Genomic DNA, 72089 nt, shown 5'->3' with positions numbered 1-72089 from the left:
TTGAACATTCAAAGTGGGGAAAATGGTCCAGCTTCAGTCACATCCCTGTCTCACCATCATAAAAGTGAAAAATCTTAAGTCCAAGGCACCAGGAAGTTGAAGCCATCTGTATTTCATCTGCTCCTTCCTCCTCCTCTTTTTCTTCCACTTCATTCTCTTGTTCTGTTTCTGTTTCTCTATGATAATCATCACCTTGCCTTTTTATACTCTTTTTAAATTGCATTAAAGATTCATCTTTACTATCCAATTCTCCATCTGCATGTGGGTACGTACATGTGAATACAGGTACCCTTGGTGGCCAGAGACACCAGATCTCCTGAAGTTGGAGTTCCAGCTGCTTGTGAGCCACCACCCCAATATGGTTGCTGGAAACCAAACTCGGATCCTCTGCAAGAGCAGTAGACACTCAATTGTTGAGTGCGCTCTCTCTCTCTCTCTCTCTCTCTCTCTCTCTCTCTCTCTCTGTCTCTCTCTTCAGCCCCTTAAAATTTGTATTATATTTTATTATTTAGTTGCTTTATGGTTGTTTTTCTTCCCCTTCTTTCAATCTCTCCATCTTTCATGTTTCATTCTTTATTTTTCCTCTCCACATCTCTGAAAACAAAAACAAAAACAAACTAGACAACGGAAAAAACCAAAGTATATTTTTGCAAGGGGGACTCACTTGTAATACTGCTTAATGTTTTTATATTTTAAAAACGTAAGAAAGGAACCAGACTATGAGAAAATAAACAAAGAGCGACATTATATATTATCATAAATCACTGTCACTTGTTGTCTTCATTAACTACTGTCCATGTTCATGTGTTCAATGTTGTCAAAATGGGCACAGAACTCAGAGGGTTTTTCACCCACAAGGAGAAACAGTGGGAACAAAAGAGGTCCAATCATTCATACAAGCAACTCCTAGGTAGAAACCCTTTAATGGTAAGCAAGAAGATAAAGAGGTTATCAGAGCCAACAAATTACCAGAAAAACACACATAGAAACAGCATCTCTTCAAACACAGACATTAGCAACATCATCAAAGATGGATAAAGCCAAGTGCTATAGATAGTGGACCCAGAAACTCTGTGTACTGCTGGTGGGACCTCAACACTGCAGTTTCACCCTGCAGGATTGTCTGGTGGTGTTTAGGAATGTAGTCTATGCAAATCCTATGACCCAGAAAGCCCTGAGTCTTTACCTCAGCCATTCATATGATGGAATTCCGTGTAGCCGTCAAAAGCAATAGAGGAGATTTACATACAGCACATGACAGATCTTGAAGACAGCATGATGAGTGAAAGAGGAAGAAGATTTATAGCTTTATATTAAATTACCATTCTTATAAATGAAAAGCATATGTATACCACAAAACCACCATATATCTTCTAAAGGATGCATATTAGACTGGATGTTGGACCTGAAGGTAGGGTGGGGAGAGTGGGATGGAATGGGGGTGGGAGATGTAGAAGGAAAAAACCACATCAGAAAAGTCCATCTAAGCCTGGATTGTTGGACATGGTGATAAGACATATCTGAGGGACATGATTAGCTCCATTCTCTAGTTTTGAAAGCCAGAAGCCAGAAATACCAAAGGAGAGATGGGAAGAGATGCAAGGTCGAAACAAGAAAAGAAGTTAAATATTGTCCATGTTTACATTGTCTAGGGCAGACATAACATCTTTTTTTAAGGTGAGGAAAACTACGTTCAAAATGAAGGTAGTCTAAAAGACTTGCCCAAGGTCACATGGCCAAGGGAGACTTGGGCTCATATCTACATGCTTCTGACCTAAGGTCTTTTTGAAAGCAATAGTCTAAAGTCAAGTAATGTGCCAGATAACAAAAATGGCAGCCAAAGGATAAAAGAAGAAGGGCCACATAATGGGTATGGTCAGTGATGCCTCTGCTCAGACTGCTCAGTGGTAAACAGCTCAGAAGAAAAGGGAGCCAAGTCAGAGGAAGTGTGAGACTTCAATGCACTCTATTCCCACAGCCTCACGGACCAAGTGAGACTTTCAGAGATGCTCCTACGGAGTCTTTCTGCCATTCTTACTGTCCCTGACCTCTGTAGATTTCCTTTCATCTCAACTCAGGTTTGTACAAATATGCATGCAGCCAGGACTCCCATAGCTGTAAAGGAAAGAAACCCAGCCAAGATGGACAGTAGCATACAAAACATGACAAGGATGCTTGTAACTTAACCTATCCACAAAATAGAGAGTCCACTTCAGATACCACAGGATGCAAAGCTCAAACTCAAAGACTAAAACCTCACCCTCCCTCCCTCTTGCTTCTTTCTCTGTCTGTGCTGGTATCTTCCTCCTCCTCCTCCTCCCCTTCCTCTTCCTGTTCCTTCTCCTGTCTCTGTTTTCCTCAGTATTAATTAGCTTTATTTCGAGACGGGATTTCCCTTCCCTCCCAGCAAAGACGTCGCTGGCCTGTCTAGGCTATGGCCCCTTCAGTAACACCAAACACCAATAAGTCGTTCTTTTCCTGTAGCTAGAACAAAACAGTTGCAGAAAAAGCTCACATTAGTCTGTGTTTCTGCTATTACAGCACATTACTCATGTGCTCTTTGATTCAGGGCCTATGCCTACCTTCAATGTGTGTGTGTTTGGGTCTTGGAGGGTCTTAAGGCTAATACCAAATGAGAGTAGTAACTTTTACCCCCAAAGAAAATCAAGGTCAGCAGTTAGGAACACTTGCTGCTCCTGCAGAAGACCTGGGTTTGGTTCCTAGTACCCACAAAGTGGTTCACAAACATTCGTAACTCTAGTTCGAGGGGATTTGACACTCTCCTCTAACCGTTGTGGGTACCATGAATCCACATGGTGCATACACATCCATGCACACAAACATACACATAAAATAAATATTTTTCTTTAAAAAGGAAAGCCAAGTTGCTATGTAAGCACAAATAATAGATATTCACTATTATATTATGTACAAATGTGTATATGTATGACTTTGTGATTATTTGGTAATTTTTACTTAGCTTATATATTTACATCTTGATATCCATACAACATCAAATTCAAAAGCATGAGCAGGGAAGTGTTTCCTTCCCAACCTTTTCCCAGCCACCCAGCCAATTACTTTGTCAGAAGTAACCTAACCACTATTACTGAATTATTTTCTCTCTTTCTTTTTCTTTTTGGATTGCTGAGAAAGGGTCTTGTGCTGGCTAGATTTTTGTCAACTTGACACAAGATAGGCTCATTTGAGAATAAAGACTCTTATTTGAGGCATTGCCTCCAAAAGATTGGATTATAGATAAGTCGTGGGGAATTTTCTTGACTAATGATTGATGACAGGGCCCAGTTCTCTATGGGTGGTGCCTTCTACCATGGGCAGATACTTCTAGGTGGTATAAAGAAACAAACTGAGCAAGCCATGGGGAGCAAGCCAGTAAGCAACTTGCCTCCATGACCTCTGCTTCAGTTCCTGTCTTGTCCCTGAGTTCCTGCCCTGACGTCCCTCAATGATGGAGTGTGACCTGAGAGATGCTAGCTGAAATAAACCTGTTCTGTCCCAAGTTGCTTTTGGTTGGTGTTTATCACAGCAATAGAAAGGAAATTAAGACTGGTCTTGATATGTACTTGATATGGCTGACCTTGAACTCACTCTGTAGCCCAGACTAGGTTCCAACTCTCAATTTACTTGCCTCTCAGCCTTCCAAGTACTGGGAGTTCAGCTGTGTGTCAGTATATTCAGCTCAAATTTGTATCATGTTTTTCTTACAAGTGCCAATCTGTACCAGTCCTTTGCTTGTCTCTTTGTAACCAAATGGATCCCTAGTAGCCAGGCGTAATAATAAATAATTCAGGGGAAGAGAGATGGCATACAAAAGGAACAAGGGAAGGGTGGTCTTTACAATCTAGGGGGTCCTCTCACACAGTGCTGTGGCTCCAGCGCTGGTCACATGCCATGCTCCTCAAACATGCTTGCATTTAACACCTTCAGGCACCCTCTGAGACCAAAAGAAAGGGACAGCAAGTAAGAGTCCAAGCAACTGGCCAGCAACTCTGATGCAGGTCTATAGTATAGGGTTCCCAGGCCATGCCCACACCAGCTCCCTCTTCTTCCCTGGCCTGGCCAACTTCCAGTTGGACTAAAAACCTCGGAAGCCTGAAATGACACATCATGGGTCTGTGGCCAGGATACCTGAACTGTTTGGTATTCATTCACCTGTTGATACTGAAGTCTGGGACAGCCTTTCCCACACTCCAGGAGTCCCCTAAGGCCAAACAAAGGGAGTCAGGACCTCTCTCCTCTCTCTCTGCCCACAGTGGGAGCTGCACTTCTGATGGTCAATGGCAGAGAGGCACAGAGCTGCATGGGTCACAGCGGTTAAGTGTTGTTATAATTCTCTCCCCTGTAGCAATGAACTCTATCTCCCTCCAGGCTGTGTGGGAGGAATCCAATCCTGTTCTCCTTGGAACTCACAGCACACAGTGACTCCTTTCTCCTTTTGTGGTCAGGAAATGAGTTTTGCTCTGTTTTTCACTTGGGGGCTTATTATGCAATTGCTTAAAATATGCAACGGGATGCAGATATTTATATGAGGATATTGAAATGATGACTTTTTAATGGAAGCAATCTAATTATGCCGTATCTGCGCCCTTTTCATTAAAAAGAATTAGTCTTACAGTATTTTAAAGAAGCAACGGTGTATGTGTGTGTGTGTGTGTGTGTGTAGCAATCTTGTTTTTGTTTAGGGTATGTGGTTTTATTTAATCTTCCAGACTGTTTAAATGGATTGCAAAGGGAAAAAATCCAAAAGAAAAAAAAAAGTATATGGCTGCGATTTAACAAGATAATTATAACAAAATCTAAGGCAATTATCACTTCAGGAGGGCCCTGAGGAATCCCAGCTGCCAACATCCTGCATCGCTGCCAGAGGGAATGACATCATAACTCCTCCAGACAAAAGGAGGTGGTTTCTGGTCACTGTGATGTCACTCTCTCTAGTAGATGATCCTAGCCAACTAGGAGACAGGTGACTGTTTCCTAGGATGGGGAAGAGAGATAACAAAGGATGCCAGGAAACTGCTGGCTCAAACCCTGTACCCTCAGGCTGCTCCGAGAGGACCACCAAGATCAAATTTGTGACCTCAAACTCCACCCTACACTCCACATGGTATACCCAGGTTGGCCTGTAGCATAGCCATATACTGACTGAAGTGTCTCTTCCCTGTAGCCTCACAGCTAAATGTCAGATATCAGGGGCTTCTTAAACCTTATTTGTGGTTGTGTTTGCCACTTAAGCAAAACATATCCCCTTGAAAATAAAGACTTACCCTGACTTGTGATCTAAGCAGGTTTAAGAACAAATTTGCAATTTTCCCCCAGGGTTCCCTGTTTTCACACTTGTGGCTAACAATTTCTGAGTCAAGGCTTCTGAGTGCCTTTTTTCCTTTCCTTTCCTTTCCTTTTCCTTTCCTTTCCTTTCCTTTCCTTTCCTTTCCTTTCCTTTCCTTTCCGTCTCCGTCTCCGTGTCTCCGTCTCCGTGTCTCCGTCTCCTTCTCCTTCTTCTTCTAACCCAAGTAGTCCATCATCAATTTGTCAAACTCTAGATAGCAAACTAGAGTTTGCCATTGATTGGACTTCTGTGTAAAATTGAGCCAGGAACATAAATGCCAGCAAATGTTTAAGAGCATTGTGGGATAGCCCACAATTGAATGCGTGGTTCTCTCTTTTGATAGTTCAGAAAGGAGGGGGTTGGACTGAAGCTGAAAAGACACTGGTAAGTAAAGTGCTTGCTTTGTGAGCACGAGGACCTGGGTTTGATCCTCAGAATCCGTATCTTTTTAAGGTGACATATGCTTGTAATCCCAGTCTGCAGTTGGGGGAGTGTGGACACAGAGATCCCTAGAGCCGAGCAGCCAGCCAGCCTAGCCTACACAGTCAATTACAGACCGGTGAGAAAGCCGGTCTTGAAAGACAAGGTAGAAGATGCCTGAGGAATGACACCGAAGGTTGTCCCTGATCTACACAACTGGGTACTAAAAGGAACTCATGTGTTAGTTCACACAAGTCCACGTATGTGTACACACACATATACAAATAACAATCAATCAATCAATAAGAGAGAAAAGCAACCCAACATGCTTAGAAATTATAGAAATCACAAACAACATGGCAAATAGACTCTGGTCACAGGTAGGGCAAGTGTGCTCCCAACCCATACAGCCAAAGCCTTCATAGATCATATTGCCAGATGATCTTCTTGGTGTCTGGGTGGGAATCTGTCCTCTCTCCTTTTGACAGATAAGCCACAAAAGGATGTGTCATTACTCATGAGCACGTGCCTGCCTCTCCTTTCTCTTCCATCATAAACCACTCAGACCCAAGTAACAGATTAGAAGGGAATAAAAGAGGAAGACTTCCGGGCTTCCCAGAAAACACAAGGAAACTGAGCTAAGAAAGCCTCCAGTTCCCATAGCTCACACAGACACTGAGACCAATACCAGAGATAGGAAGAACTGGCCTTCCCAGGGTCCCAACCTCCCTCTGGGAGCCTGCCGACTTCAGCAGCCAAGGAGCCATATGTAGCCCACACCACAGATCCTTTGGCCTTTTGCCATCCTTAGCCTTCTACAACACTTCCTGCTTCCTTTATGGAAAACAGGTGTCCATGTCTCCATGCATTAGGCCAAATGCTAGCCAGGACCTGGGCTAGGGAGCTACTCCTGTTATCTATGGCTGCTTACAGACCACCCCAATCTTAGTGGCATAAGCCACAAACATTTTACTACGTCATCAAATCAGTGGATAGGGATTTCAGACAGAGATCTACCCAGAAGGTTTATCTCTGCTCCTCAATGTCTGGGAAGTGCCTGGTAACTGATCGCCAGGGCCATCTGGAAGTTCTTTGAGTCACATGCCTAGTACATAGGGCACAGTGACTCAGAGACTGTCCTCAGCCTAAACTGTTAACTGTTACATGCACCTGCATGTAACCTACTGGAATAAACTGGGCTTCCTCACAATGTGGTAGCCTGGGGTCGGACACCTTCCACAGTAGCTTGGCATTCAACTGCAAGTATTTCTGTGAAGTTGTCAGAAGTGACCTGGCTCTCAGTGACCTAATCTTGAAAATCACAGAGCACATATACTGTGGCTGGAGTAGTTACAAGCCCGTCCAGGTTCAAGGGATGATGTCCATAGAAGCAGCTCCTGATGGAAGGTGGGAGTCGTGGGAACTTGTGGCAGTGTTTTAAAGCTACCTGGAGCTGTTGGGTACAATATCCACTCTTGCTTTCAGCAAGCCTTGACCACCGAGACAATAGTTTGCTGTTGATCACAATGCCATCGAAGTAACACTAAGGATGGGAACAAGAATAGGAGAGGAAGAAGGGCTGGGAACAAAACTCCGCCCTGTCTTCTTCAGGTGTCTAACTGGGCTCTCTCATTTCTGAGAGTCTATATAGCCCTTCTTCTCCTACCCTCAAAGGCTGGCTGACTGGACTACCTGAAGCCTTCATCTCTTTTCTGGGTGACTGTCCTTAGAAGGGGATGTTAGACTAGCCCACAGAAGGGTTTCTGAGATTATAGCCACAATTCTTGGCAGGGGAGAGTTCTGGGGCATTGGTCTGCTGCTCCTCTCTGTTCTCAAGATGAATTTAGTAGCTTGCCTAAATTTCTGATTAAAAAAAAAAATGAGTACCAAGGCTTTGCACAGCTTTCTGGGAGTTGAGATGAAGGGAAGTCAGAATTCTCCAAATGGGGAATGGAGAGGGCCTTCTCACTTAGGGGATTCATTTCCTAGCACTCTACCTCCTTCTCTTTAGAGTTCCTTTTACAGCTGAGAGGACCAAAGATCAGAGGGGCTGTGACTTGTCCAGGGTCACCAAAGTGTCAGTAGTGTAGTCCAAGCTATATGTCACCCTGCCATCAGCCCTAGGGTATTTTCCACAGCTGGCTGACAGCCAGGGGTTACACTCAGGGGAAAGCCAGTAATCACCAGCATTTGGCTGGTTCAGTCAGCGGTTCAGGCCTCTGGGCAGCTTTCAGCCTTCCAGGAGGGTCCTGCCCACCCCCAGTAACCCACAGAGGCCCCCCAGGCTGCCAAGGCAGCCTGCGGTCTGCCCAGCTAATGGCAGTGGCTGTGAGGGGAGTGGAGCTGCGGTAATTACAGCATCAAGGAATCACAAATGGCTCTAGGAAGATGACATTAGAGCATTAGACCTGGCACAGCCGCCTCTGCAGAGGTGGTTGGGAGGAGGCAGGGGCTAGGAGCCAGGGCTAGAGGACAGAGTCAGATGTGCCTCTGTCTCATTCCATTCCCTTCCCAGGCTGGAATGACAACGCCAGGATTCACAAGGCCCTCTCAGGCCACCAGTCCCATGTGTGCCAGCAAAGATAGCAGATGTCTTTCAGTGTTAAGTAATCACTGGAAACGCTTCTTTAGATAACCCCACGCACAGGGGGATCCATTCAGGAAGAGGAAGTCTTGCTTTGGGGGGATAAAAATAACCCATGGTCCTTTGGCAGCCTACGGAGCAGTACTGACCTTCCCTAGTGCTGCCCATGACTCTAGGGAAAGACACTCCATCACTGGTCCTATGGGGGATAGGGGTAGATGGCATGTGTTGGCATGACTGAAAAAGGTTGGGGAGGAGGCATTATGGAAAGGTAAGGCTTTGGTCAGGCCCCATCTTCCCAAGTCTGAGAAGTGGGTTGGAATTCACCCAGCTGCCTTTGGTCAAGATCTGCACCGATAGCTGTCACTGTAGCAAAGGCTCTGGGGGACCAGACTGAGCTTGCCTGCATTTCCGCTGCCGAGTCGCCAAGCCTTGATTTATAAGGCTGGGAGCAGACGTGTGTGTAAATGTTTTCTCGTGTAAAATGTGTAACCAACCGCAGGGCTGGCTTTTTCAAACTTACAAGGAGGGAAGGAAGGAGGAAGAGTTGGGGAGGGAGAGGAGGGGGAGTGAGAAGACAGCCAGGGTAGGGAGCACATGGGCCACTTTTATGTGCCACTCCTCTGATACACGCCGTGGTGGGGATTGACGCTCTCTTTGAAGTAAATTGCATGCCGGTGCACCATAGCATGAAAGTTAAGACTTAACCATGGCTGGGACCTCTGAGACCCTGCTGGAAGCTAGAATAATTAGCACAGCATTTGGCTGCCTCTCCTCTGGCTCTGCAGGTGCTGGTGACAGGAGTGGTGACACAAAATAGATCTTCCTGTGTGTTTGTCATGGGGGTCTGTGGTGGCTGTGAGGAAAATGGATCCTGGTCAAGTGGTGAAAAGGATGCAGGGACCAGGGGCAGGGCTGGCACTGAACATATTTCAGGGGACAGTGGGTCCTGCTTCTCTTGGAGCTAGGGAGCAAACCCACACAGCTCTGAAGGGTTCACATGTTCTCCTGTCACACAGAGAGGCCAGATGTTACCAGTGCTCATGAAGGAAGCCAGGAAACGCAGCTACAAAACGAATCCCAGGCATACTACAGGGGTGTATATAATACAGGTATATATACCTGGGTCTTGGGGTGTCTGGACAGATTGGGGCACTCCCTGACCCTATTCTATCAGGTCTAATGTTCATTCAATGGCTTTCAGAAGATAGTGGGTGAGCCTCCCAGGCCTTTAGGCTTTTCCTCTCCCATTCCCCTCCTTAAGGTAGCCTCTGTGCCCCTCCCAGGGAAGCAGAGACACAAATAGATCCACAATATCCCCAAGCCCCAAGAGAGGAATCTTCACAGCTGCAGTGAGCCCATCCTTGATGGCTGTTTGACCTCAGGTAAATTCCTGGCCCTCTCTGGGCCTTGGCTTCTGCTTGTGTGGGAGAGGACTGGGGTTGAACAAGGTCACTTTGAAGGGGCTCTGCTAAGTTCTGTACTAGCACTGACTTACCACACTCCACCCCCAGGCAGGGATGTCCCTGTGGAGCTGTAAGGTGTCAAAGTGCAGAAGTAGTGTTTAATTATGGGGTGGCAAATGCTGTAGAGCAGAAGGGGGTGCCTCCTCAGCAAGGGCTTTTCTGGGGTTGCAAAGGGGGCGGGTTGATTAGTCAGCTTTCCACAAAGCACAGCCATTTTTTCAGATCCCTCTTTGTAACCACTGGAGAGCCACACTCGGGTACCATTGCCAAAAGCTTGCATGAGATATGATCTCTTAAAGGTTTGTAATAAAGCTGTCCCCATTTCAACATGGAAGGAAACTGAAGCTCTGGCATGAGTCAAAGGAACGACACCAGGGCCTAGTGGGACCTCAGCTCATTTGGTCCCTGTGGAGCCTAGTTATATTCCCAGGCCTGGACAAGCCACAGGAAAGGGTGCTGCAGGCATGCATTTGGAAAGCCATTCTTCAGAGTCTGCCTCAACACCGCTGTCCCCTTCTGAACCTGGTTCCAGGCTCTCCAGGACTCCAGACTGCATGGCACAAGCTTCCCTACCTTAAGAAAGAAAAACAAGCTCAGGGCTAGCCTAGGCTAGAAAAGATGTTCAAGGTTAGACTTCAAAACTTAATGAAAGCCCACCCCACACCCTAAAAAAAAAATGAAGGAAAACGATAGCTAGGAATATAGCTCATTAGTAGAGTGTTTGGTTGGCATACACAAAACTCTGGGCTCAATCCCAGTGCCACAAGAGGAGGGAAAGGAAGGAGAAATATAAACTATAGCCTGTGGACATGGGTATACATATCCCAATCCCTCTATACTAGCTGGATGAATCTGGCTTATTGAGAACCTCTCAAAGCCTTGGTGTACTCACCTGAAAAGTGGGCATTAAGTCAACCTAAATGAAGTCTTGTAAGGGCTAAGCGAGGCAGGAGAGCCTCGTCATAGGTAGGGTGAAGGAGACGTTCCCAAAGTCAGCTTTGCTTGGCAGGCTCAGAACTGATGAACAGAGAAAGCTGGAAGGGTCAAGGAAGGCTCCCTACAGGCAATGAGGGGCCAGCAGGATAGAAAGAGGTTAAGACAGGGTAAGAAGCCATCTGGTAAAGCTATGCTGAGGGGCCTGGAGTATTGAGGAGGTTTGGGGGTTCTCTCAGAAGGGAATAGAGGTGCTAGAGCAGACTCTGAATGGGCAGCTTTCTAAAATGCCTACAGTCCTCTTTCCTGTGGCTTTTCTAGGCCTGAGAAAAATCTGGTCCATAAATCAGAACAAGCAGCCACTGGTACCAGATGAGATTTCTGAGCAAACTGTCTTTGGCTGCTCCCTCCCAAACTTCCCACCCACTTGAGAGATGTGGGTGTGGGAGAAGGAAGTGACAGGGACTCCCTCCCAGGTCAATCCTGGGTTCAGAAGGTTGGGGAATCTCCAGGTCACTGAGCAAAGGACCAAGCCGTCTCCCTACTCCGGAGTCTCAAGCCTCAAGCATCTGCGTTATAAGCGAGCACACAATCTCACCTCCAAGTGCTCAGATCTGCCTGGCTGTAAGTGAGACAGCCTTCTTCAGAAAGGGGGACCCTGCCCTCATGAATAAATAACTTTTGTACTCGGAGACATTTTCCTTCTTGTATCAAAACCAGGATAGGGGACACAGACTTACCAAGGAGCCAGAATGGCAGACTCTCCCAGGGTTCTTGGTCTCTCCTCAGAGGGATGTATGAATAGATTGACTAGATGCATGAATGAATAAGGAAATCAACCCATGATAGTGGATAGATGGATGGACAGGATAGTGAATAAATGAATGGCTGTGGGAACTGATGGATGGAAGGATGACAGGAATGGATGGTGTGGATGGATGGATGGATGGATGGATGGATGGATGGATGGATGGATGGATAGAAGATGGATGGATGGATGGATGGATGGATGGATAGAGGATGGATGGATGGATAATAGGAATGGATGGATGGGTGGGTGGGTGGATGGATGGATTGACAAATTGACTGAGTCCTGGTCCTCTTTTGGCTTCTCACACTGGAGGCCTAACAATTCTTATATTAAGAGAGTTTCCTTTCTCCTTTTTCCTCAATTGTGGCCTTAAAAATACTGCCTTTTTTTCCCAGCTCCTTGAGTTACAACAAATAGCCAGACAACAAACTTCCTCTAAGAAACTGTCATTTTTGTTAACTATGATCCCACACATGAGACATTATGGCAAAAGAAAGACAGACCAACCCAGGTCCAAGAACCAGAGTTCACATCACTGAGTTGTATGAGCCTGGACAACTTGCAAAGTACCTCTGGACCTGGCTCACGCATTCCCTGTGATGTCAGAATGTGAATCGTTATCTCCCAGAGGGAGAAGAACCTTCTCAGTAAGTGTCGGACATGGTAACTATTCTGTCCTTTTGAAATTTTATTTTGAATTGTGGATATTTGCATTCATATACACTTGCGGGCCATAAAATGCTGCAGGGTTCCCTTGAGCAAGAGTTACAGACAGTTGTACACCCCTGGACACACTTGCTTGGAGTCAAGCTCAGGGCCCCTGCCAGAGCAGTAACCTCTCTTACTGGCTGAGCCATCTCTTCAGTCCCAATAATGATTCTCCTCTCAAAGAAGTGAGCTACCTGAGATGCAAAGCAATCCAGGCCTGGATTGGGAGCTACTTATTCAGCATGGCCTTGTGCTTCGGTAGGGAGTTCCAAACCCCAGTCACTTGGCCTATCAAAGGGGCGGACAGGTTGTGATACCTTTCAACAGGAGCCATGATCAGTAGGCATAGTCTATGGAGAGCTCCTAGCACACAGTAGGTATTCAACATATATCACACCATTATTTTTGCATAAAAGGAGATGGGGAAACTGAGGCAGAACATGTCCTGCTCAGTTAGAAAAGGAGTAACAGAGTTTATGTGTAGTCCATGATCCAGTAACTAGACCTAGGACCCACCCAGTAGCCCTGAGGAAGGCTGCAGACTCAGGTTCCCAGAAAAATCAACATTTAGCCTGACTTCTTTCAGGCTGCAGTTCAGGAATAGACAGGGTAGACAGGGACCTGGACCTACTGCTCTAATGCTCTTCCTACCATCAGAAGGTAGCACAGGGACTGCTGGAAAGCAGCAGAGCCATGCAGCTATGGCTTTGAACCCCTTCAGTGACTTGGGCTCTCTATGTCATCATGCAAGTGATAAACACCGTGCCTACCTCACAGGGTTGTTGTGGTAGGGAAACGGTGCCTGACACATACAGTGTCCCCAATCAATGTTAGCTGCAATTATTTGCTCTGTGCCACATACAGCTTTGATCTCTCAAAGACCCATTAATCGCTCAGCTCCTTCTTCAAGGGTTTGAAAAAAAAATACGGCAAATGAAATTCTACATGAAATCATCGCTGTAATATTTCTACTGCCAGGACAAATCATTAGAGGGAGAGCGAACGTGGCAGTGATGCCACTGGCCTCCTCACAGTGAAGACGGGACATTAATATAGCCACTTCGTTTCTAATGGCTGTGAAAGATAGAGGGGGAGGGGATGGCTGCCAAAAAGCAGACCATCCTGGCCTCGCTAGGGGAAGGGGAAGGAGCTCTCGGTCCAAGCCTCCAAAGGTGAAGGGATCCTGCATCCAGCGAAGCTGGGAGGGGAGCACCCTCCTGGAGGACCCAGGCTCAAACACCCTCCCAGCTAGGTTCTCGCCTCTGATGCCTCCTCCTGTGGGGTGTAGGGTTTTCTCAAGCCTAAGGAAGGTGACATTCCTTCTTTTATCCTCAGAGCGCAGCCTGAGGAACTTTGCTGTTCACAAACTCCCCCACTCCCTTCTGGGAATCCATCATTTCAACTAAAGACAGAGTCTGGCCTAAGTGGCAGTTTTCAAAGCTATGCAGGGGAATGCAAGGGTGAGCAGGGGGTACCCTGCTCTTAGTCAGATCCCCCAAAGATGTCCAGCAGGCTGGTGCCACCATTGCCAGGTTTGCCCCCTGCCCCCCAATGATTAGTCCTGGCAGTGGAAATATTACAGCAATGGTGACAAACAGCATTGAGTCTGGGCCTGGGCTGGACTCTCTCACAGTCTTCCCACCCACCCTGAGCTTAGTTGAGGACTGCGATTCCAGATACACACATGATTTTGTTCAGGAAAATGACCTCCTCTACGTCAAACTCAAGAGGTTCAGAGCCCCTGCTCTATGGTCTCTCACCTTCCCTCCCCCACCAAGTGTCCTCTATCTTAAGGGTGGCAGAGGAACTGGCTCTGGGTCCAGAGGCCTCTCCAGTTCTTCTTCCTGAGTGGCCGGCTTATCCAGAAAGGGCTGGCTGGACACAATGCCTTGGCCTCAGGCCACCTTCAAGAGCTAAACCCAACAGTCTGTTGGGCTTCCTGCCATGTGCCAGCACACTCCTTGGCAGAAGAGGTGACCAGCAGGCAAAAGGCATGCCTTTCTGCCTGGGCTGGGGCGCCCCAAAACACTGTCCCGCCAGTCTCCAAGGAGGTCATATTCTTAAATGGCCTAGGGGCCAGAATCATAATGTGACCATGTCTTCTTTCCCAAGAAAATGGGAGATGAAGGTAGGGTGGGGCACCCCCCTGGACTTTCAGGAAGTAGCATGAATATCCACATACACTATTTACTTTGAAGTCCCAAGTTCAAATTCAACCTGGAGGTCCCCAAGCAGAAGGCAGGGAGCATTTGTTGAAGCAAGGACATGTCAAGTACCTAGTAGCACACTCCATCAACAGCGATGAAGAGGATCAGTAGACTAAGCAACCTGGAGCTAGGCATGGGAGGCCCCTGAAAGACAGAAAGGCCCAGAAACAGTAGCCACAGGCCCACAACATATTTGACGGTCTTGCTAGGGCTTCCTGCTCACTTTTGCTATGATTTCTCCTCACCAAATTTTTACCAAGGCTCAGTCCTCGATGCTGCAGGAAGTGAAGCCTGCTAGAAGGTGTTTTTGTCATAGGAGCGGTGCCCTCAGTAATGGATTAAAGCCCTCTTCTATCCACTAGGTTAGCTAGCACCGAAGCTTGGTCTTTTGTTTTCTCTTGGCCACTAAGCCCTCTGCTGTGCACTTTGTGCCAGCCGCAGAGCAGACAGGTGTAGGTACCATACATACCCTTACACTTCCAGAACTTGGAGCCCAAATGAAGTAGAAAGTTAAGGTTTCTTTGGAAAGTCAGTTGTGTTGGATGGTGATTTGCTGGGACAAACATGTGAAGGAACATTTTGCTGAAGTGGACACAGGTGAAAGGCTAAGGCAGACTCGTGAAGGAAGGTTTCACTGAAGCAGACACAGGAGAAAGGATGCTAGAGCAAGCACGTGAAAGGACATTGTGATGAAGGATTCTTCATGAAGGACAAGCAAATATTGGTTCACCTTATATTGCGTTGTTGGGCTCCATTTGTCAAGACTCCACAAAGAGAAATGAACCAAAAACCTTTTGATGATGTGTTGTAGTTTCATGCCACATTTGCAGACTCGGGCTGATAGTCAGTGATGTCAGTGATGTCAGCTGAGACAGACACACAGACTAAGTAAGGCAAGACACATGCTGAGGCAAGACCTGTAGGGGACACATGCTGTTTGGAGAAAATATAAATAGGACTCAAGGGACAGTGGAGGAGGCTGAACTGGGCTTGGTTTGTTGGTCCAGCTAGCTGTGCAATGTCTTTGCTGATCATCATTTCTCTGAGAGAGGTACAGCCAAGAACTTTTCCTGGCATTCCTATTGGCCTTGGTCTCTCCTGCTGACTTGTGCTGAGGCTGAGGCCCAGCTGTCTCTGCTATGTAGTGCCACCACTGCTGATTCATGTTTGCTATCCTGACTCTACCAAACTGGACTGCTGGTGTATCTGTGACGTGTTTACAAGTAGATTGAGCTGCCACTGCTAACCTAGGAACTGAACTCCTAATTTCTTGACAACACAGACAGGAGTTGCCCCAAAGAACCATTTCTAAATAGGTTTACTTCCCCCGTATCCTTTCCATTCCACTCCCTCTAGTAGGTGGTAGGCTAGAAAGGAGGTTAAAGCATTTAAGAACCAGCATTAAAAATAGGGTTTGAGAAAATAAAAGTTACATCCAAGCAGCAACTTTCTCTTCTTCTTAATCACTCGGTTCCAGGTTTTTCTTTCTAGCGATGGAAAATGGACTAAGACGATGTTAAGTCGGCAGTTTGGGCACCTATTCTAGAAGGATGAACCAGAGGCTTCTGGTGGGCAGGACTTACAAAAGCAGACAGAGCAAACTACTTTAACAAAAAGCACTTATAACCACACATGGTGCTGCATGTCTACAATCCCAGCAAGCAGGAGGAACTTTGAGAGTTCAGCTCCATCTTGGACTATGTAGCAAGATCCTTTCTCAAAAGAAAAAAAGACAAGAGCGTCATCAACCCTTGGTAACGCAGAGGTTAAAGTTCAAATTGTCTTTCTCCAACCACTTTTACTACACTATTTTCTTTGACTGTAAAAAATATTATAGATATTTAGGTGGCTTCTTTTCATTTGGCTGTTTCTCCCACTGATCTTCAGCCTTAGGAGTTGGAAGCTGATGTAGTAGGAAAGTGCTTGGCCATCTCAACCAGAGTCAACTGCCCATCTACCATGATCTTGGTTCCTCCATACACACTCACAGAAAGGAGTGGAATGGCCAGAGCAAAGCTAATCTAGTTGCAAACCCATGGGCTAGCAACAGATGGACACATGAATGGAAGAATCATGGTATGTGAACTACTACACAGCAGTGAGAATTAAAAAATTACATCTATATGCAACATAGTAGCTAGGTCTCACCATCATAAAAGAGAGCACAAAGGTTGAAGATGGAGCTCAGTTGGTAATGTGCTTACCTATAGCATGCACAAGGCCCTGGGTTTGATTCACAGCCCCACAGCCACTTGGCATGATGATGCATACTTCTAATCCAAGCACTTGGAAGGAAACAGGAGGATATAAAATTCAAGGTCATCCTCAAGTGTGTGATGAGTAGGCAGGTCCAGCTTGGGCTTCGTGTCAATATAAAGACAAAGAGGGAGGAAGTCTAAAAAAAAGATAGACCCTAGGAGGTAGACTATAGTATTCATTCAGGTCATGTTGAAAGTCCCTCTCTATATGTAAAATGGGGACCTGCTAGCCTTACAGGAAGCAATGACAGGGAAAGGGCATGAGGGGAGCTTCCATGGGGACTGTCCCCACCTCAGTGCTGTCATAAGCAAGGGCTTTTAGCTCCTGAAAAGGTATCAAGCTGTATACCCAGGTCTGTGTTCTTCTTTAAATGTAGGTTAGACTTCAATAAAAAGTAGAAGGAAAAAAAAAACAGCTAATGTTGCCTAATGGCCTAAATTCTATGAATATGCAATAAACTTGCAGCCTAAGAATTTTGTCCTGCGATTTGCCTGCTGACTCTAGGTTGGGGAGGTGTCAGGGTAACAAAGCACCCCAGGGTGAGCATTTGACAGGAAGCATTAGCTGCCCCCCAGGAGCCTCAAATACCTGATGGCTTTTCTCCTGCTTAAAATTAAAAAACCTGCCTATAAAGACGCCGAGGAAGGAAGAAGCCGCCACAGCCCTCATTTTGCAATGTTATTAACTGTGGGAGTTGAACACAGTGGGTAGTGGGATTCAGCCACAACTGCTAGCTCCCATGCCTGGGGAGTGGGGCTAGCGGTTTCTTTATCTTTACACACCCCTCCCTGCCAGCCTTACCCACAAAAGCATAAAGATGCTGTTGCTTAATAAACAGTTTCCTATGGGCCATGGCACCCTGGCAGCGGAAAGAGGAAAAATACTTCATTTTAACTTCACATGCACTGCAACCCAGCCACCCGGAGCACTTTATATGACCTGGTTGCCTCCATGCCTCAGTCTGAAAGTCTGCACTGCCCAGAAGCTTCAAATTGTCTATACCCCATTCATGGACTAGGTGGGACCCACACTAAAAATCCTTCACTTTTTTTATGAGGTCGCCTTTAACTGAGTGGTTGTCTTAGGGTTTTACTGCTGTAAACGGACTCCGTGACCAAGGCAAGTCTTATAAAGGACAACGTTTAATTGGGGCTCACTCACAGGTTCAGAGGTTCAGTCCATTATCATCAAGGCAGGAACATGGCAGCATCTAGGCAGGCATGGTGCAGGAGGAGCTGAGAGTTCTACATCTTCATCTGAGGGCTGCTAAGAGAAGACTGACTTCCAGGCAGCTAGGATGAGGGTCTTAAAGCCACAGTGACACACCTACTCCAACAGGGCCCCACCTTCTAATCCTGCCACTCCCTGAGCCTAGCATATACAAACCATCACAGTGGTCTAGGTTTACATCAAGACCTGCCTCCCTACCCTCTGCCCCTAGGGCCCACAGAGGTCAAAGCCAGCTGTTCCCTGACCATTACTCTCCTCATGGGCTCATTCAACTAGCCATAGGTTGAACAGATTTTTAGAAAACTGGGTATGGCGGCTCATACCTCAGCTCCTTAAGCACTAGAATTGTTGCAAACGTGAGCCACCATACCCTTTAAAAAAAAAATCTGTTCAACCTATGGCTGGTTGAATGAGCCTGCCCCAGGACCTATCTCTAAAAATGTAACAAATCACAAAACAAAGGGATCCTAAAAATAATCTGTATCTATATGGAATAGTTACAAATCTGTTTTCTTATTGTCGTTCCCTCAACAGTACAGTCTAATAGCTACTTAAAATGTACATGGTATGAGGTAGTAAGCATACTCAGAAATGATTTAAAGAGTGTGGGAAGAGGTATATAGGTCATAGGGCATTTTATATGAAGAACTTGCCAAACCAGGTGTTGGTGCCCATGCAGATCCTTAATCCAAACCTCTATGCATGCCAAGGGGCAACTGTGATAGGAGTGGCAACACTGAGAGTTTGTCAGAGTCAAGGTCAATGCTCACCAACTCCAAGACTCCTCACACAGCATATTTACAGACAAAGCCATCACTTCCCCCAAACTAGCATCCTTCCTCAACTTTTAGTGGTTGCCAAGATCATGTGATCCACCGGAACTGTCCCCCTCACTGAGGTCCTCTGGCTCTTTATGCAGATGGGGATTGATAGGTTATTTCTCCACTGTTGGTGAATTGAGTCAATTCAAGCCAGATTAGAATGTATTAAAGGCAGAACTCTGTGGTGGGCGAGTTCACTGGCCCCAAGGCCTGAGGCCAGAGAAGTTACCATTAGGGGTGGGGAGGGCATGTGGTCACAGAGAGAAGAAGAAGAAGAAGAAGAAGAAGAAGAAGAAGAAGAAGAAGAAGAAGAAGAAGAAGAAGAAGAAGAAGAAGAAGAAGAAGAAGAAGGAGGAGGAGGAGGAGGAGGAGGAGGAGGAGGAGGAGGAGGAGGAGGAGGAGGAAGAGGGGGGAAGAGGAGGAGGAGGAGGCCAGAATGTCTGGATTATATAGGTAAGAGCCCCTGGGGGAAGGGCAGCCCAGCCCCTGGGCTGAAAAGTTCAAAGTTGGAGACCTGGTATGTCAGGTAGGGACTGAGGGATGCTGGGAAAACATGGAAGCCAGGTCTGCTTTGATATGTAGAATATGCAGTGCAGTCCTGTGTCCTGGGTCTGAAACCAAACAGGTATTTGACCTAAGATACATAGTGCCTGGGGACACTGGAAGAACAACTTGGAACTTGTTGTCTTCCTGTTACAATGAGATCACAATTTACTTAATGTCAGAGAATGCAGAAGTGGGACTTCTTCTGCTGATTTCCATCCCCAGGATTCAGTGGCTCAGCCCAGCCTCAGGCTGGGGGGTGGTGGTGGGTGGGGATTGACTCTTCCTAGGCAAAGCCCAGGGGCTCCTGGAGGCAGTGCACCACTGCCAGCCTAGCCACAGCTTCCACTTCCACCAGGAACTATGGACCTACAGAGTAAGTGGCCCAGACATCTCTGTGTTACAAGCTACCCCCAGACTCAGAGACTTCTAACACCCATGGTCCATTGATTTTTTTTGCCCAGGAATCTAAATACAGGGCAGTGTAGGCAGGAGGCATCTACCTCTGTCTCACACAAAATCATCTACAGGTAAGCCAGGACTGAACGAGCCACCTTCCTCAGTGGTCACACACAACTGACAGGCAGCAGGCAGCTCTGCCAAAGCTGAGGTGCAGGGGTCTGGGTTTCTCAGCCCATGAAGCTCTTCATGAGGACTGCATTTCCTTACAGCCTGGAAGCCACATTCCAGGGATGAGCTTTGGCCAGGCTGAATTGCCTGTTAGGGTTCAGCCTTGGGAGTCACACTATTTTCAAGGGAAGATACAATATATATCTGTCCTTATAAGGGTCTCAAAATTCTCTCATAGCATGCAGGAGTGGAATTAATGTCCCAGTTCCGTGGCTCATTTCGTGACCCACACTTACACCTTATACCCAAGCCACAGTGAGGACTTTGGAAACTGGGCTTTGAAAATGTTACAATACAACCTTCCCAGATAGTGACTTGGAGCTCAAGAGGTTACTCATGGGCATACAAAATAGCTCAGTTAGCTAAAGGGGTTTGTGGCTAAGCCTAATAATCTGACTCCTGGGGACTCACTTGGTCAAAAGACAGAATCAACTTCCAAGTTTCCCTCTAACCTTTGAATGCACACCATGACACCAACATACCTTCACATATACATATACACATGCAAAATAAATTAAAATGCAATAATAAAAAATTAAAGAAGTTATTTGCTAAGAACCCAAATCTATTGCTGAACATGGTGGCTTATGTATGTTTTCCCATCACCCAAGAGGCTAGGCAAGAGAGTCTCAGGTTAGAGGATAGCCTGGGCTACATAGCATGCTCTGGCCCAGCCTGGGCTATATAGTGAGATCTGTCTTTAAAAATAAAGAAGAAAACTCTCTGAAAAGAATTTAAAATTAAAAATAAAGAAGGAAGGGGATAAAGAAGGGAGGGATAAAACATTTAAAAATCCTGTATGAGAGTATTGAGATAAATTTTTCTTTAATCTTAAAAAAGAAACAGAAAAGATTACCAGTGGTTGTTTCTGAGAGGAGGTCTTGTTTTGAGGGCCACTGGAACTAACAAGTGAGACCCATTCACACAGAAGAGCATATACTGAGTAATTATGTTGGTTGGATAATTTAATATAAGAAGAAAAAGTGCAAGAGGGGGAGGGGAATAGAAACGATACCACAGTTTCCAGTTGGTATCAGAATCAAACAGCAAAGCCTTCCACATTCCATGCGTTAAAATGGCTTTTGACTCCCTTTTGCCCCTCCCAGTGGCCGAATCACACCCTCACATCCCTTACCATGCAACTGCACACCTTCTCGAGGATGTATCTTGCCTCACTAACTTAGGGCTTGGCATGATGACCACCTTTGGCCACTGGGCAAAAGCAACAGTAAGCTGGTTCCAAGTCTTATCCTTATTTGGAGTTGACCATGAGTCACAAGATGAGCCTTTCCCAGGCAGCTGTACTTCTTTCTGTCTGAATGAGGCAAGCATAGCACTGCTCTGGGCCCAACCCCCAGCCAGGCACTGAGCTTTGGCTTCCTCGGCTGCATCTAGCCCTGCTCAACTACAGACAATCCAAAGATCCAAACGTGCTAAATAATCACTCCGGAGTCAGAAACTGGTGGATCTCCGTGAATTCAAAGCCGGCTTGGTCTGCAGAGCGAATTCTACAACAGCCAGGGGTGTTACACTGCGAAATCCTGTCTTGGAAAAAACAAGCAAACAAACAAAACAGTACAAAACAAATACTTGCTATTGCATACCGTGTAGATCTGAGGTGTGAGTGTGGGGGTTTTAAGCAGCATGAGCACACCAAAAACTAACCATCTAAGCAATCTAGCCCCTGATGCCCATCGCAGCCCCTTCTCGCCTTATACTGCCCCATGGTTCACCAGATTCTAGCACCATTGACCTTTTGCAATGTCTTAAGGTTTATAGTTTTCCCATTATAGTCTACTTGTTGTACAGGTCTATTTCTACTCATGATTCATGTCCCAGGAGGATAGCAACTGAACGTCTACCATCTCCCCTCTAAGCTGCTCTTATGGTTGGCTTTCTGATAAAATCCTGTCTAGCCCCTGTAGTCTTCATATGTGTTCTAGTTTGCTTTCTGATGCTGTCATAAGCACCAGGAGCCAAGTAACTTGGGGTGAAAGGGTTTATTTCATCTTCCAAGTTACCTTCCATCATCCAGGGAAGTCAAGGCAGGAACCTGGAAGCAGAAACAAAAGCAGAGGCAATGGACAGATGTTGCATTACAACTCAGGCCCACCTCCCTAAGGATGGTACCACTCCCAGTGGGTTGGGCCCTCCTACACCAATTAGCAATCAAAGGTCAATCTGATGGAGGCGACTCCTCAACAAAAGGTCCTCCTTTCCAGGTGTGTAGAGTTGACAACTAAGCTTAGCTGCCACAGCTGTCCTTCATGTGTATAATTTTATAGCTCTGGGTCCCTTGTGTTTCTGTATCTTCTCTCATGGTACAGGCATCCTCAACTTTTAACATTCATCTCAGGACTTCTTAGCTTTATGGTGATACTGTAGAAACCACACTACACAATTTGATTTCAGATTTTTTCCCCCAGGCTAACAATTGCAGTATGACACTCTCTCAGGACACTCAGCGGGAGCCATACACAGCTCACAGTCAGCCATGCAGTCAGGAGAGGAAGCAGGGACACTCTACAGTGTGTTATATCAGATAAATTACAAGAGCCAGTCAACAGCATCACAAAACGAGCTTTGTGTAAGTCAATCTGGTCTTACTGTAGGCTAATGCCAGCGTTCTGAGCAAGTCAGGGTGGTCCAGGCTAAGTGAAGATGTTCAATAGGTTGAGTGTGTTAAGAACATTCTTATTTTTCTGAGACAGGGTCATGAGTATCCCAGGCTGGCATAGAACTCCAAATTTATCTGGGGTGGGGACAGGGGGCTTGAATTTATGATCCTCCTGCCTCCAACTCTCGGGTACTGGGATTACAGGTGTGTGCCACCTCGTCTAGTATAGGTAGTACTAGACATTGGACCCGGGACTTTATGCATGTTAGGCACTCCCAACCGTACTATATCCCTAGCTCCCTCCCTTTTAAATTTAGAATATTTTTAAGGTGCAGTGAATTTGTCTGTCAAGAATTAACCCCATCATAAGTCAAGACTCACAGATATTGGTACCCTGAGCTTCTTAAGGGCAGGGAGCAGGCCTATCTTGTTTACCCATGTATACCCTGTGATAAAGGTACCTGGCACATAATGCCCTAGTGACTAGATGAAGAGGACTGTTTCTAATCATACAGAGGAGGGCTTCTTTCCCACTGGGGACGGGGCTGCAATGAATAACAGCATTTAATCTGAACCATAAGGTGTGAGTGGAATTTAACACAAGCCGAGACACAGCCAGGGGCCGCTCCAGGGACTCGGGAACACAGAAAGATGAGGTGGCTGGCTGACACCAGGGTATCATACAGGGGTCAGGGAGGGACAAGGGGCTTTCTTGTCCCACGGTGGAGCTCTGCATTCACCAGCTTGGAAGCCATGAATGGGTTAAAGTTAACAGGAATAAAGCAACAAAGATGTCAGAGACGGGTAGGGCGGGGGGCTGGCAGAGTTGGTTCGGGATGAAGAGGGCATCTGTGGAGAGAAAGCCACCATGGCTGGGGACAGTATAGAGTAACCCTCCTGCTAACAGAGCCAGGTAAGTAAGTGCTGGCCGTTGTGAGGGACGGGATTGGGGTTGGGGGGGGGATAACTTATGCTTTTCTGCCTTTGGTGACTAAGGGAACAGTGTAACTAACTGCTAAATTGCAGAGGAGACAGAAGAATAGCTGGCCTGAAGGTTAAGACAAGAAGCATACTTTTACATTTGTCAAGTTGGATGTGAACATGGGTCATCCAGGAGGCAGTTTGGAGCGAGTGCCAGGATTTGGGGAAACAGCTAGAGAGGTGCCCTGGCTTGCCTTTCTACTGAAGTAGACTTCAAGATAAGGATTTATATATGCAAATGGATCATGGGGAGGCCATTCCAGAAGCAGGGCAAGGGGCCCAGGCAGGTGAGACAAGGAAGAGAAGGGAGCCAAGAGAGGGGACATTTGCGGGCAAGTTCACAATGGGGACAAATGAATGGTGTCTCTGGGAGGATTTGTGAACCCAATAGAAACAAGCCTGGCACCTCTCACCGGCTCAATACTGGGTTGCAGTGCTAACACACTGACTCCCATTGGTCCTGGTTTCTAGGTTCTTCCTAGAGACCCCTTCTTCTGCCACCTCTACATTGCCATGTGCACAGAAAGAGAGGGCTCTGGTGACTACAGAAAACCTTCAAGGAAAGTGATGCTGGTTGCATTGGTGGCCAAGAAAGTTATGCCTGCAGTTAGGGATCTACAAGTACTAGCATGGTCCATCTTCACAAGAACCATTTTAAAGATGAAGAGATAGACTGCCGATGAAGTCCTGCAGGTAGAACATGGGCTTAGCATGCAGGGGACTCTGAGTTCCATCCCCAGCACCACAAAACCTAAACCTAAAATAAAGACAAAGACACTGAGCCCTGCTTTAACCAACGGACTAGCCAATATGACACGAAACCATGTGCAAGGCACTGGTGGGATTCAGATGCTCCCAGAAGCTAGGCTGGATAATACCACATAGCTTTAATCCCCAACACCGATGAAGCAAAGGCAAGCGTATCTTTATGATTTTGAGAATTGCCTGATCTACATGGCCAATTTTGGGCCAGCGAGGGCTACATAATGAGACTCTGTGTGGTGGTTTGAATGAGAACAGCCCCCATCGGTTCATATACATCAATGCTTGGTCCCCACTTGGTGGAACTGTTTAGGAAGGCTTAGGAGATGGAGCCTTGTTGGAGGTGTGTCACTGGTGGCTGGCTTGGAGGTTTCAGCCTGCACCATTACCAGTTATCTCTCTCTGCCTTATGCTTCTGGCATAAGCTCTCTCACCTGCTGCTCCAGTGTCTTGCCTTGCCTGCTGCCATGTTCTCTGCCATGATAGTCATGGATTCTAACCCTCTAAAACCGATTTCTTTCTTTCGTTTTTATTATTTTTTCTTCTGCCTTGGTCACAATGTCTTATCACAGCAATAGAAAAATAACTAAGACATCCTGTCTTGGAAAAAAAAAGAAGAAGCTTCCAGCCTCAAGAGGCCACTGTCACAAGAAACGACAATGACAGTGATGGTGGCCATATGAATATCTTGTCATAAAAGACAAAGTTAGAAAGAAGACAAAAACTCTACTGTTATTAAGTGTCAGGAGCAAGTGATTGGAACTTGGAAATTTTGAAAGAAATAAAGTCTTTAAACAGCCCTGATGACAACGGAGGGTGAGAAGAATGTCACCCCAGGGAGGTAGCTCTCGAGGGCTCACCTAGGGCCTGCTGAGTGTCAGCCTGAGCAGTTGATATCATACCTGAGATGACAAGAGCAATATCCAAGGGTCACATGTCACAGAGCACTGGGCTTTCTTGGCCATATCAAGGGCAAGCACAGAAGAAATTAATTTATCGATGCCATGTGAAGGCGACGAGTCAGTTTTGAAGAACTGGAGCAAACGGCTGGGAAACCGTGGATCCAAAACCATTTTGGAAAGCTCTTGGCTAAAGGTAAACCAATTCTTAATCATTAACAAGAGTTGGAAAACAGGTCTGTGCTGGCCAATGAAAGTAAATGGGGTTGAGGAGCCTGTGGGAAAAAAAGAGACATTTGGTTGTCCTTGGGTATGTGTGAGTTATTGATTCTTTTCTTATCATTTGGTGATTTCTCACTGAGGCTACGCAGTGACAAAAGCACATGTGCTTGAACAGAACATCAAGACAGCAGGACTGTGTGGCAGAGGACAGATGTTCATATTGTGGTGAGAGCCAGGAAGTAGAGGGCAATCAGAAGTGGTCAGAGAAATTATGTTCTCCTGGACTTACTTCCTCCAACTAGGACCCACCTCCAAGAATTTCCAGAACCTCCCAAAATAGTACAACCATCTGGGCACATCCCAAGTCTGAGCCTACAGGGAACATTTCAGAGTCAAGTTGCAATGGCCCATTGTCCAGAATTGCCCAGGGAGGGTTTTCATAACACAGATGATACAATGTGTTAGTTTTATATTTATTGTTGTGATAGAATACTCTGACAAAAGGCAACTTAATGAAGAAAGGGTTTATTTTAGCTCATGGGTCCAGGTTATATAGTTCATCATAACAGGGAAGAGAAGGCAGCAGGAATTTCAAAGAACTAGTCAACAACACACCGATAGTCAAGAGCAGAGAAACTAATGAATGTATGCTTGTGCTCAGCCTGCTTTTCCCACTCTTATTCAGTCCAGGACATCAATCCCAGGGAATGGTGCTGCCCACAGTGGTCTAGTTCTTCCCATATCAATTAATTCAACCATGGCAAATTCCCACAGATAGGGCCACAGAGTTCAGCTCCTAATATGTTTGTTCATAGCCACCTGTAACCCCAACTGTAGAGGATCCAATTCGCAATTCTGGCCTCTGCAAGTACCCTCATACAGGACATACATTCTCTTTCTCTCTCTCTCTCTCTCTCTCTCTCTCTCTCTCTCTCTCTCTCTCTCTCTCTCACACACACACACACACACACACACACACACACACACGCGTGCACACATGCGCGCACACACACACACATCCTTAAAATAACTGAACAGCATGTCCACACTCACTGCCACTAGCTTGAGCCAATCCTTCAGCATGTCAGTCTGTGTCTCCTGTCCACTTTGGTAGATGACATCTGCTGTTCTACAGTCTTGTCAAAACTGCCACTTCAGAGCAGGGCATGGTAGCATATGCCTGTAATTCCAGCACTTGGGAGGTGTGGGCAACAGAATCTGTAGTTCAAGGTCATCCTCCGCTACTTATGAGTTTAAAGTCAGCCTAGACTACATGAGACCCTGTCTCAAAAGAAATAAAAAATAAAAAGAAAGAAAATAAAAGAAAGCAGAAAGCCCACTGTTTCTGCTATTTCATGCCCCCAACTGTTAGAGTAGCCCAGGGCTCCTCCTTCTATGGCTTCCTAAACAGACTTCAGCAAGTTCTTTGCTCCTGCTCCATGTTCTTTCAACATCCATAAGGATGGCTTCATTTGTCCTTTTCAGCCCCATATTCATCTCCTCCTCTACTGCCAGTACCCAGCACATAGTCAGGCTCCAGGCTGTCGAATGATTGTTAAGTACTCTTAAACGAGAGGAGCATTTTCAGGTATTTCCTCAAAGCAAAGCAGCTCACTGAAGAGGCTGTGGCCTTACCTTGGGTGGAAATAGTAAAAAAAAAAAAAAAAAAAAAAAAAAAAAAGACAAACTACCTACTCAGAGACAGTAGGGAATCAGGCAGTGAACTCACAGGGAAAAATCTTACTCCTCTCAGCCACAATGAGCTGAGCTCAGCCTACACTATTGCAGGATTTTCCCAGTCACTGAGTGTCCCATGGGGACTACGACTGTCAAAGCTACTGTGGCTTTCATGGCTGTCATGGCAAGCCAGAGCTCCCATCAAAAGGGCTGCCTGGGAAGATCCCCAGCAGTGTGCCTTTGTCCTGGGCCCCCGGGTGATTTACAGCCACCTCCACACACACATACTCACTCATCCTGTCCACTGACTGAAGCTGGGCTGAGGCCCATAAACTAGGCAACAGCTATTGGCAAATTCATTAATTAGGATTCTGTTTGTACTTTTATTGTGAAGGAAAATCATTTGTCAGCTTAAAGTCAGACCCAGTGCCTGATGAGAGCTGTTATTCTAAGAAGGAATCGACTACAGGCTCTACAGACCATCCCCTTTCCCCTTTCCATCCCCACTACCCTACCCCACCCCCACCCGGACTCCACCCCTACCCTGACTCCTGTTCCTCTGCTCAAAGCCTGTGTGTCAGATCTAGTGAACTGCTTTCCACGTCGGCCTCCTCCACCATAGCCAACCTGAATTGGTTTCTGTTCAAAGATATGTATCAAGGGGGTTGGCCCTTCCCAGCTCCATAGAGTGACACCGCAGGAGTCAAAGCTAGCCATGGGCGTCCTGTTTCCTGTCCCAGTGGCAGGACTATGACCAAAGAGGAGAAGGAAGAAGTCAGTCAGGGCTCTTTGCAAAGGACCAGAGGACAGAGCATTCTGTCAGCAAGCCTTTGAACTTGTTTTGGAACATGACTCCAGGAGCTAAGGAAGCTCTGTTGGCAACAAGAGACAAGACCAAGGGCTAGCATGAATAGGCTGAGGATGGCGGAGCAGAAAGGAAGGACCAGGGGTATTGACTGCAGCAGTGAGTGCTGAATTCATTACCCAGGAGTGGTCCTGCGCTGGACTTCTTGGTTGCAGGGGAAAAGAATTTTGTGGTCTACACCGCCTGCAGTGAGCTTTGAGTTGTAAAACATAGGCATCAAATACCTCTGCAAGCACCCTACCTCCACCATAGCCAGCTGAACCCTGCACTGCCTTCGCATACCTACTCCACTAGCAGTTGTATTTTTCTACTTGGTGCCAGGGATGAAACTGGAGTGGCCAATTTCAGACCCTAACAAGGTCCAGTTGCCCATGTGTGAGCCCCTTTGCCATCAAGCATCGTGCACACACACACACACACACACACACACACACACGCGCGCGCGCTTGATCACACATGCACACATACATACCATACATACATTCATGTGCTCATACACTTGCATGCTCATTCACATACACATTCATTCACATATTCACACACACTCTCACACATACACACTCTAGCACACATACACAGTCTCGTGCACACATATAAAGCCACACTGACTGACACGTACACAATCTCGTTGGCACACACACAAGTATAAAGTGTACATATGAAATCATATATAATCACTCTGTACATGGATGTCTCTGATACAGGTTGAGATGTATACTCTCAAATTTGTATGTTAGCCTCTTCACTCCTAGTAGCCCACACTGTGACTTCAACTGGAACTAGGGTCGTTGCAGTTTCAATTAATTAAGATAAGATTATAGTACAGAATGGGTCTCTAATCTGATGGGATCCTTATAAAAAGGACACATTTAGAGGCAGACACACGTCCTTGGGGATTGGAATCACTTGGCCATAAGTGAAGGAACTGCCAGCAGCTAGGAGAGAAGCCTGGAGCCAATCTCCCTCTATCACTTTCATAAGGGACAAAGGACACCCTGGGTTTGACAGGGTTATAGCACCTTGACTCTATGCTTTCAACCTCTAGTAATGTGAGAAAATACATTTGTATCCTCTAAGCATCCCTATGCATGCCAATTGGTTACAGTATCCCTAACAAACAAATCCTGTTGCTTACATACATAACAAGGCAATGGAACTACATGTGGACCCATTTCACCTACAGAGGACAAAAATCGTATGTTTGGTGGAGATAGTGCATCTTTTCTAAGTTGTGAAGTTCCTCCAAATGTCTTCATACACAGAATGGGCTGGGCAGGCCAGTTGGGCAGCTGCCCAGAGCACCAGACTATTAGAAGATCCAAAATATCACTGGAATAAATAGAAACATCCTGGCCAGTTGACGCAAGTCTCCACAAGCTTCTACCAAAGTAAACAGCAGCCTTTTATGGTAATTTAAGAAACACTCTTGCCAGGCACAGACCCTCTCTTTGGGTATTTTTGTACTCCACCCATACAGCTACCTGCCATCAACTCCCACTCTAAAGCCAAATAAAGGATGGCATCACTATCTGGCACAACTGGGTATTTGCTTTATCATGCAATTTGTAACTCCTTCAATATGTTCCCCCCACAAATTGTCTGACTTGAAGAAATCCCTAAGAAAGCTGATGCAAGGAACTACAAAGAGGGTAAGATATTTTACCATTTTACACCATTAGTTTTCTCTACCCAGGGGCAGTAAATCACCAAGTAAATCTGTCCTGTGGATAAGAGGTTTAATTAATGTTTGACAGAATCTGTTGCCTGACCCACAGTCTCCTTTCTGCCCCTTTCCCTGTGCTAAGAACAGCTGAAATTTCACTTGGCATAAGGTCCCTGAACATAAAGACTACATCTCCCACAGCTAGGAGTGCTGGTGCAGAGAAGCCCAAGCCAGTGAGATATAATCTGAAGTATCCTGTGACAGTTCTGAAAGCCTTCCTTCCAAAATAGTTCTGTGTCTTCCTTTCCACTAGTCACAACATGGGCATGCTGGTCTCTAGTCCACCTGGTGGTCTAAGATGTCAGAGTCATGGGATGCAAGGAGCCTGCAACCTACAGACTTAACAAAACAGAATTTCCATGCCAGCCATAGACCACCCACCACAGATGAGAGAGAAGTCACCTCTACCTTGATTTGGGTCTAGGTGACACTTGCACCAAATGCTGTTATGCTAGGAATCTGGGTTTTCCCGGTATGAAGACAAACCAAGTTATTGTCCCCTGTGAAGTGCTACTGTCTTGGCTTGGCCTTGGTCCAAGCAAGTCTGGATCTACTCTGGTATCCACAAAGCCACCACTGAATGACAGGTGGTATGACAGTAACCAGGTAAACAGGGGACCAGGCATCAGGAAGAATAAGCCCCGCAAGTCCTGCAGGAAAGAAAAAGAAGCTGAGAGGTGCTGTTGATGAGTTTGAAAGGTGGTTGCAAATTTTTTGACATGTATTCTCTCAAGAGATGGATGTGGTGCCCTTCAGTAAGTGGTTTCCTCTAAATAGAATATGGTGGGAATGACGCCATTTCCAAAGCTAGGTTAGAAGAGGTATCTGTCTTTTGACATCATCACTCCTGAAATCCTGCAGCCATAATGTGGGGAAGCCAATTGGCCTTCTGATCACCAGCTCTAAGTAATGTATTAACCAACAACCAGCAGACATGTCAGTGAACAGACTTCCAAATAACCCAGCCCCCCACCCCAATCTGACAGAGATCCGAACAGGAGAGAGTCATTCCTGATACAGCTTGCCTAAAGAATATATCCAATGAGCATGTCCCTAAAGTTTGGAGTAGTTTACTATGGAGCAGCAGGTGGTCAGAGGATCTGCCTGCTCTGTCACATCATACATGATAGCATAGATAGGTCATCAGCCACCACAGAGGTCTCTGGAAAGTTCCAACGTCATTTTATGGGTTCTTAAAAGAAGGCAGGAGTCCTGAAAGAACTGAGCTGGAGAACTAACGAGGGTATCGAACAGTGGTGTTAAGAGCGCAGAAGGGCCTGGCAAATACAGAAGTGGATGCTCACAGTCAGCTATTGGATGGATCACAGGGCCCCCCCAATGGAGGAGCTAGAGAAAGTACCCAAGGAGCTGAAGGGGTCTGCAACCCTATAGGTGGAACAACAATATGAACTAACCAGTATACCCAGAGCTCATGTCTCTAGCTGCGTATGTAGCAGAAGATGGCCTAGTCAGCCATCATTAGGAAGAGAGTCCCCTTGGTATTGCAAACTTTATATGCCCCAGTACAGGGGAATGCCAGGGCCAAGAAGTGGGAGTGGGTGGGTAGGGGAGTGGGGGTGGGAGGGTATGGGGGACTTTGGGGATAGCATTTGAAATATAAATGAAGAAAAATATCTAATAAAAAATAAATGATATAAAAAAAGAGCGCAGAAGGGATTAGAGAGATAGTCAGAGCTTATGGATGGGCTGCTCTTCCAGAGGACCTGAGCTCAATTCTCAGCACCCACATTAGGTGGCTCATTACTGCCTATAACTCCAGCTCAAGAGGATCTTAAGCCTTTGAGCACCCACACTCCTGTGCGTGCACACATGCGCACACACACACACACACACACAACACGCAAATAGTTTAAGAGAAAGAAAGAATGCCCTAAGTAGGAAAGGTCAAGGTCGAGGGAACCAGCTGCCACAATGACCTTGTCCAGAAGCTGTTATTAGATACCATGAGCACATAGGTTCACTTGTGCAACAATGGCCGTCAGACTCTGATAATTCCAGACCGAGGAACCATCGGGACAGTGCTCACTCCTCATCTTACACATAAAAAGTCACCTTTACACATAAAGGTCTAGCAGAGAGGGCCTTACTTCATTGCCATAAAACCTGGTAGCATTACCAAGGTGGGCCCTTACATTTCCAGGAGGGCTCTCAAAATTAAATCTGAGGCCAGGGAAGAGGCATGGTGGCAGTGGCACGTCCCTTTAGATTCCAGCACTCTGGCAGCAGAGGCAGGTGGATCTCTGCGAGTTTCAGGCCAGTCTCTCTCTCTCTCTCTCTCTCTCTCTCTCTCTCTCTCTCACACACACACACACACACACACACACACACACACACACAAATGGTTCTATGAATAAGAATGCTTACTGAAAAGTATGAGGATCTGAGTTTAAATGTCAACACCCACATTTTAAAACAATGGGTAAAACTGAATGTGTGCTGGTAGCCCCCAGGAGAATTGCTGGATCTTTCTGGCCACCATCCTAGCTTCAGGTTCAGTGAGAGATCCTGTTCCAAAGGACTAAGGCAGAAAGTGACAGAACAGAACACCTGGCACCCTCCTCTAGTCTCCACACAAATACACGAAGACACATGCACCTGTACATATGCATACACACAAAATAAATAAGAAACTTAAATACAAAAATCAGGTGACATAGGGAGCGCTCAGACCATGGCCAACTCATTTTCAGTAGCACTGGGAACAGCTGTCATCTAGGGCACTCTAGCAACACAGGAGGAAAGCCCTATCCTTGCCCTGCCTTACAGCCCTGGGGTCAGGCACATGCTCCTACTCAGGCACCCCCACCCCCAAGTGCACAGGAGCTAAACAATCCTTTAAAGAGCTGTACAGAGGGGATGGGACAGCTGGCGACATGGGGAAGGCTAATTTCCTCTGTGCCCTGGCCTTCTCTTTCATCTCAGCACACCCAGCCACTTCCATTCTCATAGTCTTGCTATCCTGCTAGTTACCTGCTGCTATGCAGCTGCCAACATCCACAAAAATATATATAATACTCAAAAGCAGCAACATTGGAAAGAGAAAAAGGAGAGACCGAGGAAGGAAGGGAGGAAAAAGGAAGATGTGAAGATGATTTATATATATTTCAGGGCTCAAAACCTGTCACTTCCCTCTATCCTGTCTCATCATGCCTTCTGGCCATTTTCTGTATACACACACACAAATACACACATAAATAACACACATACACACACACATACACACACACATACACACACACACACACACACATACTTAAGAGGGTCATACAGAATGCTTTAGCTGCTATGCAGCCATCTGCCCTATTTGAGCAGGAGCCCAGCAGAGCTAGCTGCAGCCAGCAGACATTCTGGCAAGACTCCAAGACTTCTGAGTTAGGACCTCAGCCTGCCATGAGTTACTTAGCAAGCCTTTAACTCTACCAGCCTTCATTTCACAGCTGTAGGCTATGCTGGGTACACAGGCACTACACTGAGCAAGGTAGGTGAGGTGCGGACTTTCTTCTTCTGGGCAAAAATAACAAATTGGCAAATACCAGATGGTAGCAAGAGCCATGGTTAAGAACCAAAACAGGCTGCTGGGGCTGGCCCCACCACCAGGAAGCTTGCTTGAGTGACCTGTAGGCTGAGATTTGTAGGACATTAAAAAGTCTGAAATGCCATTTGAATGGAAGAACATTCCGGGCAGAAGGTACAGCTGATACGAAAGGCCTGAGGCAGGTTAATGAGGTGGCGTTTCAACTGGGCTCAGAAAGAAGAGGTAAGCTTGTCAAAAATGTGTTCTCTTCTTGATTATACATTAGTACAAAAGAAACCACAGACAGAACTAAGACCTCCCTTAGCAAAGTGGGCAGATACATCACCAATGGCAGAGCAAGTGGACGTGTATGTGTCCCTGCTGCATGCACAGAGGACATGCATCCTTGGAGTGGTACTTTTGCCCAACATCCAGAAACAGAATCAGTTAGTCATGAACACCAGAAAAAGCCAAACAATGGGGCAATCTGAAAAACAAGCAGCTGGTGCTCCAAAAGTCCTCCTGTCACGGAAAGAAGACACACAGAGAAATGTGACAGCTTAAAGAAGCGAAGACCATGACTGTATCCAACATGTGACTCTGGATTGGATCCTGGGCCAGAAACTTGTCTTCCTTTATTTTTGTCTTCTAAAGGACCCTCCTGGGGCACTTGAGAAGATTTTAACAAGATGTGTGGATCAGGTAATAGTGTTAGATTAGTGTCAATTTCCCAATTTTGATGAACTGTACTGTGGTTTTGGGTTATCTGTGTAATGTTAGGAATGGAAGCAGGTCCTGGTCTCCACTACTGGGCTATATCTCCATCCTCTATACTGCCTTTCTTTTTCTGAGTCAAGGTCTCAAATTTAAGGGCTAGCTTCTTAGTTCCAACTCACCAATGCTATGATTATGGGTGTACCCTACCATATTTAATACTATGTATGTAGTGTTGTGGATCAAACCAGGATTTTATGCATTCTCCTAACTAAGCCATATCCTCAATCCCAAATTTTATATTATTGTATTATGATTAGTGTGCATGTGTGTATGAGGTAAGAAGGGGAGACTTTTACCAGAGCACATGTATGGAAGTCAGAGGACAACTGTGTGGAGTCGGTTCTGTCCCTTCCACCTTTATGTGGGTTCTGGGGGTGAAACTCGGGCAAGTGCCTTCACTTCTACCTTCTCACCAGCCCAACTGCTTTTGTAAGAGAAAAGTCCTGAGGCTGCGGTGCAGTAGGGCACACCTTTAATCCCAGCACTTGAGATGTAGAGGTAGGCAGATCTCTATGAGTTGGTGGCCAGCCTGGTCTACAGAGTGAGTTCCAGGACAGCCAAGGCTACACAGAGGAACCCTGTCTTGAAAAACAATCAAACAAACAAACAAACAAAACAGGGAGGGGTGTTGTTTTTAGATAGTACACACTGAAACATTTTGAAACAAATGTGCATCTTATCAGCTGACTTAATGTCAAAGGTTTCAGGGAAATTCTGTCGCGGAAGGAGGTGGGAAGGGAGACAGAGATAGATCGCCTGCAAATTGCTCAAAATGCCTGACACCCGAAGACTCTGAATCCAGGGGGCACAGAAACTCTTGGCACTTATTTTTGCAGCTTTTCTAGTCTGAAACTACTTCAAAATCAGAACTTCATAAAATATAATAAAAAATTGTTTTAAACTTCATACAATAAAATAAAAATAAATGTTGTCTTCTCTGGCCCTTGGGTGGGACATGAATATTGGATGAAGGGACAGCGTGAGAAACAGATATGCCTGCAAGGGGCCTACAAAAGCCCTGGCTTCCAGATGGCAGAGAAATTAGGACTCAAAAAATCTTCCTAGCTCAGGGCTGGGGAGCCAGCTCAGTCGGTAGAATGCTTGCCTCACATACACAAAGCCCTAGGCTCCGTCCCAGCATCGCGGAAGGCCCAGTGGTGGAACACACCTGTAATCCCAGCACTGTGTGGCTGTGGAGGCGGGAAGGTCAGAAGTGCAACCTTAGCTACACAGGGAATTGGAGCCTTGCCTGGAATACATAAGATTCTGTTTGGGGCGCCCTCGAGCAGGGAGGGGAATGTCTGTCTTAAGGAATCCACTGGGTCCCCCAGACTGAGAACAAGAAACCCATCCAATGCTGATCAAATGGCTCCTTTAACGGTCCTGTCAAAAAGCAATCAAAGGATGGATCCCAGGGAGGCTAACTCAGCAGTGTGCCAGGCTATTGCCCTGCTGCCTCCAGTTTGCATTTCCCAGTGTCGCCCACCACCCATCATCCCCTAGGCCAGCCTCAGTCTCTGAGGAAATAAGGCACTCCAGGCCTCAACAGACCCTTGCCAAGACCTTTTTGACCCTAGCAGGAGCAGCCAGGCTCGGGTGGGAAAGAATAAGGAGCTGGCTTTCTGCAGGGGACACCCCTTCTCAGCCTGGTGCAGGGGACGCGTGGCACAGCCTACAAGGCTGTCTAAACAAGCAGGGGCTGAGCCGCACACCAGGCGCCACACTCATTAAACAGGAGGCCAGCCGCAGGGCTAATCTGACAGGCCGCCTCCAGACACCCGGGGGCGGGGTGGGGGTGGGGGGGACGATGTCGGAGGGGGTGTGCACTGCAGGTGGACAGGGCGCATGTCTCAGAGAGGCCGGGTGGTCCGAGAGTCCCTGAGCAATGTGTGGCCTCCCTCTCTGGTCTTCCTCACACATCCTCACACAGAAATCAACAGCGCTGTGGGGAAGGACTTGGGGACATTTACACATCTCATTTACACACTACCTTGGGGAAGGGGACTCTGAATCGTCATTCTTGGCTCAGTGGTTCCCCATTGGATGCCTGCAGCCTGCTCTGCTGGATTAGAGGCAGCAGAAAAAGGAGGCCAGAATGCAACCCCGCTGATAGATGGCTACCAGCAGGTCCCTAGGAGGATCTAGGCCTTGATTCTTTCCAATTCTTTCTTGGAGCTGCCGCCGAGGCGCAGTGAATAAGACGCGCCAGAATTCAGAACAGCAAGGGCCCAAGGTCTGGGTAGGGATGTCAGCCTGTGTGTCAGGCCCAGCCTGGCGCCTGGCCAGCTGGGAGGCTGGGGAGGCAGGAGGTTTGCAGGCTCATAAAAAGAAATGGCTTGTTCTTTTGCCAGATGAGAGCGAGCCAGGTTGGGCGGGGAGAGAAGAAAGGCGCTGCTAGTGCCGGGACATTTCTGCCTAAGATAGTGTTCTCCTTGCAGGTAGGGAGGCAGGAGGTGATCTGGGTGTGCCTCACTTGCAAGTGACCCAGCTGAGGCCTGAGAGATGGAATACCTTGGCCTGAAGCACAGCTCCCTCCCCCGCCCTGCACTCCCACTTCCTCTATGGTAGTTAGGCAAGCCTTGGCTGTTCCCTGACTTTCAAATTTCTTCTGGACTTGAAATGACCCAAACTTGAGAAGTGGTTTTAATTTTTTATTATATTGACTTTGTGTGTATATGTGTGCCATGCATGTGGAGGGAGGGCAGCTTTCTGCAATCAATTCTCTTCTTCTACCCAGGGATCGAACTCAGGTCATCAGGCTTGGTAGCAGGGGCCATTGCCAGATGAGCCTTTTCCCTGGCCCTCAAACAGAACTCCTTAAACCAGCTTCAGATGCAGGGCTAGTCGTGTGGGGCGTGGGGGGTATTTAATTTCAATCTATCCCAGGCAGATACAATAAAAAAATGACTTGCTAGGAATAGGAAATGAAAAGAAACAATGTATGAAATACAAGCCCAGATCTTTATTATTAAATTTAGCAGCCATCTGAATCCTCTGTCAACATGCTATGAAAGTTTCCAAACACTTGTTCCTAATTTCTGGACTTAGCTCACTGAGGACAGGTGCCAGGCAGACCGTGGACTGGCACTAGCACCCAGAGTACACTTTGAGTAGCTGTGGCAAAAAGCCAAGGTCAAGGCATGTAGCTTCTGAATGTAGCTCTACCAGAGGCCTAGCATGCCCTGGCTCTGAGTTCCATGCCAGCACAAGAAAAAAGGTTGGGTTCTGCTACGGGTGCTAGGCCTCATGTTGAGGTGAACCCCAATCACAAGATTATTTTGTTGCTACCTCATAACTGTAACTTTGCTTCTGTTATGGGTCATAATGTAAATATCTGATATGCAGAAATCTGACATGTGACCCCTGTAGAGATCTTGACCCACAGGTTGGGAAACACTGGTTTAAACTGTCCTTGAGACAAATGTCCACACTTTCTCAAATGTCTACCCTACTGGCCCTCTCTTCTGTAAAAACAGTACTGGAATGTGTCAGGGCGGCTGACAGAACCTATGCCAGGGTTTCCCAGAGGAACTTGTTAAAGTGCATCCCTGTGTGATAGGCAGAAAGATAGGGAGGAAGGTTAGAGCTACATACAAAGTTTGAGACCAGTCTTAGATACACACCTAAACTCTGTCTCAAAAGCAAACAAAACCAATGCAGATGTTGCAGGTGCTGTCTCTGCTCGTAGGATGGATGAGGCAGGGCATATCAAACAGAGCCACATGCCTATGTGCAGGCTGCTGCTCAACTTCTCACACTCTGAACGATGAGAGCGTATGTGTTTTCTAGAGGAAAAGAATTAAGTCTTCAAACACTGGCCCCATCCTCCATCACCAACAGGACTCCTGGAAGTTTCCAGCTCTCTGAAGTAGAGTGAGTGTCTTGGTCGCCCCTAGAATAATATTAATACTCATTAATGAGTAGCTGGTGTTCTCTGAGTACAGTGGGACCTTTGAAGAGGCTGTGATGCCCCCTAACTGAACCCTGATCTGCACCCACCAGCTGGCACCATGGCTACCTTTCACAATCTCTACTGTAGGGGCATCCAGGGAACTACCTAGCACCATTGCTAACCCCAAGGGCAGTTCCGTTCAGTACACCATGCCACTCAGTAGGATTTCTTTCCACAGTGAAGCCCAGCAGATGATTTGGGGATACTTCTTCCAAACTATGATATTCACTCCCCAGATCTCCCAATGAAAATCTCAAAGGCTAATTAATATACTGCCACCCAAGGTAAGGCACAGCTCACTTCTGGTACCCACTTCCCTCCCAGGTCCCAGAGTAGGAGATTAAAACCACCTCCCTGAGCTCCTGCATCCTTATCTTAAACAGTTCTAGCAAGACAGTGAATCGGGCCCTCTTCCCATTCCTCCTGTTCCTCTGGACCCTCTAAGTAAGAACTTTAAAAATGGACAAAGCTGCAGACAACTGATGGTTATAACTCTATTTTCTCCCAGTAGATTCCAATGCAGGCTAATCGGACACAATGGAGCATCCAGGGGTGATTTCCTGGTGAGCACTGACCGGCATCTCCTCCCTGGTACTCTGAACTTCACTGGAAATCCACAGGAAAAGAATGCCCAGGGGCCAGTGAAATGGATGTATTATAAAAAACAAAACAAAACACTTGCCAAGCAAGCATGATGATGTGACAGAACTAAGGGTGGAAGGATAGAACCTACTCTCCCAAATTTGTCCTCTGCTCTCCAGCTGTGCAGTGACATACATCATACACACACACGCACACACATACACACACACGCGCGCACACACACATAATTGTAATAAATAAGTATAAACTATAAATAAAATAATGCCTTAACCAGCCCTGCTGCATGTGACATGGTGAGTCCCTCTAGCATCTAGGGTGATGTTTCTCAACTGGGGATCGCAACCCCTATGGGGCTCACCTATTGGATATCCTGCATCTCAAATATTTACCTTACAATTCATAACAAGGGCAAAATTACAGTTATGAAGTAGCATTGAAAATAATTGTATGGTTGGGGTCACCACAACATGAGGAACTGTAGTAAAGGGTCACAGCCCTAGGAAGGTTGAGAACCACTGATCTAGGGTCTATTGAAAGGGCTGTCCCCTTGGCAACTTAGAAACAGAGCATGCTTCCTAGGGAGGCCAAGGGCTGAGCTTTCCCAGAATTCTGTTAGTCTTCAGATGATTAGTGAACACCTACTGGGTGTCAGGTACCAGGAGGGGACCAAAAGGACAGGAAAGCTGCACCGTCAGGGTCCTTCATTCAAAGAGAACGCAAGTTTAAGGTGGTGACATTGCCACTGCCCTGTAACAGCTTCTCTGTTCCACCCAGGTCTTCAAGGTAAAACATGAGCCATCCCTGAGTTCTCAGCTCCTTGGTGGTCTTCCTCGGCTACTGGAGAGCCTCCTAGCAAGGGCTATGCCCTCAGCTGCAGCCCCTCCTCCCACTCCCACTGATCAATGGCCTCATGAGTGTTGCCAAGGAAACTCACACATTTTGGACTTTACCAGGTCTAGGCTCCTAGTTACCACATAGCCTGGTGCTGGGAGAGACATACCAAATTAAAGAGCTTAGAGCTGTTGACCTTCGTTGACCGACATCCCCAAGCTAAAGTAAACCCTGGCCTCGGTATTCCACAGTAAGGAGGGGAGAAGCCCAATTATTCAAGCTGGTTATGGGTCATTCTCTCTGTCTGAATTTTGGTCCTTGCCTTTAGGGGTCTTCCCAAGTTCTGGTACTCAAATGGCTTTCCATCTACCATAAAAAAATCATCAGATTTAATATTCTGTCTATGTGGACTACAAACTCAGGGTACAACCAAACTCCTCCATTGACTTCTTTGCCTCCTGTCCACCATGCTTTCTTCAAGGGACCCCAGGGTGGCTCAGGAGGAAGCCCTCAGAGCTGACTTGGGGCTCCAGAGGGAACAGAGGCCATTTTTCTGAATAGTTTCTCCCCCAAGTTGGCTGGAGACAGTTGACAGCCAGTTGGGGCTTAGGGAACAGAGGTGACCATGTCTGCCTGGAAGCAGCTGAGAACCGCCACTGTGAGGAAACCCAGGCAGCTGGACTGGTCTCCGGCAGGCAGCAACAACACTTACCTTCCCCTTCCTGGGTTCCTGGGTTTGGGCCAGAGTATCCACTGCGGCTGGGACAGAGTGTGGTCCCAGACAGACCCCCGGCAAACAGCCCCTCAGCCTTCCAATCAGCTTCCTTGTGCTTGTTTTCACAGCTGTTCCTCCAGCCAGGCTGTTCCAGTGAGCAAAGGAATCTGTTTGTCTGAGAAAAAGAATGTGGCAGAAAGGCAGGAGGCGCCTGGAGCAGCCAAGGCAGCCTTGGCGGCTTCAGAGTTCCTCATAGGCCCGCCCTGCTCCAGCCATACTCGGGATGCCGATGTCACAAGCTCAGAAACACCCTCCTCACGGTCACCTCACTCATCTGGAGCTCTCCTCTGTGTACCAGGAATTTGGACAGTGTCCTGAGAACAGGTGCCAGGCATACAGGACAGAAGCCCCCCATGCCCCAGCATCAGTCTGAGGTACTTTGTTTACTGTTTTTTTTTTTCATTTACAGACACACACACACACACACACATACCCACATTGGTGGGGTGGAGGTCCCCTAAGAAAGAAGTCAGTCAGCTGTGTATGTGAGGACAGAACTAACAGGGTGGGAAGAGGGCTAGAAAGCAGTAGTACAAGTCACCCACTAGTCTTACCTTTGGCCCAGCCTCATGACTAGGTACAGGACAGGTGACTGAGCTAGGCGCAGGTAAGATGAAGTCCATTCGGCAAATGGAAGGTCCAGCCACAGCCCCCCAGGCCTGTCAACCATGTCCTAGAGCACTGTGACCACCCCCAGGGTAGAGATGGACCAGGTTATCCTCATTTGTGGGGTTTGGGCCATAGGGAACACACAGGATCCTAAAAGAAGGGCCCCCATCTCTCCAGGAACTGTTTTTCTCACTTAGCTCAGGCCAACATCAAACTTACCTAGCAGATTAAGTCTGAACTTCTGGTCCTCCTGACTCTACTTTTTGAGAGTTGCGATTACAGGCATCTGCCACTATACCCGATTTGTGTGATGCTGGGGCTAGAAGTTGGGCCTTGTGTGTTAAGCAGTCTCTGCATCTCTAGTCCCTCCAGGCACACATGTTATCCCAATCCTGCCCCTATTTACCCTGCCACTAATCCTCTGGAGTGACTAAGTGTGGGCTGGGGCCAGGCTGTCAGGGAGCCACAACTTCTGGAACAACTTTCTGGATTTTATCAGGCTCTGATCCTTAACTAGTCAGATTTTGTTTGGAAACTGCTGTTGTGGTCTGGCTTGAGTTGAGCCTCTCAAGTGTGCAGTATAAGTAAAACACAACACCATTAGTATTAATAAAAAATCCTCTCTCCAATTATTCCTAATTATTAATAATCTGGATGTCACTGAGCTATCACACACACACACACACACATTGTCATGCCCTTAGTCACCTTCTTCACATACCTTGCCTCTAAATGGCTCTAGGCCAAATGACTTAGCCAAGTTTGTACAGCAAGAGTGACCAGGAGAAGATGTCTTAGACTGGACTTTCCCAAAAGAGATCCCAGAAAGGATTAATAATAATAATAATAATAATAATTCAAGAGTAGGGCAGTGATTTATCTTGTCAATTTGACAGGATATAGGCTCATCTAAAAGAAAAGCATTCAGCCATACCTGTAAGGAATTATCTAGGTTAGTTAAGCCTCTGGGCATTCTGGGAGTGGGGTATCTTGGTCAGGTTAATTAAGGCAGGAAGACTTACCACTGTGGGTGACATCATTCTGTTGATTGGCCTGGATAAAAAGGGGGAAAGTAAGCTGAGTACCAGCAAGCATCCTTCACATTCTGCTTCCCAATTGTGGATGCAAGGTGACCAGCAGCCCCAACCCCCTGCTGCCTTGATTTTCACAGCCTGATGGACTCTTCCTGTGAACTGTGAGTCAGAATAAACCCTTCCCCACTTACAGTGCTTTTGTCAGACTATTATCACAGTAACAGGGAACTAAGACAGGTAGTGAGTAGAGACAAAAAGCAGCAGGAAGATGAGCATTGCCAGGCAAATCACCAGAGTGAGACACTGGAGTGTCTCAGTGACACCTCAGCATTTCCACAGTTGAGGTATGGGAAGCTGAGGTAGCTCCTCTCCATCATTATCTGGAAGATGTGCCATGACCATTGCCTGAAAGCCCTTGGGGTAGAATTTCCCAGGCACTCAGAGAAAGTTATAGATTGGTGAGGGTCACAGGAATTGAGCTAGAGTAGGCATGGTGACACATGTCTGTAATCTCAGCACTTGGGAGACAGGAGTAGGAGAATTATGAACTCTAGGCAAGCCTAGGCCTAGAGTAAGACTCTCTTTAAAATTTTAAAAATAAATGAATTTAGTGTACAAATGTTTGCAGCACTGTCATTACCTAATTCTACAACATGCATCATACACTTGCCTTCCAAGCTCTGAGTGACTGATACAGTCTACCTACTGTCTCTAATAGATTGCCTTCTATGAATATTTCACATAGATGCAATCACACAGCATGTGGACTCTTGACTGGTTTCTTTCATGTAGATAGGGTACTGTGTTCCATGTCTACAGGTGTGGAAGCCAGAAGTTAACACTTCTCTATTCCTCTCTTAGTTTTGAGACAGGATCTCTCTTTGAATCTGGAGTGGGTTGTTTGGGCTAAGTTTACCAGCCAACAAATCCCCTGTTTTTACTTCCCCCAGCTCTGGGGTTACAGATGCTAGCTAGCCACCAGGTCCAATTTTTTCATGAGCACTGGGGATCCCAACTTAGGTCCTCATGTAAGCTTAGGTTTTTCAAAACCTACGTTAAAGTTTCTTAAACGCTTTAACCTCCCTTCTAGCCCATCACCTACCAGAGGTAGTGGAAAGGAAAGGTTAATAGGGCAAAGATGAATATAGACCTGCTTAGAAAGAGTACTTTTGGCCAAAAACATCTTCATTGTCAGGATAGCAGCAATTCAGTTCACACACATCAGCAACGGTAGCTCCATCTACTAGAAAATACCATTCACAAATTAGCAAGGGCAGTTCAATCCAGAAGAACCATGAGGCTCTGCCAATTGACCACAGTCCTTGGAAGCAGCAAGAAGCCACTGAAATATCACAAGAAATTGCTGAATTTCTCTTTACAAAGTCACAACAAACGATGATCAGTGAAGAGTGGCAAGGTGAACCAATGTCACAGGGTCATCAGTGAAGACCAGAGTCCACAAAGCCCACCAAAGACCAGCAAAGAGTGGCAAGGTGAACCAATGCCACGGCCTTGTTCACTGTTATACTTACACTGTTTCCAAACATCATGTGTCCTTGAAAGTGTCTGCTTGAGCAAAACATCACATGCCCCTTTTCCAGGAAGTTTCCAGAAAAACACCATGTGTCTGTTCTCAGCAAACATCCTCTCATAAAACAGTTTCCAGAAAAAACATCACATGGCACAACTGAATCTCCAAAGAAACCAGAAATTTCCACTTCATCTTCATGTTTGCTCAAAGAATGCTTTTACTAGCTAAGCCATCTCCCCAGCCCCTAACACAGGGCTTATAAACTTCATCCACATAATAGAACAAATTAGCCATTCCTTTTGTGTGCTTGAACGGACATGCCACAGTGTTTCAGCACTGGTGGATATTTATATAACTTTTTTAAAAGATTTACTTTTATTATTTTTAATTCTATGTACATGTGGGGGTGTACATATGAGTGCAGGGCTCTGGAAAGCCAAGCCTAGTATCCCCAGTAACTGGATTTACAGACAATTGTGAACGGCCAGTTATGTGTTGGGTATTAAAATTGGATCCTCTGGAAAAGCAGACAGTGCTCTTAACTGCTGAGCCATGTGTAAGTTTTTGTGTGGACTTAGCTATATACCTGAACAGCATGGTGAGTCTGTATTTATCTTTTTGAAGAAGAAGAAGAACAACAACAACAAAAACCCCTATATTCTATAATATTTATGCCTTGTTAGAATTCCACCAGGAATTAGGAGGACTGGAATTTCTCCATACCCTCATTCTGTTCCCCTTTCTTCCTCCCTCCCCTCTATCTTTCTAATTTTCTTTCCTCCCTCCCTTCGGTTCCTTTCTTCTTCCATGCTTTCTTTCTTCCATTACTCTGCTTGCTCCCTTTCTTTTTTCCCCTCCCTCAGTCTCTCTCTCCCATTTCCCTCTTCTTTTCTTGGACCCTCTGGGCTTGAAGCCAGATCTTATTGTGGTTTTCAGGTTTTGCTTGCTTGTTTTGTGACTTTTTTTTTTTTGATGTTGTTGCTTGATGGGGTTTGTGTGTGGCTTGTTGTTATTGTATTTTTGTTTTAGGGAGACAGTGTCTCACTATGTAGCTCCATCTGGCCTGGAACTTGCTCTGTAGACTAGGCTGGCCTCAAACTCACAAAGTTTGCCTGTCTCTCTCTCTCTCTCTTGGCTGCACAGGTGGCTCATTTGTTTTCTTGATGATGTACAGCATGTCTTTTTCTTGGTTTTGTTTGGGGATTGTACACATATAGCCAGGGCTGGCTTTGAATTCCTGATCCTCCTGCTTCTATCTTCCAAGTGTTGGGATTGCAGGTGTGTGCCACCATGCCCAGCTATTGCAGCACGTTTTAAATAATCATAAACTCTACACACATTTGTTTTTACTGTGCTGTCTCAAATGCTGGATATTATAATATTAGTAACTGTAAAATTGTATTTTTAATTTTATATTTGCTTGATATAAACAACAATATTAAGATGTTATGTTCTTTTGTGGATTATCTTTATATGTTTTCTTTTTAACAATATTTTCTTATCAATTGAGATGAGCTCTTTCATAAAATAATTCTAACAACCATACTTTTTTGTATATAAACTGGTGTCTTTTTAGTTTGGAAACCATAGTTTGGTTTGGGGGTGGGGGTTAGAGGGATTTGTTTTTTCTTCCTTTGTTTTAAGCATTTTTTAAAATTATCTGTACAGTTGACCTTTATTTTCTATATTATTTTTGTTGTGTTTTTTTGTTTGTTTTTATTTTTTGAGACAAGGTTTCTCTGTCTTAACAGCCCTGACTGTCCTGGAACTCACTCTGTAGACCAAGCTGCCCTTGAACTCAGAGATCTGCCTGCCTCCCAAGTGCTGGAATTTAAGACATGTGCCACCAATGCCCAGCTATTCTCTATTTTCTAATTTCTTCTACCACATCAAAATCTCCTTTCCAAAAGGAGGGTGGAGGCAAAACATGGATTTAAGATGTGATTCTTCAGAAAAAAAAAAATAGTCCTTTTAACAGATCACCAGATTTCTCCAGTGAGTCCCTTTATGCTGATTTCTTCCTGCCCCATGAGGTCTTCCTGAAAAGAGGAGGAGGAGACTCATTTAGTGGGTCCATAAAGAACATGGGCTCTGGGGATAAACTGGACTTTAAACCCCAGCCCTGATACCATGTGGGCAAGTTGCTTGATTCTCTGTGCCTCAGTTTCCTTGTTTGCACAATAGGTTGTGGCTGGAGAAGAAAGCATGGAGAGTCACCGGGGCAAACATGAAAAAGCCAATGGCAGTAGAAGACTAGAAACCCATCAACCATAGGGCAAAGAGGAGAAAATTGCAAGCTCTCCAAGTGTGAAAAAAGGCAGGTAACTGCACAACAGACCTATATAAAAAGGTCATGGTGTTCAGGGTCTAAGAGCTTGTGAGCCTTGTATTTTTCCCAGCTTTTAGCCAACTTCACTCTTAGAAGGGCTGTTCTTTTTCTTACTCAAACTATTTCCATCACTATTTCTTCTGTCCCTGGTGATAATAATAATAATAATAATAATAACATATTATTCTGTGTATGTGTTTATTTGTGTGCATGTATGCATATGCAAGAGAGCACATGCTATGGCAATTATGTGGAGGTCAGAGGACAACTCTCTCGAGTTGATTATCTCCTTCCACTGTGTGGGTCCCAGGGATCCATCTCAGGCCATCAGGCTTCGCAGCAATTGCTTCCTATTGGCTGTGCCATCTCACTGGTCCTTAGTCCAGGTCTCTGCTCCTGGAAATATAAATATGTCCTTGGGACTCTGGTCTGCACCTATGACAGGAATGGCTCATGTTCTAGGTAGGATTGTTAAAAATATTAAATGGTGTCCCAAGCATATCTCAGTTTCCCTAAGTAAAGCTGGCGTAGTCAAGTGCAAGGGTGAGATGGATGCCTTCTGCGCTTGCCTGAGAAAGGCTAAATTTCACAGGGATTCTCGACCTGTGGATATTTACATTGCAACTCATAACCATTCCAAAATTACAGTTATGAAGTAGTAGTGAAAAAAATTGTATGGTTGGGGGTTCACCACAACATGAGAAACTGTATTAAAGAGCCACAACATTAGGAAGGTTGAGAGCCAACTCAAGAGACCCTGTTTCAGCCTGTAGGACCTGGTCCTCCAAACTGGGAAGAAAGATCAACCTTTGATCATCTGCCAAGAGCTGCCATTGTGGTCTTTGTTTTCCCACACCCAGGGGGTGTAACTGGGGATGAAAACAGCCCTACTTGCTTTGTTTGTTGGTCGCCACTGCCACTGAATACTATCCTGTAATCCCCTTTACCCTGCCACCCAAGTGGCTCGCACCCAGGAATTTTAATTGACCTGGATTTAGAAATTTTGTTAACAATGAGTCATAGGAGAACAACAGCAGCAGAGGGTGGATTTAAATACTCAAAACTGTTAGATGGGGCAGTCAAGTCCCCAGAAAGCTGCTCAGTGGGAGCCAAAGGGAAGGTGGCATCCCCAAGCTGAGCCACAATCTTCATGCCCCAGAAAACAGAAAATGGCTATTCCCTGCTTATCTCAGAACAAAGCAACGTCCCAATGTTTAGTCTTAAAATGGACCCTCTCCTTCCCTAACCATACCCACCACCTGGCAACACCATGCATTTGTGACGCCTTGGCTCCGGGTAGCCAGGCCTCTGTTTGGCCTCAGCTGCGTTAAGTCTAGTTAGTTGATGGTCATCTTGTGAAACTAGGAAGGCAGGCAGGCAGCATTGCCTCTGTTTTATAGGCAAAGCAGCTGAGGCCTCCAAAAGGTGACTGTCTAGGGCACTGATGTGTTCACATAGGGCCTCCCCATTTTCAGCCTTCAACCACTATTCCAACATGTTAGTACATCAGAATGCCCCTACAGGAGCAGTTGCCACACCAGGTTACTCCGGTTCTGGTTCACTGGAGCCAACACTTAGATTTTTAACCTGGTAATGAGGCTATGGAGTTGGTGACCACAGGTTTCATACTGAGAGCCACTGGCCAAAAACTTCTGTCCCACATTACCCATTCCTGACTACTTCAGCAGCCCTGGATGAACAGATGTGGGTCTCCCCGCCCCCAAGAACCAGTCAATGACAGTATATCTGAAAGGATAGAGATGACAGCTTGCAATTGCAGGGTCAATCACATGAATGTGAGGGTCTTGGGCAAGACAGAGCTAGCCCAGGTTTAAGGTTTGAGCACGTGGGGTTAATTCAAAATCCCTTCTGGGAAGTCGGGTGTCTGGGGAAGGAGGAAGGTGGAGTGATTGCTTATCCACAGACCCATCAAGGTCTTGACTGTGTTAAAACCCAATCATTACTTCCAGGTAGTAATGTGTTTTAGGCAATGTCTTCTGCTTCTGCTCAGTAATGCATGAGTCTCAGAGCCGTGGCCAGAGAAATGGCGAGCCGTCGTCTATTGAGCGAGTGATAATGGAATCCAGGAGGTGGAAATTACAAGTCGAAAAGTAAAATCGATGCCCTGGCTGTGAAATGACTGAAGGCCTGGTGAGGAGCTCTGTGGATGTGGGTCCCCTGCTTGCTCCAAGAGGGCCTCTAAGACACTTGGCAGTTCAGAAGTTCCTTGTGGGCAGGGAGCATATTTTAATCATGGGTAATCATATGATGTCATGCTGGAACAGGCCTTAGAGAGCTTCCAGCCTTGGAATGGCAAATTGGTTTCATTTTGGTGCCAGCTCCAATCGGTTAGTGATGGCTGCTTAGAGCGCTGGCCTGAGAAGGGTTCTGCATCTCTGGGCTCCCACCACCATCAACTAGCTGTGCTTACCACAGGCGGGGTGGCAGGGAGGCAGCACTCTGCTCTAATTAGCCAACCCTGATGTAGTTCCACCTGCCCTGCTGAACACGAGGCAAGGACTGGTTCACTGCGCAGTGTCCCTGGCCATACCTCAGTGTCTTCCTGTCTCCTAACAGGGTGTTCCTGTTTTCAGTAGCTAGGGGGTCCATAAAAGTAGTCAAGGGTCTGTGAACTTGATGGGGGTTGGGGTGGGACAGAAAATGTGTCATCAGTATAACTAACCTCTAACTGAAAACAAGCACTTCCTTCCATTTCATGGCACAGTGTTTGGTCCCTCCTGTGACTGTCACCAGCAGAAACCACAGCTATCCTCAGAACACTTGGGAGTTGGTATCTTTAAAGATTGCATCTGCACCTTGCTAGTGTGAAACAACGGTAGTCATTAGATCTGCCACTAAATCCTGTTCTTTAATGTGTTAATGAAAAACCACATCTATTACTGCCCCACAAAGTTGCTTTTGAATATTTGGATAACTACATTTCAATCTAATTGGTCTCCTCTGTAATCCTGTTTTGTGCATTGGAAATCCACCAGTCTGTGAAGGGATCCACAGGCCTCCTTGGGTGCTAAAGAGATGCACAACCAACCAACAGTTAGAAGCACAACTCTCCCTTCCCCAGGTGTGTCAGGCTCTGCCCAGCACAGGCTTCAGGTAGAGAAGAAGATAAGGGCGCCAAGGCTGGCCTTTGCTGCTTTGGATTCATTGCTGTGATTTGGTGGCAGCTGGCAGCTGAGACAGTGAGAATTGGCTGCTCTCCATTCTGAAGAGACAGCTGACTTCGGGGGCTCCCTGGGCTCAGATGCCCAGACGGTGACAGCTCTGGCCCCATTCCAGGCCTCCCTGGTTTGGCCTTCCACAGCAATGGTCAGTCTGGGTCACAAATATAACGGCAGTGCAAATGTTTGACCTGGGCCTTTTTTCTCCTATAGCAACCCAACCCTGGGCCTCTGTCCCCACCAGGACTATGGAAGGCTGCACATCCACAGGTTATCTTTGTTCCCAGCCCTGCAAGCTTACCGATACAGCCCAATGTTGGCTCTAGCTGCAGGGCTCGAGACAAAGACTACCTGTGGATGTTTTGGTTTCATTTCCAAAACTACATGGATTCTCCTGCCATCAGAGATGCAGATAGATGCAGGATTACAGGCTATTAGGCCTAGACACCATCTCCAAAACTCATCTCTTTTCCCATCTTTTACCCCCATCTTCACTTTGCAAACCAAGACACTGGCTGAAAGAGGGACAATGACCTTCTCATGTGGCACAGACATAGGTCTAGAATCCACAGCTCCAAACCATCAGGCCAGTCCTTTCCCCAGTACTGTACAGCCTCATAAATAATGCAAGAACTGGGTACTTGAACCTTCTGTCTCAGAGTAAGGACTGGTGAACAATGAAAGTACAAGGTCTCCTGGTTCAAAGTCACCATCTTATGAAATGGAGGGATCACACTGTGGCTACCCATTTTCAGCAACCTTTGCCCACACCACACTGATGCTCTGTGACTCGTGGAGCTAGAAAGGCTGCGACGAAATTCACTTAAAGACTCTGAGAAATTCTGGAAAGGGGTTGGGGTAAAGAATGGACCTCCTTTATTTCCTAGCAGCATCACCAACAGTGCCCAAGGGGGCTTTCCAGATGGAGCCTGCCCCACCTGAGGCGACTTCCCTACTGAATTTGAAGTCAACAAGCCTGCCTGAGATACAAGGTCCTTCAGTTAGCCCTCATATGCAAAAGTGTATTTCTTGCTCACATCCCCTTCCTAGCAGCAATTCTAAAAACAGCCTTCCCCAAGATAATTCATTAATCTAAACTTCAGATTTCTTCTATCTCTTAGAAATGGCACTACCAACTTCAACAGGGGACTTGCAAGGTCAAAAGAGAATGGAAAGAAGAAATGGAGGGACCTGAAATGGGAGAAGTTATGATTCAACATCACTTCTATTCACTTTCCATAGGCTACAGCTATGTCACATGGCCCCAACCTAACCTCAAAGAATCCTGGGAAATGTAGTCTTAGAAACTCAATAGGATAAGCAGATGGCTGGAATGAAAACAGAATGTCCCTGCTCCAATTTCAATGCTACACTATTATCCTAGTAAAAAGGCTTTGGGTTGAGCTGGATGTGGTGGCACATACCTATAATTCCAGCACTAAAGAAGCAGAAGCAGGTGGATCTCTGTGAGTTTGAGGCCAGCCTGGTCTATATATTGAGTATCAGGTCAGCTAGGGAGACCCTGTCTTTTTTTTTGGGGGGGGGGCATATTTTGAGACAGGGTTTCTCTGTGTAGTCCTGGCTGTCCTGGAACTCACTCTGTAGACCAGGCTGGCCTCGAACTCAGAAATCCGCCTGCCTCTACCTCCTAAGTGCTGGGATTAAAGGCGTGCGCCACCACTGCCTGGTGGGAGACCCTGTCTTTGAAAAACAAAAAACAAAAAACAAAAAGCAAAACAAAAAAACCTTTTGGTTTCATATGAAAAACTAGTTTATGTGATATGGTAAAATGTTGGAAAGATATAATTAAAAGGTTTCTGGGCAGCTTCAAAAAGCTAACAGGAAGTCGCCTAAGCAGGTTTGGGAAGATCGAGATGACTAACCTTCTTGGCTTGATTCATCCATTCAATAAATATTATGGAGCCCTACAGTAGCAGACCTCTTTCTATGTTGTGTTTGTGTTGCTATCCCCAAACCCCTCACAGAAACTAATGAAGAGAGAGCCAAGGCCTCTTCTCCTGATACCCAGTTCCAGAAGTACAGTCCATGATGACAGAAACGCATAGCCAACTTTATGGTATTGGAAGTACATGGCTTAGGCTCCTTACATCACTGTGGGAGACAAAGATAAGAGAGCTAGCCTGGAACCAGAGCCCCCCCTCCAAACAGGAGGCTGTGGCTCACCACAGTTCCTGAGCTGAGCGTATCTGAAGAAAGGTTGCAGTGGGCACTTGTTACATGTCCTCTCGGTAACTGGCAGCTACCAAAGGTTGCGACTCCAGCACTGGCCAGGCATGCTTGTAAGCCCAGCACTTGAGAGGTAGAGGTGGTCAGATAGCAGATTAGGCCAGCCTAAGCTTTATAAAGAGGTTTTATCTCAAGAGAACAATGAAACATTTATACTCAAGAAAAAAATGACAAACTTTTCACTATGACCTACAAGACCTTTCCAGCTTGGCCCTGCCTGCTAAACGGACCCCATATCAACCTTCTCTACACTAGCTTGTCTATCCACCTGACCACTCCTCCCTGCTCCCATCTGCTTCACCTTGCCTAGGTCTCTACTCCAAACCTCTTCCCAAGCAGGTTCAGGAATACTTGTAATGCTAGCCACCTGGAAGGCTGAGGCAGGAAGAGCTTGAGTTTGAGGCTAGTGTGGCCATCACAGTGAAACCCTAGCTTTAAAACAAAGGGGACAGAGGCAGGGGGAGATGCGGTGAGATGGCTCAGAGGTTATGAGCAGATGCTAAAACCAGGATTCCATCTCTAGCATCTACATGGTGGTTCACAACCATTGGTAACTCCTCTTTCAGGGGATCCAATGATCTGTTTTGGCATCCTCTGGTGCTACCTGCAGGTGGCTCAACAATATACATGCAGGTAAAACACTCATACACATGAAAATTTTAAAAATTGTTTCGCAAGACCCTATTTCTAAGAAAATAAACTAGAGATGAAACTCAACAGTAGAGCAACTGCTTAGTATGAGCAAGGCAATGATCCTCAGCTGACGCACACATAACAAGCCCTTCCCTAGCCAACATGCCTTAAAGAGCTCCACATAGCTTTTCCATTGCTTGGCTCTGCTGAGACATCCATCCATGGCTTTGTTTGCTATCTAGCCTCCCCACTGGAGTGGAAGAATACTGAGGATAGGGGCTGCCTTCTTCACCACTCAATCCTTATGCCTAAACCCGAGCCCAGAACATAAGTTCTCAAGAAATACTGGTCGCTGGTCAGTGTTGGTGTGTGCCTTTAATCCCAGCACTTGGGAGGCAGGGTCAGGAGGATCCCTGTGAGTTTGAGGCCAGCCTGGTCTACAGAATGAGTTCAAGGACAGCCAGCATTGTCACACAGAGAAACTCTGGCAGGCAGGCAGGCAGGCAGGCAGGCAGGAAGGAAGGAAGGAAGGAAGGAAGGAAGGAAGGAAGGAAGGAAGGAAGGAAGGGGAAGGGACAGGGACAGGGGCAGGGGAAGAAAAGGGAAGGGAAGGGAGGGGAGGGGAGGGGAAGGAGGGAGGGAGGGAGGAAGGAAGGAAGGAAGGAAGGAAGGAAGGAAGGAAGGAAGGAAGGAAGGAAAGAGGGAAAGAAGGAAAGAAGGAAAGAGAAATACTGGTAAGAATGAATGGGTACGGCCACATCCACCAGCCTCATAAACACGTGGCTGGAACTGAGAGGAAGCCCCTGGGCACCTGGAATGGAACAGCTAGACTGACCATGCCCTTCCCCACACCTCACCCCAGTTTCTGCCATCCTTAGAAAAGGCCCCAGACTAGAAGCTTGATGGTGCCCTGTTTCCTGGGACCCTTCCTGTTACACACAAGCTCTGTGCTCTTATGTGCCCACCCCCATTGTCACCTAAGAATCTATAATAAATAGACCGCTCTCTAAAACTCACCCTCTGCGTCTATGGATTTCACTCTTCAAATTCTCAAGACAAGAACCCAAACGCCACTGACTCAGGGTGTCTTGGATAGCTGTGGAGTTTTCAGAACTGTAGTTTCCTGAGAAAGGCCCCATTGTTCTCAGAGACACCACAAAATTCCTGTATTGCACACACTCTAAATGCAAATTTGTTTTCATTTTTTTTGTTTTGTTTTCAGGTTTGTTGTTGTTGTTGTTTTAAGACAGTGTCTTAAAGACAGTAGCTAGCCCTGGCTGGCCTGAAACTCATTGTGTAGACCAGACTAGCCTGTAACTCATAGAAATCCACTGGCCTCTGAAATACAAAAAAAGGCCACATCTAAACTCTTTGTGTAGAGTTTGAGCAGGCTAATGTTCCAGGGAGCACATGGGAGGCCTGAGCGATGGGAAGGGATTGCCATGGTTCCTGGCCCTGTGAGGTTTGGGAGAAGCACAGGAGGTAGCCAGCCAGAAAGACCTACTTGGCAGAAAGCCTAGGAAGAATTTAGCGCTAACTTTACCAGTCGGACCTTTGAAAGGACAAAGGATCAGGGCAGTGGTGTAAGTGGCTTATCCAGCACATTGGTTCTGTAGCTCCTGAGGACAGGACTCAGAAAAACTCTGACACCCCTCCACCTCCCACCTCCTACCTTCCCCTCCCCCTTCCCACTCCCCGCTCCCACCTCCTACCCCAGTTGCTGTCACCCAGCCCTCCAACATTAAGGCTTCACTTACAGATGCAAAGAAAACGGATGTAGCCCAACTTTCTCTCATTTCTGTTTTCCTCTATTGTGGGCATGCCTAGCGCTGTGGAGGTGGTCAGCTAAGAGCTGCATCTGCCAAGATCTCACAGGGGCGAGATGAGATTTCAGTTGCTTCTTGTGTTTCAACCTCTTTTCTGATCTGGGAGGAGGAAGAAAGCCAACCCACGTGGGTGACTCAGAAAACAAGCCTAGATAAGAGCATATTGACAGGCCCAGCTAGCAGGCCCCTCATTCACACCGGCTTCAAAGACAAACACTTTCCGTTTGTCGATTTGTTTTAGGCCCTTGCCGAATCTGCAACTCTGTGGCCTTGACTCTAAAAATAAATCTCCTGCAGTAATGACGAGGCAAAGAGGAAGGCATGCAGGGAAGGAAAAGAGGAGGGAGGCAAAGCAAAGACAGGCCAGGAGAGAAACTGAATACCAAAACAGGAAGAAGGGATGTGGGGAACTCACCCCAGCGGCTTCCTCCAGAGCAACAGCTAGGCGCATTGCAAAAGTCATCAGCAGGACCAGCTGTGACCTGCAGGGCCCTGCGGTTGATCAGAACCTAACCTGGGAGCAGGGTGGGGGAGGGGAGAGGGGAGGGATGGAGACAGACAGTCCTAGTGAGCCATTTTGCCTTCAACCTGCTGCTCTCTGTAGCCCACCAACCAATAAATATCTCAGTGACACTGGGAGCCTATTAGAAATGCAGGTTCTCCAGTACCTCCTGAGACCCTCAGAAGTACACCACGGGTAAGGATGAGCCTTAATACCATTGGAGATGGAAAAGGCAGCCAGGGTCCCTGGGGTGTCACTGAATGTAACCCAACTGAGGCCCTTCACTTTCTTCACTCCAAACAAAGAAAAAGTTGAGCCTTTCCCTCCCTGCCCTCATGGGGAAGATGGTACCTAGAACTTTGATTACAATAAAGGAATAGCAAGCACCTCAGTACAGTGTCTGGGTCTTGTTGATCACAGTCCACGGTGTTAGAATGTGCCTGTTTAGCACCTGGACCCAGGAGCCTTAGGAGGTTCTTAGGTTCATGATCACCTGGCACTGATGTAACTTGCCACTCCCAAGGGTCCCTCTGGGACCTCAGTCTGAAATGCTCCCTGCCTCCTCTTTGTGACTGGGGCTTTTGATTCATGCCTTAATTCCTGCATTCTGTCCTTCACTTGAGCCTGGCTAATGCTCGCAAACCTGTCCTTACTGTTTTCATCAGTTCTCCAAAGAGACTTTCTATCCTCCTTGCTGCCTCTGTGCTTAGACACTGTTATTTAGTGTGGATTCCAGGTCCCCCACTCTTGCACAGGCTGGGCAGGTGAGCAGGCAGACCATTGTTTAGATGCTGAGCAGGTGACAAATAGTTATGACTGTTCTTCACTAGAATTCTAAATAGTGGCTGTCACTCTTCATTGACTATAAAATGTACAAATGTGAATGATAAGAAAGAACGTAACTGTGGCCCATCTTATCAAATTTATTTTAGCTGTGCTTTAAAATCAATTTAATTTGTAAATTATTCATGGCATGTAGCAACTTGCACATCCAAACCCTAGGCTTTTCAAGATTGCCCTAACTTTTCCTAGACGTTTGTAGATTTTTTTTTATCATTTTTTATTACAAGAGTAATGCATATCTATTTTAGAAAATGTGGATACTACAGATAAGCAAAACTAATTATTTCATTATTATCACCTTTAATCCTATGACCAAGAAATAATCACTGGTAACATTTGGGTATATCCATCAGTCCGTTTTTATTCTGTACACACGCATGTGAACGGCTCACTTGCTCTCTCCTTTTAAAGTCAATGTGTGTGTGCTAGCTTGATTCCACCAATTCTTTCCCCTTTGTACTAGAGTCCCACGGCCCCAGCCCCATCGTGTTATAAAGCCAATTCATATTGTAAGACTCTGGCAAGCCTTAGCTTACCACGTGGAGCTGGAATCAATGCAAAAAGCAAGAGGAATTTATTTTTCCAGTGCACTGGGGTCATCCCAGACCCAAAGGAGAGGCGGTAACCCCCAATGGCCCATTCAGCAAATTTTTATATGGTTTCTAGGGGCAGAATAGAGCATCAGCAACTAGGCACAATAGGATTGGCAGAACAGTGCACCCTTTAAACTGATTGGTCTCTAGAGAATGAGGTAGTAGGGGCTTACTCAGCCTCTCCCTTCTGGCCTACATGCTCTCTGACCTGTCTATTCCAGGAGGGAGGATCGGTCCAGTGGAATTTTCTAATGGTTAAGATGACCTCTTCAATATCAGCTCACCAGGACAAATTCTGTGCACTTCTTTCTACCTCTGCTGCATTTAGCAACTGTGGGTTGTTGATGTTTGGGGTCAGCCATGTTGGAATATGTTCCTCACCAAGGTTTTGGATTTCCTTTACTTTGCACACACACACCCTGCCCCAGACACTCAGGTGTTAGCATACCCTGCATTGCATTTACAGATACCAAGGGCTGGCTTCAACAGCATGAACACTAAGCAAGCAGTCAGCCAGAGCCTACAGTCACAGTGGCCTCATGGATGGTTTAATGCTTGGTTGCCTATATCTTGTAATTCTTAATTAGTTTACTTCTCAACCTGTGTTCCATAACTGTGGCTGCCAGGCCAACAGAGCATGCACATGTGTAAGGGAGCTATGTACCATATGTATGCTGACCTTTCTGGTGGCTTCATTAGCTTGCAGTGTTCACTGTGGCCCCGAGTATGGAGTTCAGGTGAGCCCATAAGGCATGGGAGCTCAGAGGGACTGGAAATCAGTACAAGGTAAGCATGTTACATCCACAATTGAGGAAAAGGCAGTTGATAGCCTATGGGGGCAGCGCTTTCCATTTCAGAGGAAGAAAGGCACGGGAACAAAATCAAACCAAAACCAAAACAAACGACCATGAACCAAGCAGGGGACAACCATGAACCAAGCAGGGGAAAAGACAAAAAAAAAAGGTATTGTTGGGCCAGCAAGATGGTTCAGTGAAGTAAAGATGCCTGCTGCCAAGTCTAATGACCTGAGTTCAATCCACATGAACCATATGGAGGATGGAGAGAACCAACTTTTTTTCTGACAACCACATATTGGAAATGGTATCCATGTGCAGCCCCCATCCAAAGTATACCAAAGGAAACTAAGTGTAATTCAAGTAAGGCTGCCAGGTTGGTGGTACGTGGCTTTATCTAAGCTTTAGTTATATGTATGTATGTATGTATGTATGTATGTATGTATGTATGTATTAATGAATTATATGTGTATATATTTTTGAGGAAGTATTTAATTGTGTAGCTCTGTCTCAAAGGCAGGAGAAGATCTATGAGTTTGGGGCCAGCCTGGTCTACATAGCAATTTCATGCCAGCCAGAGCTATAAAATGAAATACTGCCTCAAAAATACATACATACATACATACATACATACATACATACATACATACATACAAATAAACAATGCTCTTTTGGTAGGGGAGCTGCTGGGGAGCCTTATGCATGTTAAAGAAGTACTCTATCACTGAGCCCTATCCTCAGACCCTATTTTGTCCCTTTGCATTGCTTTTGTGTATCAACCAGCCACTTCTGTCACAAATGGTGACAGAGAAGGAAGGTGAAAGATGAGGTGACTTATAGTCTCCTTTTCTCTAATCCTTCCTTACTCACAAGTAAGCTGCAAGCAGAGTGGGTAGAAAGCAAACCGGCGAGGAAGTCAGAGATCAGTTGAGTGAGTTTTCTGCTGCCTTTCTTGCATTCTGGTAAGAACAAAATACATATGCATGTACGAGCAATGGAGCACAAATTGTGCAATTCCGGTGGTGCTGCAAACTAGTCAAATGCTCTTATATTTGCATTTAAAACTGACAGCACACACTATATGGATGAATGGTACATTCATGTTAATAACTTAAATTTTCTAATTTTTCTTTGCTTAGAAACTCATTAACTAGCAAATAAACACCATAAGTCAAAAGAGGGTGCATGGAAGAAAATTGGGGAAAGCTTTATATGTCAATGTCAGCTGCAGTTCAAATGTTTGTGCCCCCTCCAAAATTCATGTTCCTCTCCAAGGCAATGGCATTAAGAGGTAGATCCTTTAGGAGGTATGAAGGCTAAGCCCAACTGTCAACTTGATGAGATCCAGATTCACCTGGGATACAGGCCTCTGTCTGTGGAGGGTTATCTTAAGTAGGTTAATTGAGGTGAGGGGACCTGCCTGCTCTGGGTGGTACCATTCCCTGGGCTGAGATCCTTGACTGTCTACAATGGAGAAAGCGAGCGGAGCACCAGCATTCATTTCTCTCATAAGGCCTACAATGTAAGTAAGGTAAGTGGCTGCTTCAGGCTCCTGCTGCCACCTTGATTTCTCCACCCGTAAACGGTGAGTCCAAATCAATCCTTCCTACCTTAGGTTGCTTTTGTGAGAGTATTTTACCATCGCAACTGGAAAAGTAACTGAGACAGATGTGACTAAGACAGGTGACTGAGCCATGTGGACTCAGTCTTCAGAAATGGGGTTACATGGCCTTAGAAAAGCACTTGAAGGACCGTGTTTGCCCCCTTCAGTTGCTACGTGTGCGGTCATATGGGGGGCACAGTGCTCCCCTCCAGAGGACACAGCAACAAAGGCACCATCTTGGAGTTGAGATAAGACTCTCACCAGATCCCAAACCTATTCTTATCTTGATCTTTGTTTGGGTCTAAGCCTCCAAAATTGTAAGAAACAAATTTCTTTTGGTTATAAATGACCCAGCTCAGGTGACTGTGCCATAGCAGCACAAAGCAAACTCAGCCCGAGTCTTTAGGTTTTCTACTAGGTTTTTGTTTCCTAACCTTGGCCCCTATGTCTTCATTTTCACTGGGTCTTTCAAACTGCAAAGCCAGCTCTGTCCTTCCCACTCTCCCCAATGAAGGACAGAGTCTGTTTCTCTACCCTTTGAATTTACACCTGACATCAGCTTCTAAGTTCCATGTACGTGTGCACTTGGCCTCTATGGATGTGAGTCTGCAAGCATGTGAACACAAATATACATACACTTTACTGCTGTGAACAGACACCATGACCAAGGCAACTCGTATAAAGGACACCATTTAATTGGGGATCAGAGGTTCAGTTCATTGACATCAAGGTGGGAACATGGCAGCATCCAGGCAGGCATGGTGCAGGAGCAGCTGAGGATTCTAAATCTTCATTTGAAGGCTGCTAGCAGAATACTGGCTTCCAGGCAGCTAGGATGAGTGTCTTAAAGCCCACACCCACGGTGACACACCTACTCCACCAAGGCCACACCTTCTAATAGTGCCACTCCCTGGGCTGAGCATATAGAAACCATCACACTTGGTTTATGGTTTCAGAGAGGTAGAGATTATAATGACAGAGTGAAGGAACAGTGGAGAGTTCACCTCTTAATCCATAAACACCAGGTAGAAAGAGAGCACTGAGAGTCTCACGAGTCTTTCAAAACCTCAAAGCACACCCCTGGTGGCATACCTCCTCTAACAAGGCCACACCCCTGATCCTTCCCAAATAGTTTCAACAACTGAAGACCACATGTGAGCCTGTGGTGGCAATTCTCATCCAAAACACCACACAGGCCAATTTTTCAAGAGTAAATCTCAAAGTTTAATGTGCCTGGGATTTAGCTGAGGTGGAGCAGGTATGTTTAGCATGTATGTGTACGTGGGTGTGTGTATGTATGTATCCACCCAGTCAGTATGAATGTAGCCAAGGAATGTGGTCCAAGTACAAATCCCCACATGACACTGAGACAGTCACTGGGTGGGTTACAGTTGATGTCACTGCTTCACAGTGTAGCCATGGGATGTTGATTGGATTCCCATGGCAGCAGCAGCCCCAGCGCTGCTTTCTTCACCTCGATGGTAGGCTGGGAGGCTTAACTTGAAGACAAGCCCAGCCCTCATAGAACTTTCTGAGCCATCTAGCTAAAAGACAACAGAGAAAGCAAAGGATGGTCTGGGTTGCTCTTACAGATGCAGCAGACCTTTCTGGAAATGCACCCAACTCTTATTGATTCAGCCAAAGTCAATGACTCATAGGGCAATTCATGCAAACAGAGAGAGAAAAGTCATCCATCTGTCACTATCAGAGTTCCTTTCTGTCATTGTTCCCAAAGAGACATGGGTCGGCCACCAAACACCACTTAAGTTAGATGGAGCTAAAACTCACAAGAATATTTTAATTAGCCACACCAAGAGAAAATTAATATTACTGAAATTCAAAGTTCCCTCAGCCAAGTGTGGCAGCTCCCATTTGTCACCCCAGTGCTCTTGAGGCTTAAGACAAGAACACTGCAAATTTTAGGCTAACCTGGATTTCAGGTGAGACACTGTCTTGAAAAAAAAAAAAAAACCTTTAGATTATGATTTGGGTGCCTTTCATTCCTCATTCCTAGTTTGGTGCCAGCCTCCTGGTGATTGATCAGTAATTATGATCCTTTTTAGTTATCAATAAATTCCGAACATCAAAGCTCCAGTCTCAATGTCATGCAGACATCGTGGGATATCATTAGCATTCAGTGGACTTCATCAGATCCTTGTGGGAAACCTCTTGAAAGAGAGAGACAGTGTGCATATCTTGGTGAAATTAATTTCCTTAAAGTCTCCCAGAAGTGTCTGGGTCCTGGAGAAACAGCTGAGACCTGGCTGTTCTTAGGAAGAGATTTAAAGGAGCCAGGCTCTGTGAGTATCTCCTACCAGAGAGGGCAAAAGATAAGGACTGAACTGAGTTCTGGGAATGTGGCCACAGAGAACGGGTGGAACCACAGACCCTGAAGCAATGTGCAAATAGGCATTCAAGTGGTGTGCATTGAGAGGCACTTAAGACCATCTAGAGAATGGGAACATGCTCTGTTCAACTGTCTCTTCCTCGTCTGTGGCACAGTGAGATGAGCACGTATCTTGCAAGGTTTCCATGAAGTCTGGCCTTAACAGACACAGAGCATCACAATACCTGGTGTTCAGTAACTTCTAGTGAAAAAAAAAAATGTTCCTTCCCCTAATCTCTCAGCAGCATGGGGCGTTCTCCCAGACTTCAGTTTTTCAGCTTACTAGGGGTATTTGTTATGGAGGAAACAGAATAGTGGGCATTATCAGTTGTCTCCTGCTACATAACAAACACATACCTAGTAGCTTAGAGGTTCGCTCTATACTCAATTTTTTAATCTCTAGATTGACACATCTCAGTTGGATTCAACTGGATAGCCCTCTTCTGGATGCCAGCCTACCTGGATCTGGATCCTCATTGCAGACTGGGGTCAGATTTGACTCTGAGTCCCAGAGAATGGTGTACACAGATTATTTGTGTGTCCCCCCAAACTCATATCTGGTGATGGTATGGGGAGGCAAAGATTTTAGGGGAGATGTGGATAATAAGGCCGTAAAGGCAAGGTTCTGGTGAGTAAGATTAATATAACCATATAAAGCATGGCCCAGTGGTGGGTCAGATGGTTCGGTGACTAAGAGCACCTTTTCCTCTTACAGGAGATCTGGGTTCAGTTCCCAGCACAGTCATTCATCAGTTCCAGGAGATCTGTTGCCCTCTTCTGACTTGCCCAGGCACCAGGCAAGTACATGGTGCACATTGAGATATGCAAGAAAAACAGTCATTCACATGACATAAATAAAATCCGGTTTTAAAAATGTGACCCAAGGTTGATGAGATAGTTCAGTAGGTAAATGTGATTGCTATAAAAGCCTGGTGAGCCAAGTTCAATGCCCAGAACCAGTACAAAGGTGCAAGAACATAACTGACTCCACAAAGTTGTCCTCTGAGCCCTACAGTCATATGGTAGCATGCACCCCACATACACACAATCACATACAATAAAAAAGAAAGAGAGACAGAGAGAGAGAGAGAGAAGGAAGGAAGGAAGGAAGGAAGGAAGGAAGGAAGGAAGGAAAGAAAGAAAGAAAGAAAGAAAGAAAGAAAGAAAGAAAGAAAGAAAGAAAGAAAGAAAGAAAGAAAGCAAGCAAGCTTAAAATATAACCCAAAGAAAAGTATAGAGGCTCATACTGATACTTCTAGCACTCAGGAGGCAAAGACAGGAGGATTTCTAGTTTAAAGTCTCTCTCTCTCTCTCTCTCTCTCACACACACACACACACACACACACACACACACACACACACACACACACGGCCCAGTGACCTCCCCTGCCCCTTCTACTATATGGGAACACAGTGAGAAAGACAGCCGTCTGTGAAGCAGGAAGTGGGCTCTCATAATTCAGGACCTCCTGGGACTTCAGACTTGGTCTTTCCAGACTCCTGAACTTGAGCAATGTATTTTTTTTTTATTTATAAGCTACTGGGTCCATCATGGCTTATTATAGGATCCCAAATGGACTAATACAGTGCTTGTCCTAGTTAGGGTCACTATTGCTGTGCTGCTGCTGCTGCTGTTGTTGTTGCTGCTCTTGCTCTTGCTCTTGCTCTTGCTGTTGTTATTGTTATTGTTGTTGTTGTTGTTCTTCTTCTTCTTCTTCTTCTTCTTCTCCTCCTCCTCCTCCTCCTTCTCCTCATCCTCCTCTTCCTCCTCCTCTTCCTCCTCCTCCTCCTTCTTTCTTCATCTTCTTTTTGTTGTTTTCTGAGACCAGGTTTCTCCATATAGCCTTGGATGTTCTAGAACTCTAGACTGGATTAGCCTTGAACTCAGAGATCCATCTGCCTCTGTGTCCAGAGCACTGGGATTAAAGGTGCTCCACTACAGACTAGCTTGAAAAGCTTTATTTCACTCATAATTCCATATGACAGTTCATTATCAAAAGCAGTGAGGGCAGGAACTTTTACAGGGTAGGAGCCTGGAGGCAGAAGCCACTGGCTAGCTTCCCCTGGCTTGCTTATAGAACCCAGGACTAACAGCCCAGGGATGGCACCATGTAGGCTCAGCTGCACCGGAACCCATTGATCACTAATTGAGAAAATGTTCTATGTGCTCACCTGCAGCCCAGTCTTAGGAAGGCATTTTCTAAGTTGAAGTTCCCTCCTCTCCAATGACTCTAGCTTATGTCAAGTTGACATAAAACTAGCCAGTACACCAGTGGTGCATGGGAATCAAAGATTCCACCTGCCATCCATCTGTAATCCAATTTTTCACTGCTGTCCTCATTCACAAGAGACACAGGTAGTCCTCAAACTGTACTCAGTTTTAGTGCTTCAGCAGTGTGTACTTCTCGTGGCAATGTCAGAAGTAGGAAAGGACCACCATAGCTCAAGATAGAGTCCAAAGGGGGACTATAGTATATGTATAGCCCAGAAGCCAGGCCACCAGACCCAGGCTGGAACAACAGAAGAGACCTAGCTAGTGAAAAGACGCTAGTTACCATGGAAAAGAGTGAGGAGCTATACTGGCTTCTTTCCTAGTCCTGCCCTGTGACTTCTATCTGTGCCTCCCACTGGCCACATCATATATTGGAAGCCAATGAATAAGGAACAAGGAAAATGTAGTTTCCCAAGATGCCATAGGAACAGGTTTGAAAATGACAGGCCTGAGCCAGGGAAGGGAGGAAGGGGATAGATAACAGGCCTCTGCTGGATTGGTAGAAATGGGCATGACAGGCCTGGGCAGGGTGGGGGCAGATGAATATGACATTTACAAGTCCCAGACCTGTAAGCCCATTCAGGCAAGGGAGTAGCCCAGAGTTTTAGCATTCACTGTCAAAACCCAACTCTCATCAGCTTGGCCTCGTACTAGGTAGCTCCAGTTAGGCCTGAGGCCTTTACCAGCCTGAGCCCCAGCTGCCCGCCTACAGTGCTATCTGCTCATTACCAGATTCGAACCTAGATCTTCCTCTCCTTTCCTCTTCCCAGCCCAAACATACTCTTAGTACTGGAATCTTTGTCTAGGTTTTGACTTTAGGAGACAAATCCTAAATACAACTCTCAGGAGCACCAGATCCTCTTCTCAGGATGCTTTGTGGCGCCCTGGAACAAAAATGGCTGCCATGACAAGTCTCTGAAGACTGAGACCCCCCCCCCCCTGTATCAATCTCTAAAACTCCCAACTTTCCTGCCTATTTGGCTTTTCCATTCTTCTTTTTTCTTCTCTCCATGAGAGGCAGGAGGGGCAGAGCCAGTGGCCAAAGGACATCACCACCCCAGTAGCAGTCTAAGGCAACCTTGGACTTAGGATTCTCTCCCAAAATCAATGGCCCATTTGCACTGATGTGCTCTCTCCCTCATGCCCCCCAACTCCTCCCCCCACATGAGGCTACCTCTCTGAGAAGGGAGTGAGTTAAGTACTGCGTTACCAAGGAACTGCCACACTAGCCACCAAAGTGACTGCTCGTTATTTGAACACTTTCTTCTATTTGACTGAATACAGGAAAAATGTCACAAATAGAATATTCATCATCGCCCTTGCGCGCCTTTTCTTCCCTGCTTATCTCTCTGCTGTCATGTACGAATCCCAGCTTCAGATTCATTTGGTATGTTGAGTGCGTGCCCAGGGAGACGATGCTGCTGAAAGACTGGCCCACATGCTCTGTGCTGCGACAGCCTCCCTCCCCACTGGAAACACCCCACCAGACAAACGCCACTCACACTGACCCCTTGAGGCTAGGACACCGTCTGCCTAAGTGGAAAGGCCTTCTGCTCCACGCAGAGGGAACATAAAGGACCTGAGGAGCCTTCACAGCCATTTAGTGATTCTCAGCATGTCACTTTTACAGACACCTCAGCTTCCAGAGCTGTATCCTCAGGTGCTTCTTAGAAGACGTGGGATGGCATCCCCACCCCACTTCAAACACCGTCTGTTTCAAGATCCTCAGAGGGACTAACACAGCCTGCCAATTTCTCAGCTAGAGTCATCAGCGCGCAGCATCTCCCTGCCTCCTTTCCATCAGGGCCAGCCACTCCCCAGCTGGCTCCTAGTCTAGCCAGGCCCTATTCAGCACACTGCCTCCTGTCAAGCTGCAGGGAACATGTTTCCAGGACTGAGAAATCAAAGTACTTATTGCCCTGACAATTAAATATTATGTTCAACTGCAGTAACATAAACCTGAAAACCTGGCAACCTAAGTAAGATTCGGGGGCAGGGAAAGGTTCTCTCTGGCAACATCAGCCCAGTGGCAGGCTACCCAGGGGTGCTGCCCCATGAGACCATCCAAGAACCCAGCTCATTTTTCTTCATTCTTAGGATGGGACCCCCAGACTCTTACAAAGGCCAACAGAACTCAGCCACCCCATCAGAATTTCAGATAGATTGTAAGCAAAGGGCAGAGGTGCCCACTCACATTCCAATATTCCAAGAAGTTCCACCCAAAAGCCCCTGCAACATCTTGTTGTCAAGGATGTATCACATGACCAACCCTAGCTGCAAGGGAGGCTGTGAAGTCTAAGCTTTCAGTTGGGCATACTGCTGTGATGTATGAAGTTGGAGTTCTGTTCCTGTGGTAAGTTGAACTATGCCCTCCCAAAACTGAAATAGGGAAGCCTAAACCCACGTGGCTTCACAATGTGACTAGACTTGTGAACAGGGCTCCTACACAGATGAGTAGGTTAGATGAGGCCCTTAGGTTGGGCCCTAACCCAAAATAGCAGGTGTCCTTAGAAGGGAAGGTTAAAATCCAGGCACACAGGCTATGGGAAAACTTGGGGTGAAGAGGACTGTATGCAAGACAAGGAGAGGGTCCTCAGAATAAGCCAACCCTGCCAACATCTTGTTCTCAGACTTCCGGCCTCCAGGAACTTGGGTTAATACATGCATCGTTTTAGCCACCATGACTAGTATTTTGTCAGGGCTTTCCAATGTAAGATAACAGAAGGCATGGGTCACTATGACCAGTAACGGATATATTTGTCAGGATTCCATATGAATATGTCACCTGGGCTTTTATAGCTATCTGTCACTGGTCATAATGATGCATACATTTAATTCCAGCCCTCAAGAAGCAGAGGCAGACAGATCTTTGTGAGTTCAAGTCCAGTATAGTCTCTGTAGTTCCTGGTCATTCATAGGGCAACATAGTGACCCTGTCTCAAGAAAATTAAAAGGAAAAAACAGGCTATTTGTCCACTATGCTCACAAAAGTTTTGAAGAACCCTTTTAAGGTATTATATGCCATGTGGTACCCAAAGAGCTTCATCAAGCCCTCCGTTCCTGGCCAGCTCTTGACATCTCTTTTCTTTGTGTCTTTGCATGATTCTCCACCATAGAAATGTTTGTATCTAAACCTTGTGGCCTCTCTGGAATGACTTGAGAAGTACTTAAATAGCCCTCCCTCCCTGCCACTGGCCAGAAATAGCCTGAAACTCTAAAGTTGGTGCTTCATTCCTTTGGTGAATCTATTCTCCCTGTAAAAGGGCAAATTAACTAGCAAACGTGGCGATCCAATGAGCACTGAACAGCTTTTTGATGGGGGAGAAAACACAGAGCAGGACCAGGACAATGTCTGGAAAGGGTGTACCACAGAGCCAGAGGCCAGAACAAGGGCACAAATGGTCTATGGGAGGTATCTACAGTAGAGAGACAGTCTCTCAAACACTGCACATTCATCCTGCTTTGCAAGATGGACATGTGGAAAGAGGCTGAGGTCAAGAGCAAACATTTTTCCAAAGACAGCGCTGTACCCTTGTCTCATCTCATCCTCTAAGAAAACTGCATTTATTGCATAAGACCTTCCTATGAATTGATGGTCCTATATTCCCTTTCTGGTGCTATGGTGTGAATGTGTTCCCTGCATTTCCAGTAATCCAGAAAGTCACGTGGGCTAACAGTATTTGGAGATAGAAACATTACAGAAACTGTTGGAATTAGACATTTTAAAAAAGTTGTTTATTTGGTGTGTGTGCATGCATGTGGAGGTCAGAGGACAACTTGCAGGACTCTGTTCTGTCCTTTCACCATGTGGGTTCCAGGGATTGAACTCAGGTCATTAGGCTTGGTGGCAGAAGCTGTTGCTCACTGAGCCACCTTGCCAGTCTAATTGTTGTGATTAGACTCAATGGTGCGTATTGAATACCTGAATACCTGTATGTAATTGATGGCTTTATAAAAAGAAGGAAGGAGATTGGGTTAGCACACTTGCTCTTGTCCTGTAATGATCTGTACCACCTTAGGATACTATAGAGAGTTCCCACTAGCTAACAGGCTCCCACCAGATGCTGCCCTAGTGACTGGAACAATGAGAAATACATTTCTCCTCTTTACAAATTACCTTACCTAGTCTGTAGTACTCAGTTATATCAACAGAAACCAAAGACACATGCCCTGGAACCTTCTCTACAAGACAACACTGGATAGCTGGATTGGGCTGTTCTGTCCCCTGTGGGGTTAGGGACAGTACTTCCCTCACACGAGATGCTACAAACACCAGGCATCTGTCTCTGTCTTCCCAGAATCTGACAGTTCTCTTTTCTTCAATTTGTTCCTCTTTGCTTTGATGAATAACACCTTGAAAAATTCTTGGGGGAAGGGAGCTGGGAAGACAACTCTGCCAGTACAATGCATAGGGACCTGAGCTCATATCCCCAGCATCCACATAAAAGCCAGGCAAGAAGGGGCAGGAGAGATGTCCCTGTGGTTGGTGCTCTTGCAGAAGAGCTGAGTTCAGTTCCCAACACTCAGGTTGGGGGATTCACAACCACCCAAGGAAATATGAGTGCCTGCAGTCACATATATACACAGATACAGATAATTTAAAATAATAAAAAGAATACTTTGCTGAAAAGCTAGGCAAAGCAGTACACATCTGTCACTCCCACATTGGGAGAGGGAAAATAAAGCTAAACAAATCCCTGAAACTCACTGGCCAGCCAGCCTAACCAAATCAATGAACTCCAGGGTTAGAGAGACTCTCTCTCAAATAATAATAAGTGGAGAGCAATTAAGGAAGACAGTGTCAACTTCTGGTCTTCCCACACACTTAAATAAACAAGTGTACACACACACACTCTGCATATGTGTGTGTGAGAGAGAGAGAGAGAGAGAGAGAGAGAGAGAGAGAGAGAGAGAGAGAGAGAGAGAGAATTCTTAGGAAAACGTTAGAATTTGTAAGTCCTTAAATGTCCAAATGTTGAATTTATCCTCACAGCATAATACATTGTGGTAGGAGAATTAGTTGATTCGCTTGTGGTCCTTGGGATGGAAACCAGGTTCCACACTAACCAAGATAGGCAACCACACTACCAGTGCCACAAGTGAATACTTACTGACCAGTGTACCCATGTTGACTTGCTTTTTGCTCAATATGACACACACCATTTTAAACTTCATGACATTTGAGCTAGCCTACAACTACAGCTCTAGGAAGTCTTCCTGTATTGTTCTGATAATAGGAGGCATGAAGAAAAGATAGTTGGGCAAAAAGATTCTAGCTTGTAGCTTCAACAGGACATAGTTTCTTCTTTCTCATTTTCCTATTGGACATTGATAGAAGACTCAGATAGAGAATTTGACTGAAAAATGATCTCTCAGAAGTTTGAAGACATTGTGTTATGGTCTTTCAGTTTATAACTTCTCAAACTGTGGCTCACAACTACATATGGGTCACATACCTTAACTTGAAGTATGGTAAGTGAAAATGGCAACCATAAAATGTTTCTGAGGGCACACCCCAAAATTAATTGAAAATAAGAGGCCAATGAACTTCCAGCTGTGCTTGCCAGTCTTATTGCAAAGGTCTTTGCTGCAACCTTGGCTCTGAACTTGAAGCACTGTGCATGCCCTCAAACCATGAAACCCCATCACACCATGCAATGCCAAGTGCTGCTTTGCCCTGTGGATGCCCTTGCACCACACAGTGCCAAGTGCTGCCTGAAACACCTCGGCTTACTTTGGAGACTGGTGTATGTTACAAGCTCTAGTGTTTTTTGTTTTGTTTTGTTTTTTATTGTCAAAGTCAAGTCTTTGCTCTTAAGGAAACATAATGATTTAATGGGGGAAAGACTTTTAGTACTTCCCATAGGTGTTAAAATATCAGATTTTATATTTTAGAATTATATGATGTTACAATGTTTCAGCTTTAAATATTGATGTTTGGGGGATCTGGAGAGATGGGTCATTGGTTAAGAGCACTGATTCGTTGCCCAGAGGTCCTGAGTTCAATTCCCAGCCATCTATAAAGGAATCCAATGCCCTCTTCTGGGGTGTCTGAAGACAGCAATGCTGTACTCATATACATAAAATAAATAAATCTTTAAAACAATAATAAAAATATAAGAAGTCTTACGTTTCATAAAAGTCATTCGTTGGGGAATTTGAGATATAGCACAGTGTTAAGCTAGCGTCCCTAGCATATGCAAAACCCTGACTCAGTCTCCACTACTGCAAGATAGATAGAAAGGTAGGTACACAGACAGACAGACAGACAGACAGACAGACAGACAGACAGACATTAAACTCATTTTGGCTTGGGATTAGGACAGTATCTGCAAGAATTTTTAAAATAGCCCTAAAATGTCTTCTGCCTGTTAAACTATGTATTTATTCAAATCATTGTCCTTGGCATTGACTATTACAGCATGAAAATATTGTTTATCTCTGAAAAATGTTGAAAATGTTTTACTGCAGACCCAAATAGTCAGCCAGGGACAAAGGATGTGACTCAATTAGTAGAGCACTCAGCTAGCATGCCAAGGCCCCTGGGTTTGATCCCCAGTATTGCATACAACTGAAGTATGATATCACATACCTATAATCCCCAGCACTTGGGAGATAGAGGCAAGAGGACCTGAGGGTCAATTCCATCTCATGTATATCCAGTTCATGACCAGCCTGAACTACTTGAGAGTCTGTCTCAAAGAAATGGAGATCACCAAGCCTGGAGATCTGAGTTCAATCCCAGCGACCTACATAAAGATAGACAAAGATGTTCTCTGATCCCCTGACATGTGTGCTGTGACGTACATGCTGACACACATGCATCTCTCTCTCTCTCTCTCTCTCTCTCTCTCTCACACACACACACACACACACACACACACATACACACACACACACGTACACACACGTACACTCTAGCAAACACAAACGCACATGTACAGTATCATTATCATCACCATCCAAAGTTTTTATACAGTGTACCAGTATTTAACTCTTTATGTAAAAACCAAGTAGCATATCTATCTCATTAGAATTCATATTTGTGTTCACCATTAGAAAATGTCAAAATTATAAATATAGTAAAGAATTGTTTTAAAATAAATTCACGATCTCATCTCAGGGTACATTTCATTTGTATGTCTGTTTTATATTCCTAGATAACCTGGGCTGCATAAAACTGTCTCAGGTGACAGGACTGTGAGCAAGAGTATAAGAAGCCCCACTGTCGTCTTTCAACCAAGTTCTGACCCTTTATTTCCCTGGAGAATTTGAATTTTTTACCATCACCCTTGGAGTCTGGAAATCTTGATGCCTTTAGGGACTGGGTCTTTTATAATTCTTGTTTGGCATTTGCTCTGCTTTTTAAATCTAAAGATTGCAGTCTCTCTCCTGCTCAGAGAAATTGTTTATTCTATCATTACTTTGATTATTTCCTCTCCTGCAGGCTGTCTATTCTTGGCTTCTGAGAACTCCTATTAGAGTTGAATTGCAGGTTCATCCCAGGCCTCTTAATTTTTCTGTTATATGTTTTCTTTTTAATGTCCTTGTCCATTTTGAGCTTTCTAAGAAAATCTTTCAGTGCTGTCATCAATTCAGTTTTCAGCCATGGTCACTTGGCCACTGGGTCCCTTCAATGAACAATTGCAGTTTCCATTCCAAACACTCAGACATTTTTTTTTTTTGACAGCAGTCAGATGTCTATTTATAGACACTACTTTTATTTCATGTAAATATCTTTCTATATCCCAGCAGAGTTCTGCAGGGATTAGCTCTTCTGTTTGTTTAATTTGGCGTCTCTCTTCTCTTCAAATGTGTTTCATAAGTCTTTACTCCGTTCCTGTGATCGATGGAAGTCCAGGCTTATCTCCAGTGGAGTCTGGCATGTACTTTCTGAGTGCCAGTGGAAAACGCTTGTTCTCATGAGAGTAAAAGCAAGCCCCAGTGACAGGAAGCCATAGTCTCCTGGCTGCATTGCTGAGGAGGTCCGGATCCAGCCATGTTTTCATTTAGAGTGTTTGGATATGTCTCAGTTCCTTGGGGATGCTAAGATACAATAATGTACGGTGGCTAGTTTACTAAACAACAGAAATGTGTTTCTCGGTGCTGTGGCCTGGACGTTCCAGATCAGGTGGCTAGCAGGGCTGAGTTCTGGGTCACCTGGAAGAAAGAGAAGAGCAAGTTCTTCTGAAGTGGAAACTTAAGGGTTCTTTGAGGAGTCAGTTGTGTTGGATGGCGTTTTGCTGGGGCAAACAGGTGAAGGAACATTACGCTGAAGCAGACAAGGAGAGAGGATGTTCTGCTATAGTAAGCACCTGAAAAGACATGATGAAGGATTCTTTGCTAATGACACACATGTATTGGTCCACCTTACATTACACTGCATAGTTGAGCTAGCTGTGTAATGCTTGTTGAGACTCTATGGAAGTAGGCTGCTGGGGTAATTTGTTGGGACTCCATAGACAGAGAGAAACATACCAAAAAACTTCTGGTGGTGTGCTGCAGTTTCATGCCACTTCCACAGATGTACCTGATTGTCAGAGTGATGTCAGCTGAGGCAGACACTTGTGCTGAGGCAAGACCTGTGAAGAACACATGATGATGTTTGGAAGGAGTATAAGTAGAACTCGATAGACAGGGAAGGAGGCTGATCTAGGCTTACTGGTACAGTTAGCTGTGCAATGCTTGTTGGTCTCTCATCTGTACTGATCTTTGCTTCTTTGAGAGAGGCACAGCTGAGAACTTCTCCTGGCGTACCTCTAGGTCCCTCTTGCTGACATGTGTGGAAGCTGAGAGCCTGGCTGTCTCTGCTACCTAGTGCCACTGCTGCTGCTAACCAGACTCTACGGAATTAGACTGCTGGTGTATCTGTGAAGTATCTGCGAGTAGACTGAGCTCCTACTGCTAACTTCTATGACCTGAACTGCTCATTTCCTGATAATACAGATAGGAGTCACTCTAAAGAACCATTTCTAGACAGGTCCACTTCCCCCGTGTCCTTTCTTTACCACTACCCCTGATGGGTGGTGGGCTAGACGAGAGGTTAAAACATTTAAGAACCATCATTAAAAGTAGGTTTTGAAAAAAGTAAAGTTACACTCTTGGGCCTGTTCCAAGGAACCTCATCCTTGAATATAACTGTCTTCTGCAGGCTCATGAGTTTGAATACTTGGTCCTGAAAGAATAACCTAGTTGGGGTGGTTGTCCACCCTCTGGAACTGTGACCTATCTAGCAAAAGTGGCTCTCTGGGAGTGATAGCCAATTTCAGCCCTTCTGTTTCCTGAAACCTCAGGATGTTAGGAGTCACTTCCTCACATCCCCACTGTGCTCAGGATGAAGCCACACCACACCTTCTTCAACACAGTTAACTCTATGTCCTGAACCCACAAACCAAAATAAAACCTTCTCTTCTGTAAGAATTTAGTCATACCACTTAGAAAGTTAGCAAATGTGTGCCCTACCCTCCTGACCCTGTTTCATAGTAGCTATCTCCTAGAGATGCCACCTGCTAACACCACCCCATTAGAGA

General features: G+C 45.9%; 1 long non-coding RNA gene across 1 annotated transcript; it reads right to left on the bottom strand.

Moving 5' to 3' along the window:
* Positions 1-37010: 37010 nt before the first annotated feature.
* Positions 37011-53569, bottom strand: LOC147004847 (uncharacterized). Its single transcript, XR_015047112.1, has 4 exons — positions 53498-53569; positions 41810-41840; positions 40116-40293; positions 37011-37909 (listed from the first exon to the last, which is right to left on the bottom strand). It is a non-coding gene; the product is annotated as an uncharacterized LOC147004847 (long non-coding RNA).
* Positions 53570-72089: the final 18520 nt, after the last annotated feature.

This window comes from Mus caroli, unplaced genomic scaffold (assembly GCF_978045245.1).
Source record: "Mus caroli unplaced genomic scaffold, Mus_caroli_1 scaffold_5, whole genome shotgun sequence".
Taxonomy (NCBI): domain Eukaryota; kingdom Metazoa; phylum Chordata; class Mammalia; order Rodentia; family Muridae; genus Mus; species Mus caroli.
This window is presented reverse-complemented; position numbering and strand designations above follow the sequence as displayed.